General features: G+C 46.4%; 3 protein-coding genes and 1 long non-coding RNA gene across 4 annotated transcripts; 2 read left to right on the forward strand and 2 right to left on the reverse strand.

The window, feature by feature from the left end:
• Window positions 1-5,406: 5,406 nt before the first annotated feature.
• Window positions 5,407-11,998, reverse strand: LOC123119504 (flowering locus K homology domain). Its single transcript, XM_044539323.1, has 7 exons — window positions 11,852-11,998; window positions 10,915-11,414; window positions 8,187-8,433; window positions 7,165-7,313; window positions 6,807-7,091; window positions 6,512-6,700; window positions 5,407-5,802 (listed from the first exon to the last, which is right to left on the reverse strand). The coding sequence occupies exons 2-7, from the start codon at window positions 11,407-11,409 to the stop codon at window positions 5,608-5,610; spliced, it is 1,560 nt and encodes a 519-aa protein (XP_044395258.1). The 5' UTR covers window positions 11,410-11,414; window positions 11,852-11,998; the 3' UTR covers window positions 5,407-5,607.
• Window positions 11,999-12,190: 192 nt separating this feature from the next.
• On the forward strand, window positions 12,191-17,313 carry LOC123119505 (ureidoglycolate hydrolase). The gene is made up of 12 exons (XM_044539324.1): window positions 12,191-12,472; window positions 12,689-12,774; window positions 13,335-13,409; window positions 13,795-13,923; window positions 14,250-14,336; window positions 14,460-14,662; window positions 14,738-14,840; window positions 14,921-15,012; window positions 15,832-15,894; window positions 15,988-16,228; window positions 16,375-16,415; window positions 16,717-17,313. The coding sequence occupies exons 1-12, from the start codon at window positions 12,293-12,295 to the stop codon at window positions 16,812-16,814; spliced, it is 1,398 nt and encodes a 465-aa protein (XP_044395259.1). The 5' UTR covers window positions 12,191-12,292; the 3' UTR covers window positions 16,815-17,313.
• Window positions 17,314-18,665: 1,352 nt separating this feature from the next.
• LOC123124362 (uncharacterized) lies at window positions 18,666-20,123 on the reverse strand. Its single transcript, XR_006461059.1, has 2 exons — window positions 19,657-20,123; window positions 18,666-18,951 (listed from the first exon to the last, which is right to left on the reverse strand). It is a non-coding gene; the product is annotated as an uncharacterized lncRNA (long non-coding RNA).
• A 605-nt stretch (window positions 20,124-20,728) lies between these two features.
• Window positions 20,729-24,206, forward strand: LOC123124363 (cinnamoyl-CoA reductase 1). Its single transcript, XM_044544990.1, has 6 exons — window positions 20,729-20,995; window positions 21,925-22,094; window positions 22,872-23,057; window positions 23,300-23,465; window positions 23,633-23,822; window positions 23,904-24,206. The coding sequence occupies exons 1-6, from the start codon at window positions 20,839-20,841 to the stop codon at window positions 24,091-24,093; spliced, it is 1,059 nt and encodes a 352-aa protein (XP_044400925.1). The 5' UTR covers window positions 20,729-20,838; the 3' UTR covers window positions 24,094-24,206.
• Window positions 24,207-71,602: the final 47,396 nt, after the last annotated feature.

Below are 71,602 nucleotides of genomic sequence, written 5' to 3' on the forward strand. Positions count from 1 at the left end.
TTGGAACATTCGATTTGATGAGATGATCAAAGCGTTTGGGTTTACACAGACTTATGGAGAAGCCTGTGTTTACAAGAAAGTGAGTGGGAGCTCTGTAGCATTTCTCTTATTATATGTGGATGACATACTATTGATGGGAAATGATATAGAATTCTTGGAAAGTATAAAGGCCTATTTGAATAAGTGTTTTTCAATGAAGGACCTTGGAGAAGCTGCTTATATATTAGGCATCAAGATCTATAGAGATAGATCAAGACGCCTCATTGGTCTTTCACAGAGTACGTACCTTGACAATATATTCAAGAAGTTCAATATGGATCAGTCCAAGAAGGGGTTCTTGCCTGTATTGCAAGGTGTGCAATTGAGCACGGCTCAATGCCCGACCACGGCAGAAGATAGAGAAAAGATGAGTGTCATTCCCTATGCCTCGGCCATAGGGTCTATTATGTATGCCATGCTGTGTACCAGACCTGATGTAAACCTTGCCGTAAGTTTGGTAGGAAGGTACCAAAGTAATCCCGGCATGGAACACTAGACAGCGGTCAAGAATATCCTGAAGTACCTGAAAAGGACTAAGGATATGTTTCTCGTATATGGAGGTGACGAAGAGCTCGTCGTAAAGGGTTACGTCGACGCTAGCTTCGACACAGATCTGGATGACTCGAAGTCACAAACCGGATACGTGTATATTTTGAATGGAGGGGCAGTAAGATGGTGCAGTTGCAAGCAAAGCGTCGTGGCGGGATCTACTTGTGAAGCGGAGTACATGGCGGCCTCAGAGGCAGCGCAAGAAGCAATCTGGATGAAGGAGTTCATTACTGACCTAGGGGTGATTCCCAATGCGTCGGGCCCAATGACTCTCTTCTGTGACAACACTGGAGCTATTGCCTTTGCCAAGGAGCCTAGGTTCCACAGGAAGACCAGGCATATCAAGCGTCGCTTCAACTCCATTCCTGAAAGTGTTCAAAATGGAGACATAGATATTTGTAAAGTACATACGGACCTGAATGTAGCAGATCCGTTGACTAAACCTCTCCCTAGGGCAAAACATGATCAACACCAGAACTCTATGGGTGTTCGATTCATCACAATGTAACTAGATTATTGACTCTAGTGCAAGTGGGAGACTGTTGGAAACATGCCCTAGAGGCAATAATAAAATGGTTATTATTATATTTCCTTGTTCATGATAATTGTCTATTGTTCATGCTATAATTGTGTTATCCGGAAATCGTAATACATGTGTGAATACATAGACCACAACATGTCCCTGGTGAGCCTCTAGTTGACTAGCTCGTTGATCAACAGATAGTCATGGTTTCCTGACTATAGACATTGGATGTCATTGATAACGGGATCACATCATTAGGAGAATGATGTGATGGACAAGACCCAATCCTAAGCATAGCACAAAGATCGTGTAGTTCGTTTGCTAGAGCTTTTCCAATGTCAAGTATCATTTCCTTAGACCATGAGATCGTGTAACTCCCGGATGCCGTAGGAGTGCTTTGGGTGTACCAAACGTCACAACGTAACTGGGTGACTATAAAGGTACACTACAGGTATCTCTGAAAGTGTCTGTTGGGTTGACACGGATCGAGACTGGGATTTGTCACTCCGTATGACGGAGAGGTATCTCTGGGCCCACTCGGTAATGCATCATCATAATGAGCTCAAAGTGACCAAGTGGTTGGTCACGGGATCATGCATTACGGTACGAGTAAAGTGACTTGCCGGTAACGAGATTGAACAAGGTATTGGGATACCGACGATCGAATCTCGGGCAAGTAACGTACCGATTGACAAAGGGAATTGTATACGGGATTGATTGAATACTCGACATCGTGGTTCATCCGATGAGATCATCGTGGAACATGTGGGAGCCAACATGGGTATCCAGATCCCGCTGTTGGTTATTGACCGGAGAGTCGTCTCGGTCATGTCTGCGTGTCTCCCGAACCCGTAGGGTCTACACACTTAAGGTTCGGTGACGCTAGGGTTGTAGAGATATTAGTATGCGGAAATCCGAAAGTTGTTCGGAGTCCCGGATGAGATCCCGGACGTCACGAGGAGTTCCGGAATGGTCCGGAGGTGAAGAATTATATATAGGAAGTCCAGTTTCGGCCACCGGGAAAGTTTCGGGGGTTACCGGTATTGTACCGGGACCACCGGAATGGTCCCGGGGGTCCACCGGGTGGGGCCACGTATCCCGGAGGGACCCATGGGCTGAAGTGGGAGGGGAACCAGCCCCTAGTGGGCTGGGGCGCCCCCCTTGGGCCTCCCCCTGCGCCTAGGGTTGGAAACCCTAGGGGTGGGGGGCGCCCCACTTGGCTTGGGGGGGAAGCCACCCCCCTTGGCCGCCGCCCCCCTTGGAGATTGCATCTCCCAGGGCCAGCGCCCCCCCAGGGGCCCTATATATAGTGGGGGGAGGGAGGGCAGCCGCACCACAGCCCCTGGCGCCTCCCTCTCCCTCTCGCTGTGCTTGGCGAAGCCCTGCCGAGATCCCCGCTACTTCCACCACCACGCCGTCGTGCTGCTGGATCTCCATCAACCTCTCCTTCCCCCTTGCTAGATCAAGAAGGAGGAGACGTCGCTGCTCCATAGTGTGTTGAACGCGGAGGTGCCGTCCGTTCGGCGCTCGGTCATCGGTGATTTGGATCACGACGAGTACGACTCCATCAACCCCGTTCACTTGAACGCTTCCGCTCGCGATCTACAAGGGTATGTAGATGCACTCCTTCCCTCTCGTTGCTAGTAAACTCCATAGATGGATCTTGGTGATGCGTAGAAAATTTTAAAATTCTGCAACGATCCCCAACAACCACTTTCAAGTTGGGTATAAATTTCTTTAACCATATCGCCTGCCCCTTGGCCTCAAAACATGCTATAAATTCTGCATACATCCTGGACGATGCAACTATTAAATGTTTGGAGCTTCTCCACGAAATAGCCCCTTCAGCGAGAGTGAACACATATCCTGACGTGGATTTTCTATCATCTTTGTCGCCCGCAAAATATTCGTCTAAATACCCTCTTATCTCTAGGGAATCAGATCTCCTGTATGTTAGCATGAGGTCCTTCATGCCTTGCGCATAACGCAATGCTTTCTTTACCATCTTCCAGTGTTCTGATACCATTGATAGACTCTCTAAGATCACCTAGGCTAGATTAGATCGGTAGCAATCTCTATTCATTGATCTGTCTATGCATCCGAGAGAGAGAAACAGAGAGAGATGCGGAGGATGAGGAGTACCTTCTCCTTGGCTCAATGAGCCCAACGAGTCGGCCATGGTGGAGGGCGGCCGGCGATGGCAGGAAGTGGGCGAGGTGGTGGCGGCGCTTCCCGTCAGCATTGCGCTTGCCTTAGATCGGTAGGGTGTGTCGGTGGGGTGTACGGCTCGTGAGAACCTCATGTTGCGTGCCACCGGCCCCTACCTCTTTATATAGCACAGGTGACAGGGGCCCGTCAACCATAGTGGGTTGGGCGCCCCCGATCAGGGCGCAGGTCAAAGGGCCCGGTGGGCCGTTGGGCCCACACGGGAGGAGATCAACCTAACATCTAGTTCAACCAGATGTTCAACAAGTTTTTCATGGATAGATCAAATTCAACGATGCTACCTCCAGTCCGGCACATGCTATCCGACACATACTGTCCCTTGAACTTCATCCAACAATGCATGTGCGTGGAGCAACAATGAGTGATTGAATAAATCAACCAACATGTAGAGCAAGAAGAAGCAAAACCTACAATCTCCATGGTTGCCACACGCAATGTCCACATTGCCTCCAGGCGATCAATCGCGCCACAATACTTTGTGACAGAGTTCTGGATCGTGTAACATTAATACGCTAACGACTTCACATTGCGTTCATGGATGATGTGCATGTCGTAGGGCGCAAAGTGCTTTCGCACATGAAACGAACCATGCACGTGTTGTCAAAAGAGCCCCCTTCTGCTCCTGCCTACAAAATCCGCAGATATGGCCAACCACGCATCACACTACAACTAATCCTCCATGGTCGAGTACCCCGTCATCCTTCTTACTCTAAAAAACGACATGAAGTTCGAAAACCTGTAGGGTGTGGTGTCCAGCATGGACATCGTTGACCGGGAAGGGGGGAGGGTACCTGGCTACAGACGGATCCGGGGTGGACGCGTCGTAGTGCAAGGCGAGCGGGCGCTTGGGGTGGTGGCTACGGCGTCCAACAATGCCTGGGTGGCGATACAACGGCGACGACGAAGGAAGGCGCGGATGCAAAAAAGGAGGGCAAGGGCGGGAAAAGAGGTCTGAAATAAAAAGGGAGTACCTTTCTGGCATAGTTTTGTAAAAGATCGGCAGGTGATCCATCCTTTCTCCTCTGCCGTGGTTCATGCATTCTTCCTTTTTGGAAAGCGGATAACCATTTGCTACCAATGGGAGAATTGCTTCTTATTTCCAATTTAAATAATTGTTTACTCATGGAATGAGTCCGTTGGAAAGTTCAATCAATCTTTTTTTCATATACATTTATTTCTCGATGTTTCGATGAGAATTTCTTGGTCCGACATTAATCCTCTCATACCTACTAATTGGTGTACTTGAGATGCATTTCCTCTAGCTCCTGAAGAAGTAAGAATTTATTGGTTGATTGTATCCTTAACCATTTTTTTTTTTGACACAAGGGGATTTTTCTTGGGAAGTTTCGGGAAGAAATTATCTTAGAATCCTAATGCCGCAGGTGCTATGTCGGAAATCCATTTTTTTTATCCTCTTTATCCGAGCCGGTTGGCAAACCGATACATAACCGTGTTGGATGACAAAACATGTCTAACAACACAGTCCTAAGAATAGGCGTTGGAGATGCCTTAAGATAGAGATGCCTTAAGATACCAGAGCTACATTCGGTTTCATGGGTTGGGGATTTTATCAAAGGAGTGGAGAGAATATCATGTGATACCATATCTTATGCTCCCATGATACCAATTTCAAAAAGTGAATTTTAAATGTTCCAAAAAATTCAAAAACAATTTGTGGATGTTCAACACATGTGCCTACAATCCTTGAAAAATTCAAATCAAAATTCAAAGTACACATAGAATAAGCAAAAAAGACAAATTCAGCATAATAGTGTCAATGAAGTTAAAATCATGAACAGTGTAGATAGTTAAACTAGCAATGTTTCCGCTTGAAACTAGCAATGTTTCCGCTTGAGGGCATCTTTGCGCTAAACAATTCAGCAAGATTGTAATCCTATTCACTCAATGTTTCCAAACAAAAAGCCATAATTGTCAAATGCACGCCCCCAGGTTGGTTCCATTGCCGTCAAAGCCCTTGTTGAAGGGCATGCCAATCTAGAGGTCTTGATTGCTTACCAACAACCGTTTCTTCTCCTTACCATATGGGTGATGGACCATTAGGTAGAGTATTGAGTATGAAAGAGCCCGTAGATTACTGATCAAGTTTACAGCACCAAAAAATTAAACAGCACATCAGAGAACAGCTGTGCTCCAGAGTTTACACCACCGAAAGTTTGGAAATCCTAATAATGGTCTCACGTGCTCAACAGATTAACAGGCCGAACAACAAAACCCGAATTCGTCACTACATCCTAGTGTTTCATGTCCAGCTAGTACCCATAGTTCGGAGGGTAGTGGGCCCCATAGCCTCCTCCATTGTGAGGGGTAGGACCTGCGCCCCCTGGAGGGGTTGCATACGACGGTCCTCCATACGGCGGGTATGAGTTGTAGCCCGAGTCAACTGGTTGAGAGGGAGGAGCGGGACCTGGTGGAGGAACTTGGGGAGAAGCTTCGGCCATGAAATTCTGCAACGAGAGGATGGTGATCAATTTAATAGAAGACGGAAGAACTGCAAAGCGCAAATGACAAGCTACAATATATGATATGATTTTATGGCTACAATGACATTATTGTAGCTTCTGAAATTGTAATTTGAACCTTGGAAAATAAGCATCCATGCAAAAACATCTTATATTGTGGGACGGAGGGATTACATGGAAGATGTTGCACAACTTAAAGGGGGTTTTATACGACGTTTTTGCAAGCTATGTTAGCTTGCAAAAACATCTTATATTATGGGACGGAGGAAGTACATCTAAGTACTCCCTCCATTCCACAATGTAGTGCGTCCGCGCTTCCGGAGATCTAAATTTGACCATACACTTAACCAACGAGACCGACTGCGGCGGGAGCAAAAATTATACCACTGAATTCACAAAAATTATACCACTGAATTCAGTGGTATAATTTTTGCTCCCGCCGCAGTCGGTCAATTCAGTGGTATAATTTTTGCTCCTGCCGCAGTCGGTCTCGTCGGTTAAATGTATGGTCAAACTTAGATCTCAGGAAGCGTGGGCGCACTACATTGTGGAATGGAGGAGGAGTACTTTGTAATATATATAATGACAATACTGAAGCTAGGAAATAGGATCCTCACCACATGCAATTTTAGCCTAAATGCAGACGGTGAATGCATGTGAAATTGATGCATTCTAAGAGGACAAATGAAAATACCTTGATCAGCTGCTGAGCAGTTTGAACTTGTGAGGCACTTCCTGCGATCTCGACCGTCATCTCCCCAGGAACACCTTCTTGAATACTTATTGTCGCACCACTATGCTTGCGGATATAGCTAATATTGGCACCAGCAGACCCAATCACAGCATCAGCATAGGAAAGAGGAACTTGCATTTTTTGCGAAATCTGTCAATAAACCAAACAAATTTTTGGAAAAGGCAGTGTAAGCAATAAATTAATAGGCATAAAAGAAGACATCATGTTCATAATGGTCAAATTTAAAGCAACTAACTTGAGAAGACCCATGCAATAGGTGTTGATTCCCTGAGGTAGGAGCAGCAGTTGGATTTGCATCACGTCCATATGAAGAAATCCCATAGTGCGGTTGCTTTTCCACATGGTGCACATCAGGAGGAGGATAATAGTTGTCTTGTGGCCGTGGCGGCATAAAATGTGGATTCCCACCATAACCTGGGCCACTGGGAGGAATGTTTGGTGGATGACTCCAGGGCGGAGGAGGACCCCACTGCTGAGGAGCAGGCATAGGTTGCTCTCTGGGCGCACTGTGCACTTTCATCTGTCAAGAAGGACAAGGTTTATTGGATACTTCTTTCAAGCAAACAATTTGCTGCATAATAGAAATCACTTACCTGCATTTCGAATAAAGGGAGAACACTACGGTCAACAAGAAATTTTCTCAAATGGCTTGCAATCAGTTCCACTGCTTTGTGAACATCATGAGGTTCACCTTGTATCTCGACAACTCTGTCATCATTTAATGCAACAGGTGGCACATTCTCTGTGAAGGAAAAATTAGTAAATGGGCGTCATGTGTGAGTACATGCAAAACTAAGCCTAATGAAATTTCAGTACAGTTGATTAGCAATGATCTAGCAAACCAAGGAAAAATGTACAGAAACAAGCTGCAACAATCACCCCATCAAGCCAGAGGGGGTGGTGGCACATGCTACGTACATTCTAGCATAACAACAACAACAAAGCCTGGGTAAGCTAGAGGTGAAACCCATAAGATCTCGTGACCAACTCATGATTCTGGCACATGGATAGCAAGCTTCCACGCACCCCTGTCCATGGCTAGTTCTTTGGTGATACTCCAGTCCTTCAGAACTCTCTTGCATGAATCGTAAAACTCAGATTCTAACATCTACCAGCCAGCAGAATTTAATTCTTAAAGGGCAAGCTTTTGTCATGTGTGTGCATGAATTCCATATTTTAAAAATGCTTTTTAGCAAGTAAAGAATCAATACACGAGGAAAATGGGTGATCATACAAAGTATGCTAATCATAAATCATAAGCACCACTAGTGTATGGTACACTGTACACGCACAATCAGTCACGAAAAGCTAGGAAATAATTTGGAAGTACACATGGTTCCCACAACGGGTGCCTATGTCCTGATCCATACAGAAAAGGATAACAATGCAAAACATGAGTCATATCATCTTATCAGTTCAGTGACACAAACAGCATATGGCATGCCAGTAAACCACAAAAGAAAAATCACAGATCTATCCTTGGCTAGCTGAAGACAAGCAAGGAGCTACGGAACTTAGTATCAAGAGCAGAATAGGTCGTACCATACTATACTATAACAATATGGTGAAGCATTGCCATGCTGAGACAACAATATGGGGGAAATATGAATCTTACCAAGAATGCGGAGAGCACACTTCGAAGCATCCTGTATTGATTTAATGGTTGCTCCTTGCTTGCCAATCAGGCTGCCAGCTTGGGAAGCTGGCACAAGTAGCCGTGTTGGCCCTGCAGGACCAGCACCTCGCTGAGCCTGGTCGGTTTCACTGTCTAAACCATCTGTTATTCTATTATGCACTCTGAGCAGACCATCAATGGCTGGCGGAACAAGTGCATCTGGCTCATCCTTCGCTGAAATCATTACCTTTAAACAGGAAAACAGTGTCTAGATGTCAGCAAGGAGGCACACAAACATGTTGCACAAGGATGGATAATACAGGAAAGCAATAATTAGTAGCAATATGCACGCGCATTGAGGAGACACAATATGGCATTGCAAGGATAAGCATATATTTCCATCCTACGTTAGTTGGATGATGAAATGACCACAATGCTTACACTACACCTACTACTACCCCAACACCAAAATAATCAAAATGCTGCATGTTGCTAAACAAACTGAAGGGCATCCACATTTGGACACCTCCCGCATCTGATTCAGCCTAGGCAAGAACAGCTTATGTTCAGCTGGGCAGATTTTAGAATATCAATCCTCCCCTATTTTAGCACAATTTATCCAAGATGTGTTAATTGGGGCATGTTTGGTTCATTCCTGCGCTGCACTGTGGAATGCAATAGTATTTACTCTTTCTGGTAACATTTATATTACATCTCTCAAAGAATAAAAAAGCGTGAAATGAAACTGCCAATTAAAGTAATCAGAGTGCCAAACTATGTGTTCCCATTGTGATTGCATAACTTCAGAGTTGTAAATAAGATCATGACATCTGATGCTGAAGTGGTTATGCACAGCACTATGGAGCAATATACATTATAAGCCCAGAAATTTCCCATCCAACTTAATATACTTGCTCATTATTTAAGTAATAATATTATTATTTTGGACTGTGAATGCTGCTTCAGTTAGTACGAATTCCTAAAATATTGAATACTAAAGAAAGCTTTATAAATGGCATTTTTACTTGCTGTTGACGGGCATCCACTTGTATATTTTGACTTTGAAGATATTGTCATTTTCTGAAAGAACCATCTAGGATTTAATGAAATGGTTAGGATTAAGCTTTTTCATACTATTTTAGCCCTGTAAATTTTGCCAACTGATTTCCTTTTGGCCAAAAAATCAAACGGGTCATGGAATTACCAGCCAATATGTGGAGCTTCTTGACAGGGATCTTCATCCAATACTCAAAAGACTTAAAATCGTATTTGCAGCAGATGAGCACAAAACTGAATCTGGTAACCATGACTGTTCGTCTATTTTGGATACAAAATGGGATATGACTTGAGGCCTTAGACTGCAGTGAGAACCTGCAAAGATTAGTTTCTTACTGTTATCGTCACCATTAAGTTTTCGACTTAATGTCACTCTATGGATAGTTTGCTTGTTTTGCGTTTTACAGGTTCCATACTTGTGCAGAAACTTCTATGAATAGTAGCATAAATATCAATGTCTTGTGTTGTCCTGTTATAATTATTTTTTATTTGCATTACAAATATCAATATTTACAACTATAACTAATCAGCTCTTTTTGTAGCAAGAACATCCAAAATTATCCACACGGTTCATGAATAAATCTGGAAGCTCGCTACAATTTTGACAATTATACCTAATGTTCTTAAGTTGGCCGATAGCAGTACTCCTACCATATGATCAATCATTTTATTCTAGAAAAGTATTTCAGAGTGCAACAATTACTCTATATCCATGTAAAAATCCAAAATTATCAATAGCTGCTTCCGGACTAAACTAACTCTTTGTTAGGACTTCACTTAACTAGTCAAACCAATATCAAAATATTCGCTTGCTCCTTGCTGGTTGTAGCAACAAAGGCATACAGCCATTCCATATATAAGCAGGTGGTTAATATTGCATTGTTTTTTATGAACAATACGAAATGTAAAAAGTATTTTTTATAATATCTTTGATGATCCAATCTTCCAAATTATAAACCTTCAGTCTGATTTAGCAGTGATAGTGATCATAATTAAATGGAGCACTATTAAGCCCCAGATTCACGAGTCTTAACTATTTTTGAAACATTCAGAAGCATCTGAAACAGATTGCCTCTTCAGAACTCAAGGACAGTAAGCATCCCTAATTGAGCAATTGGTTCCTTATAAGAGCAAAATCAATCTGCAACTACAAATGTACATTAATACGGCATTGTACAGCATACAAATTGAGAACCAGTTGATCTTTTCATATCTATGATTTTTTAAGTGCGAGACTAATAAGGCCTTCCGTTGCCAATTACTATAGGCATCTACAAGTAAACTATAGTCTATAGCACATCAAGACAACACATACACAAACATTCTGAACTTCTGATAACCCGGCAAATAAGAATATGAGAAGGCACATCAACACAGAATATAATTGTAAGGTGTTGTACAGTCCTATAGCTACCATATAGTTGTAAGGCTTGCTAGCACATCGATCCTTCAAGACAGCCACAAAAACAGATCACCATTATGCAACAAACCAATATACCTCTGCATCGTTCTATTAAAGCAACTATAGAACAAAAAAAAAATACTGATATGGGCCACAAATCAACCTTGGCTTTCACATGTACTCAGGATGCCTAGAAGGCACAGACCTACAACACTACTGAAAACCGTGATAATAACAATCCAGGATGGTACAAGAGAATGAAGAACTCACAGCTCTTTCTGGAACACCTGGTGGGCCATCAAGAATCTTTATGCGGGCTTTGGATTCATCACACATTCTTTTGATAAACTCCCCTTTGCGGCCAATGAGAGCACCCACCTTTTGGGCAGAAACCAGTACACGGAACACACTTTCTCCAGGCCACCCAGGCCATTTGTCTTCCGTCTCCACATTGGCCAGTTGCTCTGCCTCAGCTGGCTCTTCAAGTGAACGGATAGCCTGGTCCTCGCTATTCTGATCCCCCATATCCTCATCTTTCACAGTCACCTGCGCTTCATCGCTCGGGTTCCCAGATTCTTCATTGTTTGTGCCTTTGGGTTCCTCATCAGATGTATTTTCCGCTTCTTCCTTGATCTGCTCTGGCACATCACTCTCAGGATTGGCTTGTTCCTCAATGCTAGCATCGGCTTGCTCACCGCTGGTAGGATTAGGGATCTCGCTCATCTCATGCTCCGTAACAGCAGGAGTCTCAGCAGGCCCATCCATATTCTCTGCAACACACAACCAAAAACCACTGTCAACCACAGCAAAGTAGCATAAACTCTCTGCACATACTCTAGATGCGCTAGCCACAGCATCACCTAACCCTTGCACGGGCCAGAGCTTGCACGGTGAAACCACCAAAAACCCAACCAGATGTTGCTCTACACCTCACTAAGCACATAGGCCGCGGATCCACACGCAAACCCTAAGCGTCGGTCGCCAAGGAGCGACGTGGAGGGCGCACGGCCTCCGAACCCTAAATCCGGAGCACTGGAGCCCGCGCGCGCGCCACCAATCACGCAACCGCGCGTCCGCATCCAGAGTAAGCTACCACACGCGCGCGCGAGCTATTCACCTACGCTCGACCGCGCGAGCAAGCTACAGGGTTACGGGTGGCAGAGTGCGAGCGAGAGGGAGAGAGAGAGAGAGAGTGCAGAGCGTGAACCTTGTACGGACGTGGAGGCAGCCCTCGCCGGAGAGGAAGCACGGCCGCCGCCGCCGCCGCCGGAGAGGTGGGGGCGAGGGTTTTGACGGGAGCGAAGGAGCACGGGGGAGGGGAAGGGTGAGGATTTGGGTCGAGAGCGGGTTGTGTGCTCGTGCGCTTGCCGTTTTCGACATACCTATATACTAGCTGCGGCGGCCCTGCAGGCCGGGCCCAAACGAGTCCCTGGGCCTTGGCTTTTCGCGTCTCTCTCGTGGGCCGGGCCGGGTGGGCAGTGGGCCCCACCGAGCCAGTAGTGCCCGAGTTGTTTAGTTCGTTCGTTTGTTTCGTGGTGGACTCATGTCGTCTTCCTCGCCACCACACCACACCACTGCAGTGCCGTCGCGTCATCTCCCACCTCTCCCATCGGGCCAGCGGAAGCAGCAGCTGCGTGCGGAACCAACCATGCTCCCCTTCCTCCTCTCCCTCCTTCTCCTCACCGGCGCCGCGGCGGGGGTACAGGGCCACGACGACGCGGCGGCGCGGCGGACGATGGAGGAGTTCGCCGGCTTCCCCGCCTCCGACGACGGCGAGGGCGGCCGCGCCTCCCCCTTGCGCGTAGACTCCGAAAGTCTCCAGCGCCAGGTACACGGCGCCGTTCCATGCTCCTCCTCCTCCTCCTCTCCCCTTGCGCTGCTTTCCCGTCCCTCGCGCCGGCCAGGCCGCCGGTGACCGCGGACGTGGCGCGCGCAGTATCAGTGAACTGTGATCCGCGCGCGTCCACCTTCTAATTGGTTCCCGGTGATATGTTGGGGTTGGCAATGTGGCGGTGATGGTTTCTCTTCGTCTTTGGTTGCGCAGATTGATGAACTGGCCTCGTTCTCCGACTCGCCGGCGCCGTCGGTGACGCGTGTTCTGTACAGCGACAAGGATGTGCAAGCTCGAAGGTGAGGATACCACAGCCAGTTCAGATTTCCCGTACCCCTGACTCGTGAGGGTTAGCTATGTTCCCTGGTCACGAGAGTTAGCGAGTAGTTGCAATTAAAATAGCTTCGTTCGCCTTTACTCTGATTGCCTCCAGTTTTCTTGGAGTCAAATTGGCTTGTTATTCATTTCAAACTCGACAGAAATTTATTTCATTGACATATAATTAATTGATCACTCTGGATTATTATGTTCTGAATTTACGTTGCTTCTGGTTTCAAAGACTGACCGTCAAATTTTGAATGGTTCTGTGCAAAGTTTAAAAAAAAAACGCTAGGCATTAATTGTGAGTTTTTGCTACTGCCTTGTGCTTTTCTGACCAAAGCGCTTGCTTAAGCACAATTATGTGCACATTAAGCGCAATTAACCGCTAGGCGTTTTGCTATCGCCTAGAGCCTAGGCGTGCCTTTTGTAACTATGGTTGTGTGTACAGTATACATGCTATTGGCCCGTAACAGCGTGCATTTCTGCCTAGTAGCTACCCTATGCTGATCATTGATCTCTTCTCTTAATGCATATATAGGTATATTAAAGGGATAATGAAACAGCTTGGCCTCTCTGTTCGAGAAGATGCCGTTGGCAACATATTTGGCCGCTGGTGAGTTGGTACTTGATACCTCTGGGATTCTGTTGTTTGTTTATGTGTCTGAATTTGAAAGTTGTTAGCAATGGACAATTGCAAACGATTCTTTCGCCAATCAGCTTTGAATTTATATGATTTGTATGGTTGGAATAATAACTTTACCATGCTGCTCTTTTTTTTTCTTGCTCGAGTTGCCGAACTGATAATGTATTGGCATGATAGGAATGACCGCATCTGATAATGTGCCAACTATGAAACTACTTTTATTACTGTTCTTGTTCCCAGTTTGGATTTACTTGATGTGCTGAAACTCTCGGCATTGGACTTGATATGTACAAAAGGAACATATTTCTGCTGGCTAATTGTGTTTCACATTGTAACAGTGTGTTTGTTTCTACAGGGTGGGTTCTGAGGCAGAACTAGGAGCAGTTGCAACTGGTTCTCATGTTGATGCCATTCCATTTTCAGGCAAATATGATGGGGTCGTTGGTGTTCTGGGTGCTCTTGAGGCAATCAGTGTGCTCCAAAGGTATGAATTCTGTCTACTAATTTTTTTCACCATTTTTTGAACATAAATTTCATTTTCCCTTCTTTTGGATTGATATTAGGCCATTGTACATGTTATTTACCTTTCTTTTATTCAAAGTGTCAGATGGTTAAACTGCACTTGAGACCACATAAGGCTATACAAATATTAGATTAAGTTATACTTTCATATTGAAGAAAACCTGGCATATTTTTTTCAATGTTGTCACACGCTCGGAGACATGACTCCAGGCTAATATAAATGTGAACTCCATTGTGATTTTCATCTTCAGAAAAATCTTACTTGCTTGGCCTGCATGTGTCATACAGGTCTGGTTTCCAGCCAAAAAGATCCTTGGAGGTTATTATGTTTACATCAGAGGAGCCTACACGATTTGGAATTAGCTGCTTGGGAAGGTTCACCCTCATTTACCACAAGTTACATGTTATTCTAAGAAATGCTATCAATTCTGCTTGAGCTAATTGTCGCTTGGTCTTAGTTTGTCGGTTCTCATATGTGCACTCTTTGAAAATGTGCAGCCGCTTAATGGCAGGGAGCGAAGAACTAGTTCGATCACTAAAAAGGACAGTTGACAACCACAATGTATCATTTGTTGATGCTGCTGACTCTGCTGGCTACAAGATACACCCAGACGATCTACATAATGTGTTTTTGAACCAAGATGCATATTTTGCTTTTATAGAATTGCACATTGAACAGGGCCCCATTTTGGAAAAAGAAGGTCGGATTTGTTTTAGTTGTATCAGTACGTATGTGGTTCGAAACATCTCTTACTCATGGCTGTTCTTATGAACAGGCATCCCAATTGGCATTGTAACTGCCATTGCTGCTCCTGCAAGTATTAAGGTGGAATTTGAGGGGAATGGGGGTCATGCTGGAGCAGTGCTAATGCCCGCAAGGTTAGCATCCATTTTTTGGCGTTACTGTTGAAGGGTCTCCACATATATGTATGGTAAAGAGCCGAAGCAGTGTTTTGCAGAAATGATGCTGGATTGGCGGCAGCTGAGCTGGCATTAGCAGTTGAGAAATATGTTTTGGAATCAGGATCGATAGATACAGTTGGAACAGTTGGTATGTTTGATAAATTGGCTTTTATTTTCTAAGTCATGTGTAGTAGTACTAGCTCATGCATGTGCTACCGACTTATGTGTTCCTCTACAAAATGATTTGCAGTTGCACAAAGCATGTTTTGAATCCGGTGAATAGGATGCTTAGCCTGCATTTCCAAAATTATATTCATTTTAAGCCCTCTATGGATTGTAGGATTCCAGTCCGTATGATTTTTTCCTATGGATTGCCTTTGGATCAAAGGAATGGTGCTAGCGAATTCCTATGGATTTGATCCTGTGCCTCAATTCCATAAGAATTTGAACATCCACCTGAACCTCACTTTAAGATTTAATCACGTAGGATCAAGTCAATGTTCATGGGTTTCATCCAAATGACTATTCTGCTGTTTTTCTGTGTTGTGCAATTCTCTGTTTTGCACCAGCAAATGTCAAATTTCTGTGGTTTTCCTATTCCTATGTTTCCTATATCTGTATTGAACCTTCCTTTGATCATTTCTTTGCTCAACTGTTAAAATAAATGCACATCTGATGAAATGCAGAATATGTATCCATACTTAGCTAAGCCATGAGACTTAACAACTTGAAAACATGAAAAGTATTTTGATGTTCTTTTTGAGATAAATAATTTGATGCTTAAATAAAAGGAATAGTGAGCATGGTTTGTACTTATCTGTTGTAGACTAGGTGCTCAGTTACATATTCGAATATTTTTTCATTGTGAAAGTATGCTTATGCAGCTACTGGTCAACCAACATCTTAAGAAGTTGGTCAAGGAAGGCTTGCCCACATTATATTTTTCTAACAAATTATTCTCGTATAGGTATTCTGCAGCTACATCCCGGAGCTATCAATAGCATCCCAAGTAAATCACACCTAGAAATTGGTAGGAGCCTGTAACTTCCGCAACAACTATTGTTTTTCCTAAGGGGAAATGGTTTTTTTTTCAACCAGTAAATCCAAAATATCATATGTACAGATGTAAGAGATATTGATGAGAAAAGAAGGAATTATGTCATTGAGAAGGTTCACAAATCTGCCATTGACATATCAAAGATCCGTGGAGTAGAACTATCGGAATTCAAGATCATCAACCAGGATCCGCCTGCTCTGTCTGACAAATCAGTCATAAACGCAATGGAATTTGCTGCAAAACAGCTGGGCCTAGAATACAAATTGATGATAAGCAGAGCTTATCACGATTCACTCTTCATGGCCAGGTGAAGTACCAGGCCCCAACAGAGATTTTCTCATTTAGCAATATTTGCAACGTGGTGCTTTACTTCATTTCTAGTTTCTAGTATCATTTTAGTGCATTCATTGTGAGTGCTCTCGAGTAACACATGCACCTGTCTTTGCTCTGCAGAATATCACCAATGGGTATGATCTTCATTCCCTGTTACAAAGGTTTGTACTCCGCTCCTCCATAACGCAATCATATCTTTTGTCAAAATGAAGATGCTGCAATGTCCGAGATGATATAAAATCCGATACCAGTTCGGAAGTATATGCCATATGTTTTTTATAGTATAGATCCTGGTGGATATTGAAAAGTCAGGGTATTGCTTCTGTGTTTGGTGGAGACTTAGTGATGTGATGTTCAAGTTTATAATGCACGAAGTAAAACTAACAAACGACTACAACATAAATGGCTGCTGAATTCATCCTTCTTTTCTGAACGGTGCCTAACATATCTTTCTGGCTGCAGGATACAGCCACAAGCCCGAAGAGTATGCGTCGCCCGAGGACATGGCAAACGGGGTTCAGATGCTAGCCTTGACAATGGCGAAACTATCCCTGGAGTGAGCACGGCTTGGGGAGAAATCAAGAGGGACTAGAATGGTCTAATTTGTGATGTGATATCGTGTGGCGTTGATTATGAACGTGAAACCACTCAAGGTCAAAATCCTGTCAGTCTCATTCTGAATCCATTTTCTAGCGGTTCTCTGGGGATTTTATCTAGAAGAAAGAGCCTCCCTGATTCCCGTGACTCGAAAAAACATAGTAATAAGAAAACATAATAATTCCACCCCCATGTTGAATCATATGGGAATGAGAAATACGTGAAGGTGCAATAGAAGGTCTCTGGTTGCAGCATGGTATGAACTTTACTGAAGGATTAATTGCCTGTCACGGGAACACGCTAAATCCAGGGGCCCCTTCGGCTCAAATAATTTTCATAGGAAATTTGAAGGACTGAAATTCATTAATAATTTTCCTCGGTGTCTTGTTTGGTTTGTAGGATTGACTTCTACATGTTTTATCTTTTCTATAATAAAAGAAGATTCATGTGCATTATATTTCATAGAAATTTCACTATTGACATAGACCTTTTGTTTTCTCCTATGATGCCATCATTGCTGTCCCTGTGATGTAATCAAACATATTTTGATGCAAATTATATCAGGTAGGAACCAAGTAGATGTGGCTCCTGCGGGGTTTTCTTTTCCCGTCCTAGCGTTTTAGGATATCTATATATACTATGGAGTTCTCTGAAACTGCATATGAAGTAGTCCTTCAAAACTTCCTATGGTACTCAATCTTTTACTGTACATACATAATCAAAAAGATCTATGGAATATTCTCAAGAGCTAGCTAGGATCCTCTTTTTAACCGGCAAGCAGACGAAGGAGTTAAGTGCACCATCGCTTGACAGCTGCCGTGACAGAGACTCGCGTTCTTCAGAGTTTGGCTGACCATAGGTGTGCCAAGTAAAATAACAGGACTCCTCCCACACACACAAAAAAGTTTAAAAAAAAAAGCAGGACTGCAGGAGTATACGATGCCGACCCCCACGATGCTTCCCCCGTTGCGTGTAGGAGATTGATTATGTTTCTGTACCTCTCGTAGGAGTACTCTTGACGCTACTTCTATACATAGTAGTACCTCTATAATGCACGAAGTAACGACGAGGAGACTTGGAGTGATCTGATGTTCAAGTTCTATATAATGCACAAAGTAGAACCAACAAATCGCTGCAAAATAAATGGCTGCTGAATCCATCCTTCTTTTCTGAACGGTGCTGAACCCATCTCTCTGGCTGCAGGACACAGCCACGAGCTGAAACCATTTTCTAGCCGTTCTCTGGTGATTTTGTCCAGAAGAAAGGGCCTCTCTGATTCGCATGACTCAAAAAACCATAGTAATAAGAAAAGATTATAATTCCGTCCCCTTACGGGAGTGGAAAATACGTGAAGGTGTAATGGAAGGTCTGGTTGCAACCTGGGAACTTTATTGGAGGATTAGTTGCTTGTCACAGGAACAAGGAAAACTTAGGGGCCTCTTTGGCAAAAAATGGTTTTCATACGAAGTTTGGAGGACTGAAAGTGGTTTTCGCGTTGACAATTTTCCAACACGTGTTATTTGGTTTGTATGATCGATTCCTGCAGATTTGTTTTTTCTGAACTAAGATTCTTGCATTATGGAGTATTTCATAGGCATTTCTATTTTTGATATGGACTTTTTTGTTTTGAACGTCACTACAGCGCGACGTGGCCATCACGCGACGCTGCGAAGCCCTGGGCGTTCGGTCTTTTCGGTTCGGTCTTTTCGGTCTTCCAGAATTGAAGACCGAAATAATTTCGGTCTTTTCGGTTCTACACTATTCGGTCTTCGGTCTTTACTATTCGGTCTTCGGTCCAGACCAAACAGACCAAATTAATTGATACAGCGAGTTACTTTCAGTACCAATACATGTTTATATTTGACAACAACAAAATACCAATACATGTTTATACTTGACAACAAGTAACAAGATTCATATGACACAAAGTAAGAAGATTCGTAATTCATGGTCCAACAACAAGATTCATGACGTCATTTGCTTCTGTTCTTTTGGCTTGTCATCTTGAGCAGCTTCTAGATTGGCACCTTAGGCACCTTTTGCTTCGGCATCTTTCTCATTCAACTCCTCATCATATTTAGATTCCGGTATAGGAAACATCTACACAAAAGAGGACATTGGTCTGTCAAACAACATTGACATGAGCAAATAAGAACATAAGGTGCATATAACCCATCTTTGTGTATCTCGTATCAGCTACCAAAATGATATATACCATGTATATATCTAGTTTTAGGAAACAAGCACAAATGCTTTACTATGTACATAGGAATTCTGTACCCAGGATTTATCTTGCAATAACAAAGAGGATTATAGATATAAATTCTCTACTCCTACTAGTAGTACTAAACTATTGAAGCTGCTAAAGTGTGTGATTCTTCTCAGTTATCTTGCCCAAATCCGCACTCTGAATGTTCCATTTTAAAGTGTTGCTTTTACAAGACTGCATGGATAGAAGTTGAAGTGCAGAAATAAATAGAAAACAAATTACTATGGTTGCAAAAACAACCCAAATGACTACAGAAATAATCTTGTGCTAATATTTGACACTACTCTAGTTAAGTGTAGTACAGTACAGAGTTCTATTTGTTGTCTCCAAGTGCTAACATTTGACAGAAAGCAAGGCATGTATTGCCTACAAAACACTTGCAGGAGCGCTGATTTCATGGGAATCATGTATCATATATGTACATAGAGAGATGAAGTAAGTAACCATCAGCTGTGATGTGGAGAACCGAAAGATGGCAGCAGGTGGCGAGCCAGCGAACAGTGTGGAAGAGGACGAGTGGTGGTCAGGGACTGCACCTGTTGAACCGGCCGTCAGGAGGTGGAGCACCGGCGGCGGACGGCCCCGTCGCGGGAAGTGGAGCGACCGACGGGGGGTCGAGGTTGTCGACGCGGGGCGCCGGTCTTCACCAGTCAGGACTGCCGCTCGGGCGCCGGTCTTCACCGGTCAGGGTTGCCGCTGTGGGCGCCGCTCTTCATTGGTCAGGGCGTGCGGCGCGCCTCGGTGCCGCAGTCGTCAGTCGTCACGGGGCATCGGGCCACAGCGGTGGGCGGCGCGCGGCACGCGGCGGCTAGGGTTCGTAGTGGGAGAGAAAAAGAGGAACGGGAGTGAATCAGGGTGCCGACTGGTTCCTGTGAATCGTGAAGTGAGGACTAAGGGGGTGTTTGGTTGGACTTTTTTGTGTTGGGACTAGAAAAAGTCCCTAATAAACCAAACAGGGTGAGATTTTTTTGAACTTTTTACTAAAAGTCCTTAGAAGCACCTCTTTGAGAGTCTTTTTCAAAAAGTCCTAAGGACTAGAAAAAGTCCTAGGACTAGGACTAGATAACCAAACACCACCGTCTGTACTCGTGTAGTTGTGTGTGACCATTGGGCTGGCTAGACGGGCCTTAGGATGGGCTTTTAGTAATTCGGTCTATACAGGCTACTCGGTCCTCAAAACAACAAGACCGAACAGACCATACCTAGTTCGGTCTTCTATTTTTGCATACGGTTTTTTATTCGGTCTTTGCTAGTTCAGTCTTTTCGGGTTTGGTCTCGGTCTTTTCGGGTTCGGTCTTCGGTCTTCGGTTTTTATGCCCGGGGTGGCGATGGCATTTACACGTCGCCACCGTGAGACTGGAACACCGCAGGCCGGACGTGCTTGCTCTAGAATGCCCGTTTGTTTTTCCCTGTGATGCCATCAAACAGATTTTGAGACAAATTCTATGGTGCAGGAATCAAGTAGACGTATTCGTGTAAACTTTTAGCGGGGTGTACGACGCAAAATTCCTTATACAATCCTGCATATATTTTTTAGAGCCTGGCTGACCACAGCCTTGCAAGTAAAATAACAGGTAGTCTTTTCTTTTTCTTTCTGCGGGGAATAAATAACAGGTAGTCGTCGTGCGCTGCTCCAATGGATTTGCGTAGAGCACCCGGACCTCGTCGTTGCTTCGCCCGTTACCTCTCGTAGAAGTAGGAGAGGACGACAGGACGGGATGGATAGAGAGGACGGCATCGCCGGAGACCAGAGGAAAGAGATGGCGTCGCAGCCGCGGGTGTGCGTCACCGGAGCCGGCGGGTACATCGCCTCGTGGCTCGTGAAGCTGCTCCTCGCCCGCGGCTACGCCGTGCACGCCACCGTCCGCGACCCATGTACGTGCCACGCCTGCGCGTTCTCTTTGCTTTGCTCTCCGCACCTTGTTTAGTTTTGTGTTCCCCAAATCAAACATGAGAAATGGTGATATCTGGGATGAACAAAGCTGGAGTATGTACCTGCCACAAGCTAATTCTGCGTCGCCATTTCAGCTACTGCAAATAATAGTGGGGCCAGAAAATTAATGTGTATTTGAGTCAGAGGAAGCGCTAGTAATCATGGGTATGCTCGTATTGGTGAGTTGTTGCTGTTGCTGTAATCAAGTTATTTAATGATTGGACGAAACCAAAAAATAACCTTAAGTGGCCTCTTCTCTAAATACGGACTATAAAAGTGAACGTAGTCTTTTACTACTTTGAAGTACATGGTGCCCGAGTGTGTGTGTGTGTGTGGGGGGGGGGGGGGGGGGGGGGGCACAACACTCTATGGATGAAATTATGAAGTTTCATATTGTATATTTCATTCATGTCCTCACAGTGAGTAGTAGGCTTGTAAAAAGAAAATTTTGGTTGGACTTCTAGAATAAGCTGATACCCGGCTTATTCTAGAAGTCACCAAAAGAAATGGCCCGAAGTCCTCGAGTCTTCACTGTAAGCTTCATCTTCATTTCTTGTACCCCTGTTATCATCTCCGTGTTTAATTATACTCCAGTGCATATCCTTCTTGTTCATGATAGGTTTTCGTTCTTGTGTAATATAAGTTCTGACTTAGATAGAATTATATTCTCATAAGCAATTGAAAGAGTTCCTAGAACAAAAGTACACGATACTTGAGTTGGCGTGTGCAAGCTAAGCCATTGGTCCTTGTGTTTCATGGAATTTGAACTAGTATATGGCCGCATGGGCTAAGAGTGTAATTGTGGTGCGGATGTTCTTATCATGTACTCACACTCCTCGTATAGGTGAATAATTGTTAACTTCTATTTTAGGTGATCCAAAGAATGCATATCTCAAACAATTAGACAAGGCCCTGGAAAATCTCCGTTTGTTTAAGGCAGACATGCTCGACTACGACGCAGTGGCAACTGCGTTTGTCGGGTGCGATGGTGTCTTCCATCTTGCCTCTCCAGTGCCCATAGACAAGATGGTTGATAAAGAGGCAAGCAATGAAATACATTCACTTGAGGCTGGTTGGCTGATTTTCAATCTTACAATTCTAGTAATTTGTTGTTACAATCATTTACATGAAATATAATTGACGTAGTAAAATTAACACATTTCAAATTAACTAAAAATTAGATTTAAATTTAAGATACAAACCAAAAATAGAAATCAAAACTCAGTAAAAATGTATTATTTGTGTACAACAAATTAGGAATTCTAGAAAGAAAAATGGTTTGAATTTGATCTTAGTTTAATTCATTAAGCTTAGTAGATTGCATTTCAATTCTAAATTGGAATGAGAAATATGAAGAAAAAATGTAATATACAGAATGATTGTAATGATTTCTAGGATAAAAACATTCATTCTAAAGTAAGTGAGGGCAAGTTATAAATTTTATTCAATCTAATTAGTTACTATGTTTCATAAAATGTTGACATGGCCACGTTAGGAGCCGCATGGTCCTGTTAGACGGGGCACTCTGTCAGAACGTGTATATTCCTTATGTCAAGTAAACGACAAAATGATGCGCAAATTATGGGTAAAAATAAGGAGGGTGGTAAAAAAATTCAGCACTACACAGGTGGGGGTGAAAAGTAGTATTCAACATTTTCAATCTATACCTGCAACAACATTAGGCCCGGTCGTAACAACATTTTCTTAGGATGTAAATATGTTTTTTATGAGGTCAAGTAAGATTATAAGTATTACAAGCTCACTCTTTCTTAGGTACACATGTAATTTTTAATAAGGTCCTAAGTTTGAATTGTGCAGAAAGAGATGATGGCTCCTACTGTTAATGGCACCATGAATGTGCTTAAGGCTTGCTCTGCTATGAGCGTTCAAAAACTTATTGTGGTTTCATCCGGCACTGCTATTACTTTGAACCCAAATTGGCCTCTAGATAAACTGAAAGATGAGAATTGCTGGTCAGACAAAGAGTTCTGCAAGGAAAATGAGGTCAGCAACGATGATTAATTAAGATATTCATGCACCAAGTCTCCAGAGAGATTGATATTCACCACGGAACACATGAAAACATGCTGATGTGTACCTTAATTAGTTTCTTTATGTGAAAATACAATATTTTTCATATTTCATAAATCCTAAAATTGTGCAAGATCTATAAATGGTTAGTAACTTATTCCTATAGATGGCCGTTGAGAGGTACTAGGGCAGGCGGACTAACTTACTTTTGGCAGATCTGGTATGCCCTTGCCAAGACGGAAGCTGAAGAGATGGCCCTGGAATACGCAGAGAAAAATGGATTACATGTCATTACATTTTGCTCCGGTGCGGTCTTTGGCCCACTGTTGCAGGCTGATGTGCTCAATATTACCACCAAATTCCTCCGCTATATCATAAAAGGTTTAGTGGTGATCTACTCATCATGTTTTCTCAACATTTCTCTTCTCATTTATCCCAAGGATTACATTAGTACTACATTAGTTCAACAGAGGAGTTCAAGAAATAGATAAATTATTTTCTTCATCTTTTTTACCCTATTATATCTCCATTAGTTGGATTAATTGCAGGAGGTCCTGACACAATAAATAACAAATTCTGGCCCATAGTAGACGTCCGTGATGTTGCTGATGCACTACTGCTGTTATACAACAAGGCAGGACCATATCAGAGGTACATATGTTCAGAACACCAAATCGACGTAAAAGATTTGGTGGATTTGATGAAGAGCATGTACCCCAGCTATAACTATGCAGACAAGTAAGTCATATTAACATACTTTCATGTTTGTGGTTATGTGGTTATTATTTCCACCAGATTTTCACCACTTTTTTTGTTTAGACTGGTTGATGTGGATTATAAGCTTGGGATGAATTCAGATAAACTTAAGAATCTAGGATGGAAACCGAGGAAGTTGGAGGAGACACTCGTAGATAGCGTCGAGTCATATGAGACATCAGGAATCCTTAATGTGGAGGAGGAACCTTGTCGTGTTCCGTATTTCTACCGTATGCCACCTGTCCTGGAGTGAATGGACATTGATGTTCACCTATTGTCGTGTCATGGTTTCTACATTTGCTTGAAAATTGAAACTTCACCAGATGTATTTCGTAAAACAGAAATAAGGCTCACAAGTTAACCATGTGTATATGTCTATCTATGTTTGAGATATCCAATTTCCAACCCTCAACGGACCAGATGGTTCATGATTCAACCATGTACTCAGAAAGCCAGTTACTACACAACCTCAAAGTCTCAAACTTGTTTAATTCCCGCCTCGCCATAGTAGAAACTGCTTTTCGCATACGTTAGAGGTTTTGACTGAGTTACCACGTCATCTGAGGGCTGCCCAACTCGCTGGCAGTGGGTAACTAATGCGCGCCTTTGAAATCTATCCACCCAGGCTATCACAAACAACACCACCGAAAGCAGTGGTGTCGATTCCGAGATCGTCACTGACAAGCGGGTCTAGACCCACCTCTATCCCCCACACAACGCCGCTCCAACTCACCCGCATTGTCTCGCCTTTGGTGCTTCTTCTTCTTGCCCAATACTGGTGCTCCATAAACCTGCATGTCGATATTGTGTGCCTCCCTCAGCCTCCTACGCCCCTCCTACCATTGGTATCTCTACATTCTTGATGTTTGTTGATGTTCCCGTGTTGTGTGCCACTTCTAATATTCCACTCTAGCTTCAAGCTGACATTGATCCCGCCTCATGTCATCCCTCAGCCCACGCCACCGCTGCTGGGCTGCTCTCGCCTCTCGCCCTGGTGCCGCTACCTGCCTACCACTTCTCCCGCATTGTGTGTTGCCACAACTCCATGGGTGTCTGCTACTTCTTGAGCTTGCGTTGGTTTTTCCCTTGAAGAGGAAAGGGTGATGCAGCAAAGTAGGGACAAGTATTTTTTGGGGAACATAGCTTGCAATTTCAAAAAATTTCCTACGATCACGCAAGATCTATCTAGGAGATGCATAGCAACGAGAGGGGGACAGTGTGTCCACGTACCCTCATAGACCGAAAGCGGAAGCATTAGGTTAACACGGTTGATGTAGTCGAACGTCTTCACGATCCAACCGATCTAGTACCGAACGTACGACACCTCCGAGTTCAGCACACGTTCAGCTCGATGACGTCCCTCGAACTCTTGATCTAGCAGAGGGTCGAGGGAGAGTTTTGTCAGCACGACGGCGTGGCGACGGTGATGGTGATGTGATCCGCGCAGGGCTTCGCCTAAGCACTACGACGCTATGACCGGAGGAGTAAACTATGGAGGGGGCACCGCACACGGCTAAGAGAACAACTGTTGTCCTTTGGGGTGCCCCCTGCCCCTGTATATAAAGGAGGGGAGGAGGAGGCCGTCCACCAAGGGGCCGCGCCAAGGGGGGCGAGTCCTACTAGGACTCCACTCCTAGTAGGATTCAGCCCCCCTCTTTTTCCTTTCTCATCGGAGGGAAAAGGGAAGGAGAGGGAGAGGGAAAGAGGAAAGGGGGCCGCGGCCCCCTCCCCTTGTCCAATTCGAACTCCCTTGGGGGCGTGCACCACCCTGCGGGCTCCCCTCTCTTTCTCCCCTATGGCCCATGAAGGCCCATTACTTCCTCGGGGGGTTCCGGTAACCCCTCGGTACTCTGATAAATATCCGAAACATCCCGAAACCATTCCGGTGTCTGAATACTATCGTCCAATATATCAATCTTTACCTCTCGACCATTTCGAGACTCCTCGTCATGTCCGTGATCTCATCTGGGACTCCGAACAATCTTCGGTCAACAAAACACACAACTCATAATACAAATCGTCATCGAACATTAAGCGTGCGGACCCTACGGGTTCGAGAACTATGTAGACATGACCGAGACACATCTCCGATCAATAACCAACAGCGGAACCTGGATGCTCATATTGGTTCCTATATATTCTATGAAGATCTTTATCGGTCAAACCGCAATAACAATATTACGTTATTCCCTTTGTCATCGGTATGTTACTTGCCCGAGATTCGATCATCGGTATCCACATACCTAGTTCAATCTCGTTACCGGCAAGTCTCTTTACTCGTTCCGTAATGCATTCGCCCACAACTAACTCATTAGTCACATTGCTTGCAAGGCTTATAGTGATGTGCATTACCGAGAGGGCCCAGAGATACCTCTCCGATACTCGGAGTGACAAATCCTAATCTTGATCTATGCCAACCCAACAAACACCTTCGGAGACACCTGTAGAGCATCTTTATAATCACCCAGTTACGTTGTGACGTTTGATAGCACACAAGGTGTTCCTCCGGCATTCGGGAGTTGCATAATCTCATAGTCAGAGGAATATGTATAAGTCATGAAGAAAGCAATAGCAATAAAACTTAACGATCATTATGCTAAGCTAACGGATGGGTCTTGTCCATCACATCATTCTCTAATGATGTGATCCCGTTCATCAAATGACAACACATGTCTATGGTCAGGAAACTTAACCATCTTTGATTAACGAGCTAGTCAAGTAGAGGCATACTAGGGACACTCTGTTTCGTCTATGTATTCACACATGTACTAAGTTTCCGGTTAATACAATTCTAGCATGAATAATAAACATTTATCATGATATAAGCAAATATAAATAACAACTTTATTATTGCCTCTAGGGCATATTTCCTTCAGTCTCCCACTTGCACTAGAGTCAATAATCTAGATTACATAGTAATGATTCTAACACCCATGGAGTCTTGGTACTAATCATGTTTTGCTCGTGGAAGAGGCTTAATCAACGGGTCTGCAACATTCAGATCCGTATGTATTTTGCAAATCTCTATGTCTCCCTCCTTGACTTGATCGCGGATGGAGTTGAAGCGTCTCTTGATGTGTTTGGTTCTCTTGTGAAATCTGGATTCCTTCGCTAAGGCAATTGCTCCAGTATTGTCAAAAAAGATTTTCATTGGACCCGATGCACTAGGTATTACACCTAGATCGAATATGAACTCCTTCATCCAGACTCCTTCATTTGCTGCTTCCGAAGCAGCTATGTATTCCGCTTCACACGTAGATCCCGCCACGATGCTCTGCTTGGAACTGCACTAACTGATAGCTCCATCATTCAATATAAATATGTATCCGGTTTGCGACTTAGAGTCATCCGAATCAGTGTCAAAGCTTGCATCGATGTAACCATTTACGACAAGCTCTTTGTCACCTCCATAAACGAGAAACATATCCTTAGTCCTTTTCAAGTATTTCAGGATGTTCTTGACAGCTGTCCAGTGATCCACTCCTGGATTACTTTGGTACCTCCCTGCTAAACTTATAGCAAGACACACATCAGGTCTGGTACACAGCATTGCATACATGATAGAACCTATGGATGAGGCATAGGGAATGATTTTCATTTTCTCTCTATCTTCTGCAGTGGTCGGGCATTGAGTCTGACTCAACTTCACACCATGTAACACAGGCAAGAACCCTTTCTTTGACTGATCCATTTTGAACTTCTTCAAAAATTTATCAAGGTATGTGCTTTGTGAAAGTCCAATTAAGCGTCTTGATCTATCTCTATAGATCTTGATGCCCAATATATAAGCAGCTTCACCGAGGTCTTTCATTGAAAAATTCTTATTCAAGTATCCATTTATGCTATCCAGAAATTCTGTATTATTTCCAATCAACAATATGTCATCCACATATAATATTAGAAATGCTACAGAGCTCCCACTCACTTTCTTGTAGATACAGGCTTCTCTAAAAGTATGTATAAAACCATATGCTTTGATCACACTATCAAAGCATATATTCCAACTCCGAGAGGCTTGCACCAGTCCATAAATGGATCGCTGGAGCTTGCACACTTTGTGAGCACCTTTAGGATCAACAAAACCTTATGGTTGCATCATAGACAACTCTTCTTTAAGAAATCTATTAAGGAATGCAGTTTTGACATCCATTTGCCAAATCTCATAATCATAAAGTGCAGCAATTGCTAACATGACTCGGACAGACTTAAGCATCGCTACGGGTGAGAAAGTCTCATCGTAGTCAACTCCTTGAACTTGTCGAAAACCTTTTGCAACAAGTCGAGCTTTGTAGACAGTAACATTACCGTCAGTGTCCGTCTTCTTCTTGAAGATCCATTTATTCTCTATGGCTTGCCGATCATCGGGCAAGTCAACCAAAGTCCATACTTTGTTCTCATACATGGATCCCATCTCAGATTTCATGGCCTCAAGCCATTTCGCGGAATTTGGGCTCATCATTGCTTCCTCATAGTTCGTAGGTTCGTCATGGTGTAGTAACATGACTTCCAGAACAGGATTACCGTACCACTCTGGTGCATACCGTACTCTGGTTGACCTACGAGGTTCGGTAGTAACTTGATCTGAAGTTTCATGATCATCATCGTTAACTTCCTCACTAATTGGTGTAGGCATCACTGGAACTGACTTCTGTGATGAACCATTTTCCAATTCGAGAGAAGGTACAACTACCTCATCAAGTTCTACTTTCCTCCCACTCACTTCTTTCGAGACAAACTCCTTCTCTAGAAAGGATCCATTCTTAGCAACGAATATCTTGCCTTCGGATATGTGATAGAAGGTGTACCCAACAGTTTCCTTTCGGTATCCTATGCAGACACATTTCTCCGATTTGGGTTCGAGCTTATCAGGTTGAAGCTTTTTCACATAAGCATCGCAACCCCAAACTTTAAGAAACGACAGCTTAGGTTTCTTGCCAAACCACATTTCATACGGTGTCGTCTCAACGGATTTAGATGGTGCCCTATTTAACATGAATGCAACCGTCTCTAAAGCATAACCCCAACACGATAGTGGTAAATCGGTAAGAGACATCATAGATCGCACCATATCTAATAAAGTACAGTTACGAGGTTCGGACACACCATTACGCTGTGGTGTTCCAGGTGGCGTGAGTTGCGAAACTATTCCACATTATTTCAAACTAAGACCAATATTCGCCTCCGCGATCAGATCGTAGAAACTTTATTTTCTTGTTACGATGATTTTCCACTTCACTCTGAAATTCTTTGAACTTTTCAAATGTTTCAGACTTATGTTTCATTAAGTAGATATACCCATATCTTCTCAAATCATCTGTGAAGGTCAGAAAATAACGATACCCGCCGCGAGCCTGAACACTCATCGGACCGCATACATCAGTATGTATTATTTCCAATAAGTCATTTGCTCGCTCCATTGTTCCAGAGAACGGAGTCTTAGTCATCTTGCCCATGAGGCATGGTTCGCAAGCATCAAGTGATTCCAAAAGCCCATCAACATGGAGTTTCTTCATGCACTTTACACCAATATGACCTAAATAGCAGTGCCACAAATAAGTTGCACTATCATTATTAACTTTGCATCTTTTGGCATAAATATTATGAATATGTGTATCACTACTATCAAGATTCAACAAAAATAGACCACTCATCAAGGGTGCATGACCATAAAAGATATTACTCATATAAATAGAACAACCATTATTCTCTGATTTAAATGAATAACCGTCTCACATCAAACAAGATCCAGATGTAATGTTCATGCTGAATGCTGGCACCAAATAACAATTATTCAGGTCTAAAACTAACCCCGAAGGTAGATGTAGAGGTAGCATGCCGACGGCGATCACATCGACCTTGGAACCATTTCCGACATGCATCGTCAGCTCGTCCTTAGCCAATCTTCGTTTAATCCGTAGCCCCTGTTTCGAGTTGCAAATATGAGCAACAGAACCAGTATCAAATACCCAGGCGCTACTACGAGCATTAGTAAGGTACACATCAATAACATGTATATCAAATATACTTTTCACTTTGCCATCCTTCTTATCCGCCAAATACTTGGGGTAGTTCCGCTTTCAGTGACCAGTCCCTTTGCAGTAGAAGCACTCAGTTTCAGGCTTAGGTCTAGACTTGGGCTTCTTCCCTTGAGCAGCAACTTGCTTGCTATTCTTCTTGAAGTTCCCCTTCTTCCCTTTGCCTTTTTTCTTGAAACTAGTGGTCTTGTTAACCATCAACACTTGATGCTCCTTCTTGATGTCTACCTCCGCAGCCTTAAGCATTGCGAAGAGCTCGGGAATTGTCTTTTCCATCCCTTGCATCTTATAGTTCATCACAAAGCCTTTATAGCTTGGTGGCAGTGATTTAAGAACTCTGTCAATAACACTATCATCAGGAAGATTAACTCCCAGCTGAGTCAAGTGGTTATGGTACCCAGACATTCTGAGTATGTGTTCACTGACAGAACTATTCTCCTCCATCTTGCAGCTATAGAACTTGTTGGAGACTTCATATCTCTCAACTCGGGCATTTGCTTGAAATATTAACTTCAACTCCTGGAACATCTCATATGCTCCATGACGTTCAAAACGTCTTTGAAGTCCCGATTCTAATCCGTAAAGCATGGCACACTGAACTATCGAGTAGTGTCGTGGAGTTGACACGGCAGATGTCCTAGCGGAAGGACTTAGTCGTGGAGCCATCGCAACTAGGTTAGCTTAAAGGGGTTAATCGGGACAAAGGACACAGAGAGTTTATACTGGTTCGGCCCCTTGCGCTGAAGGTAAAGGCCTAATCCAGTTTGGGGTTATATTGCTTGGGTTTCGATTACCAGGGAGCGAATACGCTTGACCTAGTTCTCGATCTCTTGTTTCTTGCCCCTAACCCGCCGCCGGGTCACCCCTTTATATAATTAGGTTGATGCCCGACGGCATATAGAGTCCCGGCTAGCTCATACACATCGTGTCCGGCCCGGTGACTAACTAATCTTGCGTTACAATACAAGTTATTCAAGTGGCGGTTCATCCCCTTGGGCCTCAAGACGCCTCGGTGATACGTCTCCAATGTATCTATAATTTATGAAGTATTCATGCTATTATATTATCCATCTTAGATGTTTTATATGCATTTATATGCTATTTTATATGATTTTTGGGACTAACCTATTAACCTAGAGCCCAGTGCTAGTTCCTGTTTTTTCCTTGTTTTTGAGTTTTACAGAAAAGGAATATCAAACGGAGTCCAATTGACGTGCCAATTTTTGATGATTTTTTATGGACCAAAAGAAGACCCCGGAGTAAAATAGTTGGGCCAGGAGAGTCCCGGGGCGCCCACGAGGGTGGGGGCGCCCCCCCAGGCGCGTGGGCCTGCCTCGGGCACCTCCTTGACGTGAGACCGACGCCAAAAATTCCTATAAATACAGAAACCTCGGAAAATTAACCTAGATCGGAAGTTCCGCCGCCGCAAGCATCTGTAGCCACGAGAAATCAATCTAGGCCCTCTCTGGCACCCTGTCGGAGGGGGCCATCATCACCGGAGGCCATGGAGGAGGATCCCGGAGGGGCCATCATCGCCATGAAGGCCAAGGACCAGAGGGAGAACCTCTCCCCATCTAGGGGGAGGCCATGGAGGAGGAAGCACAAGGGGGAGAACCTCTCCTCCTCTCTCTCGGTGGCACCGGAGTGCCATAGGGAGGGGAATCATCGCCGCGGTGATCGTCTTCATCAACATCACCATCATCATCTATTTTAAGCGGTCCACTCTCCCGAACCCGCTGTAATCCCTACTTGAACATGGTGCTTTATGTCACATATTATGATCCAATGATGTGTTGCCATCCTATGATGTTTTGAGTAGATATCCTTTGTCTTTGGGTTGATTGATGATCTAGATTGGTACTAGTTGTATGTTTTACTTTGGTGCTGTCCTATTGTGCCCTCCGTGTCGCGCAAGCGTGAGGGATTCCCTCTGTAGGGTGTTGCAATGCGTTCATGATTCTCTTATAGTGGGTTGGTGAGTGACTGAAACACAAACCCGAGTAAGGGGGTTGTTGCGTATGGGAATAAAGAGGACTTGATGCTTTAATGCTATGGTTGGGTTTTACCTTAATGATCTTTAGTAGTTGCGGATGCTTGCTAGAGTTCCAATCATAAGTGCATATGATCCAAGAAGAGAAAGTATATGAGCTTATGCCTCTCCCTCATATGAAATTGCAATGACGACTATCGGTCTTGTTAACAATTGCCTAGGACAATTCCACACACCGATCCATCATTATTCCACACTCGCTATTTATAATATTCAGTAGTATATTCTAACTTTATGATAACAGCAACTACTTTTATATTTTAGCTCTCAGATATCATGCAAAGGTATCCTCTTCATACCCACAACGTAGTTTTATTTCTCGTTTCTAGTTGGAAGCAAACGTTCGGTGTACGTAGAGTCGTATCAGTGGCAGATAGGGCTTGAGAGAATATTGATCTTACCTTTAGCTTCTTGTGGGTTCGACACTCCATACTTATCACTTCCACCTTTGGAAATTGCTACGATGATTCCCTACACTTTGGGATTATCAAGCTCTTTTCTGGCGCCGTTGCCGGGGAGCAATAGCGTGGGGTTGATATTCTCGTGTGTGCTTGTTTGCTTTCTTCACTAAGTAGATTTTGTTTTTCCTTTTTGTTTCTGTTTAGTTGTGGGTGAAACATACAAAAAATATTTAAAGAATGAAAAATACCAAAAATATTTTTTACTTGTCTCTCATGCCTAAAAAGTTTTTCAAAAAGAGAAGTGATTGGAAAGTTATGCATTGAAGAAGTGAGGGTCGACCTTGAGCACTTGTGTTCATGCTCACGGAAACAATGTAGAATTTTTCATGGTAGTTTCTCTGTAAATAATTATCCCCTTGTATATATCCATTGTATTATAAAAATAATGTGCCAAGCTTTGGTTTTAGGATGATTAGATTGCTTGTTTACTATGTGCAGAACAAAAACAGAAACTTTGGCTGTAGTGCATGAATTTAAATTTTTTACTGGAAGGTCAAATGGGTATGAAACTTTCTGTACATTACTTCTGTACAAATTGTTCAAATTGTCAAATTTATTTCATAATTTTAGGAGTTACAGAAGTTTACTAAACTTCCAGATTACTACAGACTGTCCTGTTTTTGACAGATTCTGTTTTTCGTGTGTTGTTTGCTTATTTTGATGAATCTATGGCTAGTATCGGGGGGTATGAACCATAGAGAAGTTGGAATACAGTAGGTTTAAAACCAATATAAATAAACAATGAGTTCATTACAGTACCTTAAAGTGGTGGTTTGCTTTCTTATACTAACGGATCTCACAAAGTTTTTGTTAAAGTTTTGTGTGGATGAAGTGTTCGAAGATAGAGGAGCTATCAAAATGAGAAGAATAAAGAGAGGCAAGAGTTAAAGCTTGGTGATGCCCAAGGTACCCCAAGTAAATATTCCAAGGATACTCAAGCATCTAAGCTTGGGGATGCCCCGGTTGGCATCCCATCTTTCTTCTTCAACAAATATCGGTATACCTCGGTTTTTGTTTTGTTCACATGATTTGTGTCCTTTGTGTTTTTCTTTTTCTTTAAGAACCATGCTAGTATGAGATGTCCCTTCATCAATTTATATAATACTTCATGTGCTTCACTTATATCTTTTAAGTATGATCTTATAGAATTGCTCTTTGTGCTTCACTTAAATCTTTTGAGTATGGTTTTATAGAATGCTTCGTGTGCTTCACTTACACATTTTGAGCTTGGATATTGGTTAGCCTATATTAATTGTAGGATGATCCATGAACTTCACTTATATCTTTTGGAGTATGAATAATACTATCATCTAAAGTGGGTTTGGAAGAGTGTCAACTTTAGGAATTAGTGTTCCCACTATTCTGAATGAGAAGAATTTTGCTTATGTGGAGAGTAGAAAAATTTCTATGCTTGTAGATCATGAAAAGAATGCCTTATGTAATGGTTATATTGTTGAATTCATTCATGATGCTACTGAAAATTATTATGAGGGAGGAATATATGCTAATAGGAGTTGCAATAATATCAAGTTTCCTCTCTATGTGCTTAAAGTTTTGAAGTTATACTTGTTTTGCCTTCCTATGCTAGTTGATTCTTGTTCCTATAAATTATGTGCTCACAAAATCCCTAGGCATAGGAAGTGGGTTAGAATTAAATATGCTAGTCATATTCTTCATGATGCTCTCTTTATGTTTCAATTCCTATCTTTTATGTGAGCATCATTGAAATCATCATGCCTAGCTAAAATGCATTAAAGAAAAGCGCTTGTTGGGAGACAACCCAATATTTACCCTTACTGTTTTTGTGTGTCTACATGATTAAGCTACTGTAGTAATCATGTTTTATAGTTTTTGTTTCAATAAAGTGCCAAGTAAGACGCTCACGAGATTAGCTGTCATTTTTTTTACAGAAGAGTGCTTTTGAGTTGATTCATTTTGAAGAAGATTAATAGACAAATTCCTCACGTCCACCAATTTATTTCATAATTTTTGGAGTAGCAGAAGTATGGTTGCTGTTCAGATCATTACAGACTATTCTGTTTCTGACAGATTCTGTTTTCATCCATAGTTTGCTTGTTTTCTAGTTTCTATGGCTTATATTTCTCAATATAAATTGTAGAAATGATATGGTACAGTAGGCATTGTGTGAGAACAATTATGAACCTTGTCTTAGACAGTACCAAAGTGAATGGTTTGCTCTTGATCATACTAACCTATCTCACGAAGTTTTGTTATGTTTTGTGTGATTGAAGTTTTCAAGCTTTGGGTGAGACGATATGAGGAGAATAAGGAGTGGAAAGACCCTAAGCTTGTGGATGCCCAAGGCACCCCAAGGTAATATTCAAGGAAGACTCAAGCGCCTAAGCTTGGGGATGCCCCGGAAGGCATCCCCTCTTTCGTCTTCAAAACTATCGGTATACCTTACTCGAAGCTATATTTTTATTCGTCACATGATATGTGTTTTGCTTGGAGCGTGTTTTCAATTTTACTTGCTGTTTGAATAAAATCATTGGATCTGAATTATTGAATGAAAAAGAATCCTCCCATGGCTAGTTAATTATTTGACTACTCAGTGATCTTCACTTGTATCTTTTTGGAGTAGTTTGTCATTTACTCACGTGCTTCACGTATATCCTATGAGTAAATGGTTGAATAATTGAAATATCATAAACCTGAATTTATATATGTTTCATATGCTTATACCATGGGGAGTAATGACTTCACATAGAATAAGTATAGGTAGTAAACTTATTGAAAGTTAGCAAACGTAGAATTGGTCACTTGAACAATTCATGAAAGAATATTGAAGGAAGAGAGATTTCACATATAAATATACTATCTTGGACATATTTTGTAATTGTGAGTACTCATTAAAATATGACATGCTAAAAGGTTGATGTCGGACAAGGAAGACAACGTAATGGGTTATGTTTTCTTGTATCCGAAATAAAGTATATTGTCTTGGATCATCCGACATGTTGAGCTTGCTTTCCCCCCTCATGCTAGCCAAATTCTTTGCACCAAGTAGAGATACTACTTGTGCTTCCAAACATTCCTTAAACTAGTTTTGCCATGAGAGTCGACCATACCTACCTATGGATTGAGTAAGATCCTTCAAGTAAGTTGTCATCGGTGCATGCAATAAAACTTGCCCTCTAAATATGTATGATCTATTAATGTGGAGGAAATAAGCTTTATACGATCTTGTGATGTGGAAGAAATAAAAGCGACGGACTGCATAATAAAGGTCCATATCACAAGTGGCAATATAAAGTGACGTTCTTTTGCATTAAGATTTTGTGCATCCAACCATAAAAGTGCATGACAACCTCTGCTTCCCTCTGCGAAGGGCCTATCTTTTACTTTTATCTTCTACCCTTATGCAAGAGTCATGGTGATCTTCACCTTTCCTTTTTACATTTTATCCTTTGGCAAGCACATTGTGTTGGAAAGATCCTGATATATATATATATATCCAATTGGATGTAAGTTATCATGAACTATTATTGTTGACATTACCCTTGAGGTAAAAGGTTGGGAGGCGAATCTATAAGCCCCTATCTTTCTCTGTGTCCGATTAAAACTTTGAACCCATAAATATCACGTGAGTGTTAGCAATTGCGAAAGATTAAATGATAGTTGAGTATGTGGAGTTTGCTAAATCAAAGCTCTGACATAGACCCTTCCTGAAAATAAGATGAATTGCAATTGTTTGATGACTAAGAGCACTGTTTGTTAGTTTTCAAGAAAGTTTATGATCTATACTTTAACATGTGAATAGATTGTTACTTGATCATGAAAAGTTTTATGAGATGAGCTACTGTTATGACATATAATGATGCTAGAAAAGGTGATTGAAATTATCATTGATAAAACTTGTGCACCGGCTAGTATTCACACTTCATAAATTATTTCTTTTATCATTTACCTACTCGAGGACAAGCAGGAATTAAGCTTGGGGATGCTGATACGTCTCCAATGTATCTATAATTTATGAAGTACTCATGCTATTATATTATCCATCTTAGATGTTTTATATGCATTTATATGCTATTTTATATGATTTTTGGGACTAACCTATTAACCTAGAGCCCAGTGCCAGTTCCTGTTTTTCCTTGTTTTTGAGTTTTACAGAAAAGGAATATCAAACGGAGTCCAATTGACGTGCCAATTTTTGATGATTTTTTATGGACCAAAAGAAGACCCCGGAGTAAAAGAGTTGGGCCAGGAGAGTCCCGGGGCGCCCATGAGGGTGGGGGCGCCCCCCGCCCAGGCACGTGGGCCTGCCTCATGGACGCCTTGGGCACCTCTTTGACGTCAGACCGACGCCAAAAATTCCTATAAATACAGAAACCTCGGAAAATTAACCTAGATCGGAAGTTCCGCCGCCGCAAGCCTCTGTAGCCACGAGAAATCAATCTAGGCCCTCTCTGGCACCCTGTCAGAGGGGGCCATCATCACCGGAGGCCATGGAGGAGGATCCCGGAGGGGCCATCATCACCATGAAGGCCAGGGACTAGAGGGAGAACCTCTCCCCATCTAGGGGGGAGGCCATGGAGGAGGAAGCACAAGGGGGAGAACCTCTCCTCCTCTCTCTCGGTGGCACCGGAGTGCCATCGGGAGGGGAATCATCGCCGCGGTGATCGTCTTCATGAACATCACCATCATCATCACCATCCTCATCTATTTTAAGCGGTACACTCTCCTGAACCCCGCTGTAATCCCTACTTGAACATGGTGCTTTATGCCACATATTATGATCCAATGATGTGTTGCCATCCTATGATGTTTTGAGTAGATATCCTTTGTCTTTGGGTTGATTGATGATCTAGATTGGTACGAGTTGTATGTTTTATTTTGGTGCTGTCCTATTGTGCCCTCCGTGTCGCGCAAGCGTGAGGGATTCCCTCTGTAGGGTGTTGCAATACGTTCATGATTCGCTTATAGTGGGTTGGTGAGTGACTGAAACACAAACCCGAGTAAGGGGGTTGTTGCGTATGGGAATAAAGAGGACTTGATGCTTTAATGCTATGGTTGGGTTTTACCTTAATGATCTTTAGTAGTTGCGGATGCTTGCTAGAGTTCCAATCATAAGTGCATATGATCCAAGAAGAGAAAGTATGTGAGCTTATGCCTCTCCCTCATATGAAATTGCAATGACGACTATCGGTCTTGTTAACAATTGCCTAGGACAATTCCGCACACCGATCCATCATTATTCCACACTCGCTATTTATAATATTTAGTAGTATATTCTAACTTTATGATAACATCAACTACTTTTATATTTTAGCTCTCCGATATCATGCAAAGTTATCCTCTTCATACCCACAACGTAGTTTTATTTCTCGTTTCTAGTTGGAAGCAAACGTTCGGTGTACGTAGAGTCGTATCAGTGGCAGATAGGGCTTGAGAGAATATTGATCTTACCTTTAGCTCCTTGTGGGTTCGACACTCCATACTTATCACTTCCACCTTTGGAAATTGCTATGATGATTCCCTACACTTGGGGATTATCACTCTGGGTCTTGGGTCGTCAATGAGCTTGGTATGACCCGCCATCTTCATTGATGAGTCGCCAGTGGTATAACCCGGCCCCTCCTGGGCGGTTCATACCCAGTAGTTATATCCCCAACATTAGGCCCCAGGTTGATTTGAACTTGTTCATATCAATCTCCAATACCTGACTTGTCAAAATCTTGCGTCGCTTGTTTGATAAACCTTGCTGTAACCCGCCATGACGTCAGCTCACAGAATCTTCTTAAACCGCCATGACATCATTCCACATTAATTTCTCACAAGGCCCATAACATCTTAATTGATCCTTATCTTAATAATCATCCCGAAAATTAAGGCTTCCACATAGCCACATGATGATTTCGGCCTCCTTGATTCCCGCGCATGCCTTGTATCCATCCCCTTATAAATAGGGGCGGGGGTTCTTCCATTTTCCCCCTTGCCTCATCTCCTTCGTCTTCCTCTGCCGCCCGAGCTCCGCCGCCGCGACCTCCGACCGCTGGACCAACACAGGCCGCTGCATCGACCTGACCAGACCAAAGAACGTCGATGCTCCACCGCAGTCCATCTGCAACCGTAAGTGCTCATCTCCTTCAGTTTCAGATCTGCATTAGGGTTTCATCTGTTCGTCGGTGTTCTTCACTGTTCTTCATTGTTTCCTTCAACTCCCATAGCTTTTGATCTGAATGGGTCATGAACTTTGCGTGGTAGTAGTTTAGCATTCATTTTCATCATCAACATAGCATCTCTCCATAGAAAATCTCATCGAAGCACCCAAACTGTACTACTGCCGCCACCTTAGGTTTAGAATTTTACTGCTTTTTCTGAACCGTGGTAGATCCAAAATTACTGCTCCAGCTTGCAAAATTTGTTTGTCCAACACTTAGCAAAATTTTCACTGATAAATCTGAAGTACCATAACTGTCATGGCGGCTTATATCATAAACCGTGATCCACCATATGACACTAAGCCTTGCTTAAACCGCCACCATATGCTTCATAATTTGAATGACCCGGCAATACTTCTCCGGTTTAACCATGCTCGCTGATAATTTGGTTCCGCATGATATACTTGCCTTTTATACTCTGTCCAGCTTAACAGCAGAATCCTTAATCCGGTAGGTACCATTAGTCCCCTTTCAAGCCGCCATTATGAATATCTGCGTACTTAAATGTTCTTTCTCCGGCTTAATATGTTAGCATGCTTATAGCATTTTCCCTTTGAATCAATAGTCCGGCTTAATAACATGACCTTAAGCCGGTAATATTTCTTTCTTTTAGGTCTTTCTCCTAAAAAATGGCCAAGACTGTCACCGCCTGCAACTGGGTTGTTTCCCGGGTCACCGAGGAAGACCTGAACGAATATGTTCAGACTGGCGTCTTAGCCAAAAAAGATGTCATCCATTGGAGGGTTCCAGGCAATGAAAGTCATCCTGAGCCTAAGGACGGTGAAGTGATTGTCTTTACTGATCACATAAACCGGAGCTTCAGCCCTCCCGGCTCAAAATTCTTCCGCGATGTGCTGCATTTTTCAAGCTCCATCCACAAGATATCGGACCCAACTCCGTCTCAAACATCTGCCACTTCCAAGTATTCTACGAGGTGTACCTTCAACAGGAGCCTACCGTAGAACTATTCAGAGAGTTCTACTATTTAAACCGGCAGAACGAGTTCACAGATGGCCCTAGCCTAGAGCTAGGCGACATTTCTATACAGCGCCGGAAAGAAGCCACCTTCCCAACTGCCACTCTTCCCAGTCACCCCAAAGACTGGAACCAGACTTGGTTTTACTGCCAAGGTACTTCGCCAGAAGGGGGAAATCCCTTGCCGGGTTATCGCGCCAGCCGGCTTAGCAACAGACACCATCTTCCAGACCGCATCAGCACAGCAGAGCAGAAGAAGTACATGCCAATTTTTTCGAAGATTCGGGCCTTAATGGCCAACGGCTTGACCGGAATCGATCTAGTCTGATGCTGGGTCGCCTGGAGAGTCTTGCCTCTAAGCCGCCAGTCCGGCTTAATGTGCGAGTACACCGGCGAGTTAACATACCCTCAATGCCATTGTCAGATCGAAATGACCGATGAAGATATCAATAATATGACCAAAACTCTGCTGAATGAAAGATTGGAAGACTGCAGCCAAGTCGGATTGAATCCTTTCTACGTCCTTAATAAACCACCAGCTGTAAGTTTTGAATCAATTTCATACTTGAATCATGTTTCCATTTGTACTGCCTATTCATACTCATTCAATGTTTACAGGCCGATTCACCTTTTTGGACCAAGAAGTTGAAAGATAAGCCGGCCAAGAAGACCCGGACGAAGAGCAAGGCTACCAAAAAGCCTGCCAAAAAGAAGACCAATCCTGCCGAATTATTCAATTTGGATGATAAAGATGATGATGACGAGTCGGAGGTAGAACTTGATTCCCTTGGCTCGTTTTTTGTACATCTTATTGACAATGACTATTATCAGAATGACGCGGAGGCTAGTCGTGCAGATGATGAAGAGGTAACTACTGTTTCCTCCGGCTCGATCAAAACCTCTGCCAACACAGAAAACCCGACAAGCAAGCCGGAAAGTAAGATTTTCTCACCCTTTAGCTCACTTGGATCCCAACTTTCTTTTGAAGAAACAACAACATGAAGCTCGCCACACAACCCAGAATATCGGCGGTGGAGTTTTATCCTCCGGCTTACCGAACACCCCAGCACCTCGCAAATGTCGACCGGAGGTTTCAAATATTCCTGACTTATTTTATCCCAAGGCGGGTCTTTTTCGACAACCTCGTAACCCGTCTGATTCAAACTATCAGGGAACATCTCATTCCTCTTCCGGTGACTCAACGGGATGTCAAATCCCAGCCTTTAAGACTGTGCCTAGGTAAGGGTGTATTCCATCACTTGAAACTTCCATGCTTGATTGATATGCTGACATCATTGTATTTCTTATTTTTAGTGGCATGGCCAAGCCTAGCAAGAAGGCGAGACTGAACAAACCGGCTGAAGAATCCAACCCTTCTGAGCCGGAAAAACAATTGCCAGAGGCCTCTCAACCAACCGCTGAAGCTACCATTGATGACCCGCCACCAGAAGAACATGATGTCACCATGGATCAAATAGACGTTGAGCCGGTCATCTCTAAGCCGCCAAGTCCCATCAAGCCCACTGAAGCGAAAGCTGACGACGTCATTATCACCGGGCTTGGCTATACAGCGCTGGGTAATCCTACTGCCTTATCCAAGCACAGTGCGAAGGAAGAATTTTCTGCTGCAGATAAAGGCAAGTGGAAGGTAGACTTGGAGAGCTACGCCCAATTCGGCGCCCAAGATATCCACTCTGGTTATTTGAGCCGTTTGTATACCAGCCGTGATTTTGAAGCCGGCTTGGTCAACTTGATGAAGGAGCGCTATGAGGTAATCCAACAAAATTATCCTCACAACTATATCTCTATCAGCCGCCAAGTCTATAGAATATGATAGAATTGAATATACTGTAGACTTTTTCAATAATCACAAATAGATGAGCAACATCACTAGTAGCCCCCAAGGGCTGGCTTAAACTATCAAGTTAAGCCGGGACTTCAATTAGCAGTTATCAATTTTGCATCTGTAGCCCCAAGGAACGGCTTAATCAGTATGAATAAATCGGGACTTGTCACCATGGCCGAAACCAATATCCCAATATATAACCTATATAAACCAGATCATATCATTTTGCCCGGGTCATCAGATGAACTTGTCTTGAAAAGAGCAATAGGCATTAGCCCCCAAGTGCCAAGGAAAATACTTGTATTGTGCTTGGGACTTCAAAAATACTCATAATCATAATACCTTCCATGCTTGTTCATGTCGCAGGCTGAACTAACTGAGAAGGACTATTATGTTGGGAATCGTAGCATAATTTAAAATTTTCCTACGCTCACCAAGATGCATCTATGGAGTCTACTAGCAACGAGGGGAAGGGAGTGCATCTACATACCCTTGTAGATTGCGAGCGGAAGCATTCCAATGAACGTGGATGACGGAGTCGTACTCGCCGTGATCCAAATCACCGATGATCGAGTGCCGAACGGACGGCACCTCCGCGTTCAACACACGTACGGTGTAGCGATGTCTCCTCCTTCTTGATCCAGCAAGGGGGAAGGAGAGGTTGATGGAGATCCAACAGCACGACGGCGTGGTGGTGGATGTAGCGGCTCTCCGGCAGGGCTTCGCCGAGCTTCTGCGAGAGAGAGAGAGGTGTTGCAGGGGAGGAGGGAGGCGCCCAAGGCTGTAGGTTGCTGCCCTCCCCCCTTTATATAGGCCCCCTTGGGAGGGGGGGGGGCGGCGGCCAAGGGGTGGAAAGGGGTGCCTTGCCCCCCAAGGCAAGGGGGAAGTCCCCCCACCCTAGGGTTCCCAACCCTAGGCGCATGGGGGGAGGCCCAAGGGGGGCGCCCCAGCGCACTAAGGGCTGGTTCCCTTCCACTTTCAGCCCACGGGGCCCTCCGGGATAGGTGGCCCCACCCGGTGGACCCCCGGACCCTTCCGGTGGTCCCGGTACAATACCGGTAACCCCCGAAACTTTCCCGGTGGCCGAAACTTGACTTCCTATATATAATTCTTCACCTCCGGACCATTCCGGAACCTCTCGTGACGTCCGGGATCTCATCCGGGACTCCGAACAACTTTCGGGTTTCCGCATACATATATCTCTACAACCCTAGCGTCACCGGACCTTAAGTGTGTAGACCCTACGGGTTCGGGAGACATGCAGACATGACCGAGACGCCTCTCCGGTCAATAACCAACAGCGGGATCTGGATACCCATGTTGGCTCCCACATGTTCCACGATAATCTCATCGGATGAACCACGGTGTTGAGGATTCAATCAATCCGTATGCAATTCCCTTTGTCAATCGGTATGTTACTTGCCCGAGATTCGATCGTCGGTATCCCAATACCTTGTTCAATCTCGTTACCGGCAAGTCTCTTTACTCGTACCGCAATGCATGATCCCGTGACTAACGCCTTAGTCACATTGAGCTCATTATGATGATGCATTACCGAGTGGGCCCAGAGATACCTCTCCGTCACACGGAGTGACAAATCCCAGTCTCGATCCGTGCCAACCCAACAGACACTTTCGGAGATACCCGTAATGCACCTTTATAGTCACCCAGTTACGTTGTGACGTTTGGCACACCCAAAGCACTTCTACGGTATCCGGGAGTTGCACGATCTCATGGTCTAAGGAAAAGATACTTGACATTGGAAAAGCTCTAGCAAACGAAACTACACGATCTTTTATGCTATGCTTAGGATTGGGTCTTGTCCATCACATCATTCTCCTAATGATGTGATCCCGTTATCAATGACATCCAATGTCCATAGTCAGGAAACCATGACTATCTGTTGATCAACGAGCTAGTCAACTAGAGGCTTACTAGGGACACTTTTTGGTCTATGTATTCACACATGTATTACGATTTCCGGACAATACAATTATAGCATGAATAATAGACGATTATCATGAACAAAGAAATATAATAATAACCTTTTATTATTGCCTCTAGGGCATATTTCCAACATATTAAAACTCGGCAATCTAAGACGTCCAAGGCCAAGTCAGAACTGAAGACTACACTGGAAAACATTAAGCAGTTGAAACAGGGCTTCAGTGCTGATAAAACCGGCTGGGAGACCGAGAAGGCGACTCTATTAAAGAGAGAAGAGAATGCCGAGGCAACCCTTAAACCGGTGACTAATGAGTTGTCTGGTTTAAGGCATCAGATCAACAACATGACATCAGCCATCTTCGGTAAGCAATAAAAGTGACTCCTTTACACTACCAGGCATATCATAATCATCTGCCGATTTATTAATAACCTTACTGATATAGGCTCCCAGAGCGTCAAGTTGGGTTCAGACATGTGCATCAAGCTGAAGGCTGTCTACACTCTAGTAGAACAGCTATATACTGGCACTCAACGGACCATTTATGCTGCTATGCATAAAAAACATCCGCCTACCCTCATCAAGGATACATTGGAGAAGTTATCAGTGCTACCCCAAAGGATCGACGACTTAAAGCGAGCATCTGCCAGAGCCGGCGCCTTGACTGCTTTAAGCTGGGCAAAAGCGTGGCAAGCCGATCTTGATCTAGAAGACCTGGCCAATGGTTGCCCAAGTGTAAAAGAAGACGGGTCTCCCTTCAGCGCTGATGACTTTGCATAAATAGCAAGAGCAATGCGTCCATTAGCAAGCAAACTAGCCGAGGAGACCAATCTATCCCAATACCAGGCGGCTTATGATGCCGAGAACAAGAAGATAAAAGCACCAGTTCATCAAGAGGTGGATCTCATCCCCCTGACGTGTAAGCACACCTTCGCTCCTGACATTGATCCATCCAACCTTATTGATGACGAGGCCGTGTTTAGAGCTTTGACCGATATCAACTGGTCTACGCCTAACTTCCAGCCAATGGATAATCACGGAGCTGAAGAAGAAGAGGCGCAGTATGATCCAGAGGCTTCAACCTGCCAAGACTCATGAGTCGGCTTACCACTCATAGCGTTTTGATGCTATGTCCCAAAAAACACTTGTCCTTTTGGGCCGCCATATGCATTGTAATAGGCTAGTTAAACAATTCTGATCTGTCACCCCATCATGCGTGTTTATTTGCATAACACTACCGATCCATCATTGAAAGATCCGCCACTTATGCTTTAAAATATTATCAATTATGCAGGTTAGACTTATTATTTTTCCTGCACATGCACAGATAACAAGTGCCCTGGTGGTTTACCCCAGGGCGGGTCACAATACCCCATATAAAAACCACTGATGACTAAATAGTCCATAACCAGGTCCGGTTTAACAAAACCTCATATAATCATAACAAAAATATCATACCTGTGATATTTGTTCACACTGCCGGCTTATCATACCTTGTGCAGTAAGGGTAATAGCCCAAAGATGAGAGCACAACGCCCTCTTCAATTCATTCATACCGCCGGCTTATCACACCATATGCGGCAAGGGACAACATCCAAAGCTTAGAGCCAGAACTCCAAAGCACAAAATCATCATATATTGGTGACTTGAACATCCAAAGCGAGTCCGGGTTAACAAAACTCCAGATAACTTCATATATGAACCGTAAGGCAACATGGCCCTAATCAGTTTTCAACCATATATTAATATGGCCCAAAAGGTGAACCTCAGAAAATGTTCAAGCTAAATATAAAACAGACAAAACAAAAAACAAGGCATTCATAGGCTGCCAAGCCTTCATGTCAAGCGTTATTCAAGGGCCACGCAGCCGCTGAGTTAAAATTTAATTCAAACCTCATAAGCCAGACCTCACATGACCAATCGCTGTTTTAACTTTGACAAATTCAGGGTCTTTAAAAGATTGATTGTCAAGAGTACTGCGAGTCACTCCAGGATTACCTTGTCGGAGTGGCACGCAAACAAAGGCAGGATAACCCGGATTTTTTGGTGAATACACCTGGTGTCCAAGCCTATTACAAGGGTCAACAAAGTTCTTGTTCATTAACAAAGAGACCCCAAGTAATATTTCATTCCAGGCCTATAAGCCGGACCAATAGGGTAGTCATAGCTATGCTCAATGAGCAGGAAGCCCCCAAGTATTTTGTAATCATGGCGTACAAGCCGGATCAAGAGGGTAATCATAGCTATGCTCAATAAGCAGGAAGCCCCCAAGTGATCGTATGAAGTGACAATAAAGACTCATATTCTCATAAATGAAATGACAGAGGCCCTGAATTATCAGGGATGCCGGCTTTATTATATTCATCATAATATATACATTGATAGAAATATGTACATCACAAGAGCCGGTGGCTCAGGTGTAATAAGGCCGAAGATGAGCAATGTTCCATGGCCGAAGGGACTCCTCCTCAGATTTGCGTGAGTCCTTGTGCTCTCGAACATCAATGAGGTAGTATGATCCGTTGTTCAGATTTTTGCCGACCACAAAAGGCCCTTCCCAAGGTGGGGATAGCTTGTGCATATCAGTTTGATCCTGGATAAGCCGGAGCACCAAATCTCCTTCTTGAAAGGTTCTGGTTTTAACCCGGCGGCTATGATAACGGCGCAGATCTTGCTGGTAAATCGCCGAATGAGCCACCGCAAGGTCACGCTCCTCATCCAAGAGGTCAATAGCATCCTGACGTGCTTGTTCATTATCAGCTTCAACATAAGCCGCCACACGGGGCGAGTCATGATGGATGTCACTAGGGAGAACCGCCTCTGCTCCGTAAACCATGAAGAAAGGCGTGTAACTCGTAGATCTGTTGGGGGTAGTATTGATGCTCCATAACACTGAGGGTAATTCTTCCACCCAACAACCCGGTGTCCTCTGCAAAGGTACCATAAGCCGGGGCTTGATGCCTCTCAAAATTTCTTGATTGGCTCGTTCAGCTTGGCATTGGACTGAGGGTGAGCCACTGATGACACATCAAGACGAATATGCTCTCGTTGACAGAACTCTTTCATAGCCCCCTTGGAAAGATTAGTGCCATTATCAGTTATAATGTTGTGGGGATAACCAAAACAGAAAATCACCTTTTTGATGAATTGAACCGCTGTTGCCGCGTCACACTTACTGACCGGCTCTGCCTCAACCCACTTTGTAAATTTGTCAACCGCCACCAAGAGGTGGGTCTTTTTATCTTTGGACCTTTTGAAAGGCCCAACCATATCAAGCCCCCAGACTACAAACGGCCAAGCGATTGGAATCATCCTCAATTCTTGAGCTGGCACATGAGCCCGCCTTGAAAATTTCTGACAACCGTCACATTTACTGACCAGATCTTCTGTATCAGCATGAGCCATCAGCCAATAAAACCCATGACAAAAAGCCTTGGCCACGAGAGATTTAGAGCCGGCATGATGAACACAACCTCCTTCATGAATCTCTCGTAAAATCTCACGGCCCTCCTCAGGAGAAACACAACGTTGAAACACCCCTCTGACACTGCAGCGGTGCAACTCTCCATTGACAATAGTCATTGACTTAGATATCCAGGTTTTCTGCCTTGCCAAAGTTTCATCTTCAGGTAACTCGCCCCGGGTCATATAAGCCAAATATGGAACTGTCCAATCAGGAATAGCATGAAGAGCCGCCACCAATTGTGCCTCCGGGTCAGGAATAGCAAGATCTTCCTCTATGGGCAATTTGACTGAAGGGTTATGCAGAATATCATGGAAAACGTTAGGTGGCACCGGCTTACGCTGGGACCCTAACCGACTCAAAGCATCACTCGCCTCATTTTTTTGCGATCAACATGTTCCACTTGATAACCTTTGAAATGACCAGCAATAGCATCAACCTCGCGGCGGTAAGCCGCCATGAGTGGGTCCTTAGAATCCCAAGTGCCTGAAACTTGCTGAGCCACCAAATCTGAGTCACCAAAACACCTCACCCGGCTTAGATTCATCTCCTTAGCCATCCGAAGACCATGGAGTAAGGCTTCATACTCAGCTGCATTGTTGTACGAGGGAACATCAACCTTAAAACATAACAAAACTTATCACCTCGTGGGGAAGTCAAAATAACTCCAGCCCTCGAGTCTTCCAACTGCCTGGATCCATCAAAGTGAATAGTCCAATATGTGCTATCCGGCTTCTCCTCAGGCATCTGCAGCTCTGTCCAATCATTGATGAAATCCACAAGTGCTTGAGACTTGATGGCTGTGCGAGGCATGTATTTCAAACCATGGGGTCCGAGCTCAATGGCCCACTTGGCTACCAGACCTGTGGCTTCTCTGTTTTGAATAATGTCCCCTAAAGGAGCAGAACTAACCACAGTGATGGGATGGCCCAGAAAATATTGCTTGAGATTTCGACTAGCCATGAACACCCCATATACCAGCTTCTGCCAATGCGGATACCTCTGCTTGGACTCAATGAGCACCTCACAGATATAATAAACCGGCCGCCGAACCGGATATTCCTTGCCAGATTTCTTTCTTTCCACAACAACCGCCATGCTGACAGCCCGACTATTAGCAGCCACGTATAACAATAAGGGCTCCTTATCAATAGGAGCAGCAAGGATCGGCGGCTCAACTAACTGTTTCTTCAAGGCTTCAAACGTCTGATCAACAACATCACTCCAGACAAAGTGATCTGTTTTCTTCATCATCTGGTATAGAGGGGTAGCTTTTTCTCCCAACCGGCTTATGAACCGGCTTAAGGCCGCAATACGACCTGCCAGACGCTAAACATCATTGGTTCACGCCGGTTTAGCCAAGGAAGTAATAGCCTTGATATTTTCCAGGTTAGCCTCAATGCCTCTTTCAGAAACCAGAAAATCGAGCTTTCCTGCTGGTACACCAAAGACACATTTGGCCGGGTTAAGCATCATCTTGTAAACCCGGAGATTGTTAAAGGTCTCTTTCAAATCAGCTATCAAGGTCTCCTTCTTCCTTGACTTCACCACAATATCATCCACATAAGCATGCACATTGCGCCCAATCTGTTCATGAAGACAATTTTGCACACACCGCTGGTAAGTCGCCTGGGCACTCTTGAGCCCAAAAGGCATAGACACATAGCAGAAGGCTCCAAAAGGGGTGATGAAAGCTGCCTTCTCCTGGTCCTTAACTGCCATCTTGATCTGATGATACCCAGAATAAGCATCCAAAAAACTCAAGCGCTCACAACCCGCTGTAGCATCAGTGATCTGATCAATACGAGGGAGAGCAAAAGGATCAGCCGGGCAAGCCTTATTAAGGTCTGTGTAGTCCACACACATGCGCCAAGTGCCATTTTTCTTAAGCACCAGCACCGGGTTAGCCAACCATTCAGGATGAAAAACTTCAACGATGAACCGAGCTGCTAGAGCCGGGCCACCTCTTAACCAATGGCCTTTCGTCTCTCTTCATTGAAGCGACGAAAGAATTGCTTGACCGGTTTAAACTTCGGATCAATATTGAGAGTATGCTCAGCGAGTTCCCTCGGTACACCTGGCATGTCTGAAGGCTTCCATGCAAAGATGTCCCGGTTCTCACGGATGAACTCGATGAGCACACTTTCCTATTTCGGATCCAAATAACACTGATACTAAACTGTTTAGATGAATCACCAGGAACAAAGTCAACTAGCTTAGTATCATCTGCCGACTTAAATTTCAGCAGGGGGTCATGCTCTGTGGTTGGCTTCTTCAAAGGTGTCATATCCGCCGGGTCAACATTATCTTTATAAAATTTCAACTCTTCTGTTGCACAAACAGACTCAGCATAAGCGGCATCACCTTCTTCACATTCCAAGGCTATCTTCCTGTTGCCGTGCACAGTGATGGTGGCTTTGTAACCCAGCATCTTGAGCTGCAGATAGACATAACAAGGCCTTGCCATAAACTTGGCATAAGCCGGCCGCCCAAACAAAGCATGATAAGGGCTCTTAATCTTAACCACCTCAAAGGTCAAAGTCTCAACTCTGGAATCATGATCATCACCAAAGGCCACTTCCAAAGCTATCTTGCCCACTGGACACGCCGACTTACCAGGTACCAGTACCACACCATGAAAAACAGTGTTAGACGGCTTAAGATCTTTGTCAGTCAAACTCATACGAGGAAAAGTTTCATAGTAAAGGATATTGATGCTGCTGCCTCCATCCATGAGCACTTTAGTGAACCTGTACCCTCCAACCTGAGGTGCAACCACCAAAGCCAACTGACCCGGATTGTCAACCCGGAGCGGGTGATCCTCACGGCTCCAAAGAATAGGATGTTCAGACCATCTCAAGAAACAGGGAACCGCCAGCTCAACTGCGTTCACTGCTACCTCTTGAGCACTGCGTTGGTTTTCCCTTGAAGAGGAAAGGGTGATGCAGCAAAGTAGCGTAAGTATTTCCCTCAGTTTTTGAGAACCAAGGTATCAATCCAGTAGGAGGCTACGCGCGAGTCCCTCGTACCTACACAAAACAAATAAATCCTCGCAACCAATGCGATAAGGGGTTGTCAATCCCTTCACGGTCACTTACGAGAGTGAGATCTGATTGATATGATAGGATAATATTTTTGGTATTTTTATGATAAGATGCAAAGTAAAATAAAAGCAAAGTAAAAAAGCAAAGGAAATAACTAAGTGTTGGAAGATTAATATGATGAAGATAGACCCGGGGCCATAGGTTTCACTAGTGGCTTCTCTCAAGAGCATAAGTATTTTACGGTGGGTGAACAAATTACTGTTGAGCAACTAACAGAATTGAGCATAGTTATGAGAATATCTAGGTATGATCATGTATATAGGCATCACGTCCGAGACAAGTAGACCGACTCCTGCCTGCATCTACTACTATTACTCCACTCATCGACCGCTATCCAGCATGCATCTAGAGTATTATGTTCATGAAAACAGAGTAACACCTTAAGCAAGATGACATGATGTATAGGGATAAATTCATGCAATATGATTAAAAACGATCTTGTTATCCTCGATGGCAACAATTGTCGGAGTAAATGGCCCCGGGTAGCCTAACCGACTCCCCCTGGCTCTTCGAAAAATTATCAGGCCGTTCAGGCCTTCAAGCATACAAAGCATAGGGCCCGCCTTCCCCCGGCCGGCTATCCCCAGGGCCGACTCCCAGAAGGCGACCCAGCCTCAAAAACCTCCCCCAAGAAAGATACGAGATAGCCGACTCCAGGGAGCCGGCCCCAAGAGGACCGACTCCCAGAAGCCGGCCATGAAGAAAGCCGACTACCAGAAGCCGGCCATGAAGAAAGCCGGCCAAGACTGCACCTACTAAGACTGTACCCACGTAACAGCGATAGGATGGGGCGTGGCCGCAGTACAACCCACTACCCCCGAATCCCGGAACAGGCATGGCCATAGGGCGCCGTACGGGCCAGCCATCCCCCGTCCGGCGCAGCACTGTAGCCATGTTGGCCTCGATGTCACCCACGACAGGTGCCAGTACGGCCCGTGGGCGGCGGGCCCCTTTGCCAGAGAGACATCTGAAGACGGCCTGGCCTCCTCTAGTCGGCCAGGGATGTGGCCGGCTCCCAATAGCCGGCTACCTCCCTCCCTCGAAGCATGCGCCCCATTAAGGAGACAAGACGAGGTAAGGCTACAGTGAGAGATCGCAAGGCGGTGACACTGTAGCCACGCTTACCTCGACAAAGCCCTCGTCATCAGAGGCGAGGCAACAGTAACCAGCCGCCGACAAAGCCCCCAAGCAGTGGGGCCGGCCTGCCGGCCAAGAGGCCGGCAGCCGGCGGGACCCACCAGTCGGCGGGCCCCAATGACCGGCGGAGAAGCCGGCGAGCATAGACACTGACGGCTGGGACCCGCGCCCAGCCGGATTACCATTGTACCCCTGGGAGGTAGGCCTATATAAACCCCCCGGGACACCCATGCAAAAGGTGGATCTCATAGAATTCCACACACCACATAGAGAGAAAAGGAGAGCTAGCCTTGCCCTTCTACTTCCTCTAGCCAAACAGCTCAACGAGCACTTGTAGCTACTTGTATTGATCTAGTGATCATGCGGAGACCCCGCAGAGCAGGACTAGGGGTGTTATTTCCACGGAGAGCCCCGAACCTGGGTAAGATCCGCCGGCGTGCATGTCTTCGCCTCATCCCGTTTCCTGGCACCGGTGATGTTTTACTGGCTCCCACAATGATAAGCCACCCGTTGGCATATGTTGCACCTACCACCCGACATTTGGCGCCCACCGTGGGGCCGGGTGCACCGTCGTCCGAAGACCTGTTCTGGACGGGAACCCTTTTTCTCCGCCGCGAGCGCAGCCAGCCTGCTATGCCTGACGACGCTTGCCCCGACGCGCTGCAAGGCATCGACGATGCATGCGCGGCAAGCTGCCTCGCCGATCTTCTTGGCGAGACTCGCATCTCCGACGAGCCCGCGTCCGACGCAGGCACGGACTACCCCGAGAGCCGCCTCGTCAGCCTCCTCGACCAGCTTCACGTCTCCAGCGAGCTTGCTGTAGACTTGGAGTCGGTCGGCTCCACCGACCCGATGCTTGTCGACTCCGACACGGCATCGTTCGATGCCTACCCCTCCGACATGGTAGTCTTCGATGACCCTCTCCCTCGAGCTGACAGCGGCAGCAGCGCTGTCACTGAGGTGCTGGTCATCAGCCACGTCGCCGACTCGGGCGAGAACACCCACGACGCCCTACAAGCGGCGATCCATGACTTGTCCGTCCCCATCCCGGCCGATGCCGACGCCGAGACCCTGGAGGCACGCTGCCTCGCCCTCATCGCGGAGGGCCAGAAGATAGCCTCCATGAGACGCCTCACCGAGGCCCACCAGCGCGAAGTCGACCGCGCCGCTTTTGGTACGTCGCCTCATGGCGGGCCGAGCCGAGTCGGCCTCGTCAAGAAGCGCGGCGCGGCCATCGCTAGCGTGCTGGGGGCGGACCGCCCCGTTTACGCCACACCGCTCGAAAATCTGCGAGCTGCTCAGGCGGCAGCAGAAGAGCTGAATGGGCTGGGGGCTGATGAGCTCCCCTACATGACAAGGCGCATCCAGCAGCTGATCGATGCGGCCGTAGAACGGCACGAAGCCGGCGCCCGCGCTGAGAGCCCTCCCCCGCGCCGAGAGCACGCCGCGACATCCCGATCGCCGACTGCGAGCGGCGCCCGCGCAAGGAAGGGCAAGGAACCGGCTGCTAGCCGCAGCCGAACTCGAATCACCATCGAGCGCGACGCGGAAGGCCGCCCTCGAGCAGTGGAGCGCCAAGGTGATCTGCCTCCTCCCCTGCCTCGTGGGGAGAGATGTCTCACCCCGCCGCCTGTCACCCATCCGACTCTCGGTGGCCGACTAGGCCGCCGCGAGGGAGTCAGCGAGAACGACGCCCGCCACCGGATCGACCGCCTAGCTCGATCCCTGGCGCTAGAAGAAGAAGATGATGTCGGCCCGCCATGCTTTGGCCCCCGCATCCGCGACGAACCCTTCCCCAAAGGGTTCTCGCTCCCCAGAGACACGCCCAAGTACAACGGCTCTATGAAGCCGGAAGATTGGCTCATCGACTACTCTACTGCCGCCAGCATTGCGAACGGCAATAGGCGCGTAGCCGTGAAGTACGTCCCTCTCATGCTGCAAGGCAAGGCACGCACCTGGCTCAACAGCCTCAAGCCCTATAGCGTCAACAGCTGGTTGGACTTCACGGAAGTCTTCGTCCGCAACTTCACCAGCACGTACAAGCGGCCTCCCAAGCCCCGCCAGCTCTCCTTATGCGTCCAAGGGCCCAGCGAATCGACCCGCGACTACCTCACGCGGTGGGCCGAGCTCCGCAACTCCTGTGAGGGGGTGCACGAGGTGCAGGCCATCGAATACTTCACCGCCGGGTGCCGAGAGGGCACCCTCCTCAAGCACCGACTCCTCTGCGATGAGCCGGCTACCCTCGACGAGCTGCTGGTCATTGCAGACAAGTACGCCACAGCCGACTCCTCGATGAAGACCGAGCTCCGAGTGGACGCCTCTGGGAAGGTGCTCGCTCCGGCTCCTAAGACGCCGGCTGGCGACTCCAATCGGCGCCCCTACCAGAACGACCACAAGCGCAAGGCCCCTATGCCGCCTTCCACCAGTCGGCAGGTGGCCACAGTCGAAGACGAGCAGCCCGAAGAGCGGCCCGCTCCCAAGAAGAAGTGCGGCAGGCCGGCTTGGCAGCCGGCCTTCTCCTACGAGCAGACTCTCGATGCCCCTGCAAGTTCCACAGCGGCGCGAAGCCGTCCAACCACACGACCCGAAAGTGCCATTGGCTCACCCGGATCTCCAAGGGCGAGGGGCTGGTGCCGCCTCTGCCTCCCGGCCCGCCGCCTCCAGCCCCCCAGCAGCCGGCTGCCCGACCAGCAGTTGGAGCCATTCAAGATGAGTTCCCTGATGAGCACGCCACCTACGTCGTCTTCACAAGCCAGGTTGAAGACAAGCGCAACCGGCGCCGACAGCACCAAGAGGTCAACGCAGTCGCCTCCAGCAACCCCGAGTTCATGCATTGGTCCGAAAGGCCTATCAACTGGAGCCGGGCCGATCACCTAGAGGTGATGCCGTCCCCTGGCTCCTACGCATTGGTGTTGGATGTCACCCTCGCAACAGAGAGGCGGGCTGCCCGATTCTCCCGCGTTCTGATTTATGGCGGAAGCAGTATCAACATACTGTACCGCGACACCATGGAGAATTTGAACCTCAAGGCGAAGCAGCTCATGCCAAGCCGGACCGTTTTCCATGGCATCGTACCCGGCCTGTCCTGTTCCCCGATCGGCAAAATCAAGATGGATGTCCTCTTCAGAGACAAGGATCACTTTCGCCGAGAAGCAATCTAGTTCGAGGTAGTGGATCTGGAAAGCCCTTACCACGCCTTGCTTGGCCGACTTGCTCTGGCCAAGTTCATGGCTGTGCCCCACTATGCCTACCTGAAGATGAAGATGCCGAGCTCGAAGGGGATCATCACTGTAGCCGACGACTACAAGAAGTCCATCGAGTGTGCTGCAGCCAGCAGCCGGCTGGCCGAGTCCCTCATAGTGGCGGAAGAGAAGAAGATGCTGGAGCGAGTTGTGGCCATGGCCGGCAAGCAGCCGGCCTTGTCCCCCAACCCCAAGGAATATGATGCGCAGGGCTCCTTCCAGCCGGCCAAGGAGATGAAGAAGATACCTCTGGACCTGGAGAACCCTGAGAGGTTTGCAGTCATTGGTGCAAACCTGGACAGTAAATAGGAATGCGAGCTCGTCGACTTCCTCCGTGAGAATCGAGATATCTTTGCATGGTCCCCAAAGGACATGCCGGGTGTTCCGAAGGATTTCGCCGAGCACAAGTTACACGTCCGAGCCGACGCGAAGCCGGTCAAGCAGCCTCTCCGCCGACTGCCAGAAGAGAAGAGAAGAATCGTAGGAGAAGAGATAGCCCGGCTCCTTGCCGCCGGCTTTATTATGGAAGTGTTTTTTTCCAGAGTGGCTTGCCAACCCAGTCTTGGTGTTGAAGAAAAACAACAAATGGCGTATGTGTATAGACTACACTAGCCTCAACAAGGCCTGCCCCAAAGATCCGTTTGCTCTACCACGGATTGATCAAGTGATAGACTCCACAGCTGGATGCGAGCTGTTGAGTTTCTTGGATGCCTACTCAGGATACCACCAGATTAAGTTGGACCCAGCAGACCGCCTGAAGACCGCCTTCATCACACCATTCAGAGCTTTCTGTTACCTGACTATGACATTCGGCTTGAGGAATGCCGGTGCCACTTTTCAGCGTTGCATGCAGAAATGCCTCCTCAAGCAACTTGGCAGAAATGCCCACGTCTACGTAGACATATTGTGGTGAAGACAGAGAAGTGCGGCACCCTGCTGGAAGACCTCAAAGAAACATTTGCCAACTTGCGCCGATTCCAGATCAAGCTCAACCCCGAGAAATGCGTGTTCGGAGTACCAGCCGGCTAGCTTCTAGGCTTTCTGGTCTCCGAACGCGGCATTGAGTGCAACCCTGTGAAGATCGAGGCCATTGAGAGAATGAGATTCCCACCAAGTTGCGAGACGTGCAGAAGTTCACTGGGTGCCTGGCCTCCCTAAACCGCTTTATTAGCTGGCTAGGAGAGAAGGATCTCCCCCTGTACCGACTCATGAAGAAATCCACTCATTTCGAGTGGAATGACCAAGCAGACCAAGCCTTCCATGAGTTGAAGAAGATGCTGACCACTCCACCTGTCCTGGCGGCGCCGACTGAGAAGGAGCCCATGCTCCTCTACATTGCCGCAACTAGTCGAGTGGTCAGTACAGTCATCGTGGTCCAGCGCCTAGAAGAAGGCCGAGCCCAGCTAGTCCAGAGGCCGGTATATTATCTAAGCAAAGTACTGTCCAGCTCAAAGCAAAACTACCCAGACTACCAGAAGATGTGCTATGGAGTGTACTTCGCTGCCAAGAAGCTGAAGCCCTACTTTCAAGAGCATCCCATCACGGTCGTATGCACCGCCCCGCTTGCCGAGATCATAGGCAGCCGGGATGCATCCGGCCGGGTGGCTAAATGGGCCATTGCGCTTGCACCTTACACAATCTTCTACCAGCCACGCACCGCCATCAAGTCCCAAGCATTGGCCGACTTCCTCGTCGAATGGGCCGAGACCCAGTACCTACCACCGGCTCCTGACTCTACTCATTGGCGGATGCACTTCGATGGGTCCAAGATGCGCACCGGCTTGGGAGCCGGCATCGTCCTCACCTCTCCCAAAGGCGACAAGCTCAGATACACGCTACAAATCCACTTTGCCGCCTCCAACAACGTGGCTAAATACGAGGCGCTCATACACGGGCTCCGGCTAGCCAAAGAGCTCGGCATACGCCGGATCCTGTGTTATGGCGACTCGGACTTGGTGGTCCAGCAGTCATCTGGCGACTGGGACGCCAAGGATGCAAACATGGCGAGCTATCGATTCCTCGTCCAACAGATCAGTGGGTACTTCGAAGGGTGCAAGTTCCTTCACGTGCCATGGGCCGACAACGACCAGGCAGATGCCCTGGCACGGATCGGCTCCACCCGACAGGCTATACCAACCGGTCTCTCTCTCCAGCGCCTCCTCAAACCATCTATCAAGCCGTCTCCAGAGTCGGACTCTATCTTCGTACCACCCGCCCCCGATGCAGCCGGATCCGACTGGAGGAACCAGCAGGCAGCTCGGGGACTTCGACAAGCGGCCCTTGGACGGCCGTAGTCGCACCCGGCTCGGGGACTTCAGAACCCGGCCTAGGGACTGCAGCAGTCAGCCCGGGGACTGCAGCGACACAAGAAGCGGTGGCCGACTCCAACTCTCCACCACCCAACCCACCCATCCGAGTCACAATGGCCGTACTAACAGTAGAAGAAGTCACAGCTCCATCATGGGCCCAGCCCATCCTCAACTTCCTAGTCAACAGAGAGCTGCCGACTGATGAGATCTCGGCAAGACTAGTGCAACGCCGAGCCGGAGCATATGCAATAATAAACAGAGAACTTGTCAAGCGTAGCATCACTGGGGTCTTCCAGCGCTGCATCGAGCCAGAAAAGGGTGTAGCAATCCTCAAGGATATCCACCAAGGCGAATGCGGCCACCACGCAGCCTCAAGATCACTTGTGGCCAAAGCCTTCCGCCACGGTTTCTTCTGGCCGACTGCCCTGGAAGATGCCAAAGAAATAGTCAAATGCTGCAAAGGATGCCAAGTCTTCAGTTCCAAACAACACCTACCGGCTTCCGCACTCAAGACCATCCCCTCACCTAGCCCTTTGCCGTCTGGGGGCTGGACATGGTGGGCCCATTCAAGACAGCCCGCGGCGGCTTGACACATCTGCTTGTCGCCGTGGACAAATTTACCAAGTGGATCGAAGCGAAGCCGATCAAGAAGCTGAACGGGCCGACGGCCGTGACATTTATTGCCGACATCACTACTCGGTATGGCGTGCCGCACATCATCATCACCGACAATGGCACAAACTTTGCCAAAGGAGCACTGGCACGTTTCTGCGCGACACAAGGTATCCGACTGGACTTAGCGTCCGTTGCCCACCCGCAGTCAAACGGCCAGGTCGAGCGAGCAAACGGCCTCATCCTCTCCGGCATCAAGCCCCGCCTGGTCGTACCACTGGAGCGCTCGGCCGGCTGCTGGCTCGACGAGCTATCGGCTGTCCTCTGGAGTCTGCGTACTACCCCAAACAAGTCAACTGGCTTCACTCCGTTCTTCCTTGTATATGGTGCCGAGGCCGTCATCCCAACTGACATCGAGTTCGACTCGCCTCGGGTCACCATGTACACGGAAGCGGAGGCCAAGGAAGCGCGAGAAGACGGCGTCGACCTGCTGGAAGAAGGCCGGCTGTTAGCACTCAACCGGTCCGCCATCTACCAGTAGGGTTTGCGCCGTTACCACAACCGGAAGGTCAAGCCAAGATCCTTCCAAGAGGGCGACCTTGTGCTTCGGCTGATCCAGCGAACAGCCGGCCAGCACAAGCTCTCGGCCCCTTGGGAAGGCCCTTTCGTCATCAGCAAGGCACTAGGCAACGACTCCTACTACTTGATCGACGCACAAAAACCAAGAGCACGCAAGAGGGATGATTCTGGCAAGGAGTCAGAGCGACCATGGAACGCAAATCTCCTGAGAAGATTTTACAGTTGAAAGCAGTATGTATCATGCTACCGTTCTTTTTTAAATATGAGACAAACGGCCCCCCCCAAGGCACACTCGGGAACTGCCCTCCTTTATCTATGAATGACGAGTGTCATACTCATGAATGTATTATTACATTTGGTTTTTTGTCCGGCACCGGGTTCGACTAGTCGGCCCGGGGACTGGCTGCCTTAAGTTATATCAAAAGTTCTACCTGAAGTCACACAAGTAGTGTGCCGGCACCCGAGCAATCTCTTGTGGAAAGTCACAGCTCAAAGAACCGACTGTCCGACTGGCAAGAGCCAAAGGCAGAAAGGATGCCCACACGAAAAACGGCTAAGGACCAACGAACTTATATAACGCAAAGACGGCCTCCAACCACGCCTACCGGTTGTCAAAACAGCCGGCTGGCCGGCCTCCCAATCACTTCGCTATAATCCGACAAAGCTAGAGTACTTGCCCTCCCAAGCACTTCCCCAGCCACAGATTGCAGAGCAGCTGTCCGGCTGGGAAGGCGGCAACCAAGGGAGGGCGGCAAAGGAAACAACCGAAGGATGAAAAGAAAAGAACAAGGGAAAGCAAAACGCATGCATAATTATATTTACACATAAGGCCCCCAACAGGCCGACAGTCAATATAGTTCGAATACACCCCCAGTGGGTGGAATTGTGCAAACTTAACAAAATACTGTTCCAAGAATGGTGAAACAGGAAAGTAGAGGCAGCAGACTAGACTAAGGGCGCAGCAGGGGAGCTGGGCTGGTCGGTGGAGACGGCGCCACCGGCTGGAGGAGTGGCCGGCTGGCGGGTCTCGGCTTGATCATCACCGGCTGCAGGCGGTGCACCCGCGCGTGCCTTGTTGCTGGAGGCACGGTCAAGCTGAGGCTGACCGGCCGCTCCACCATCTGGCGCGGCGTCTTCACCCTCCTCCTCCTCCTCGCCCTCGTCGCCGGAGTCGATCTCCTCTGCCGAGTCCTCACCGTCTACCGGGTTCACCCCAAACCATTCCTCCGGCTGGGCAACGCCGTTGTCGTCCACCTCAGGAGCGAAGGCGCTGGTGTCGGTGTAGTCGGCAATCGCCGAAGCCTGCTGGATGATAGCCAGCCGCGCCGGCTCCAGCTCCGTGTTGGCCTCCTGCCGCCAGGTGGCCAGCTGGTCCAGACTCAGTGTCACGACCGGTTTTTCAATAAAATATTTATTGAGAGACCAATCCCTTTTACGGACCAGTAAAGAAGAATTCCTTCTCACTGGTAGACAATATCTTGGTCACAGAAGAAAAATACCAGGAGTACTGAATATAATACAAAGTTGAGCGGAGATTGCTCAGCAATTTATTACACGAACGCCGATAAAACATAACGGCGGATTGGGTGGCATAACTACTAACTCACGATAACAACGGTGGTGGAAATATCACCGCGAAGTGGGTGATATGACTCCTGAAAACTACAGCTCTTCGAGCGTCGGAGTGAGGCTCGAGGAGACTTATTGCGGGTGGCGGAAGCGTATATAATACAAGTGACCAATATCCAGGATCGCACGGGACTGACTGGGACTCCTCTAAGCGTCGGACGCAGTATCAAACTCTTCATCCAAGAGATCGCCTTCGTCAACATCTGGCCAAATCAACAAGCCAGGTGAGTACTATGAAAGTACTCGCAAGACAGTTCGGACATAAGATATAACAAATGTAAACATGAAGCAATTGAACAGATTAACAAGTGCATTCAGACATAGAGACAATAATGCATGGGGAATAAAAGAGAAGTCGGGCGGTAGTCCTCCCGAAATCCCAAATTAAATACTGGGTGCCAAACGAGGGTCTGAATGACTCCTCGAGAGGAAAATGCAAGAATAACAATGCCGCAGTTGGGCGTCAGGGCGACACCACATAAAGGGCTTATAATAGAAAATAAAAGATAGTGTGTGCCACAGTCGAACGTCTGAGCGACATCGCAGAAAGGGCTTATATCAAAAGTAAATAACCAACATGCCACAGTCGGACGTCTGAGCGACATCACATAAAGGGCTTATACGAAAGTAAATAACAAACATGCCACAGTCGGACGTCTGAGCGACATCACGTAAAGGGCTCATACAAAAGTAAATAACAAACATGCCACAGTCGGACGTCTGAGCGACATCACGTAAAGGGCTTCATAACTTAACATCTTAGTAGCTCAAGAATTTAAATCATATCCAGAGAATAATCAGGCATGAGATAAACAACAGGGTTAGTCCATCCACAGGAGTAACGTTCAGCCCAGTTTACTACTCATGCTCGCTTACCGGAAAGAAGAATAAACCACGAGGGCTTGACGTAGATAAGGATACATTGATCACTGTGAATACTTGACCATGGATACGATGACTCGGAAGGATTTGACTCTGCAGAGTTTGTACTTTAACCACAGCCAACGGATTTCTGTAGTCACGGGGACTAGTTCCGTTTACGGTGTTTTGGAAGAAACACATCTAACCAGTACACACCCATTCAACATTCCGAAGCCAGGAATCACCCTCGACAACGTTCAAGAAAAACCTTGAGACGGGGAGGCTACAACCTCGCGTAGCATGGGATCAAATTTATATACGCGCGCTCTAAGGGGTGCCCCCCTCTCGGTCCCAACCGGAAACACCCATGCCCCCTGACCGGATGACTGGCTTTAATCCAGGGCCATGGAACCCTCATCCCGGCCCCTCTATTTCGTGTGTACACGGAAAGAGGTTACCAACTTACTAAACCGCATTCTGGCAGAAAACATGTGGCGGTACGGAAGGGGGAAGAACGATAACGTGACTCCGTCCACGTTAACATCGGAATTTAACAGATGACGTAAGGCTGGCATGCTACAACAGTACCACCTTACTGCCCTTCATGTCACCACATGACTAGGCCATCTCTCATCAGAGATCATAGTAACTTCGGAACACGCGGGTAGTCACCTTACATGCAACGAGATACTCATCGATGCTCATATGCCTTGCACAACCTTTCACGCAATCATGCAAGACACCTATCATATCAGTTCAAACATGCTTGCCTGGTTCGAAGAAGTCGGAGTCTAGCTCGGCGAAGTTCGCGGCTCCGTCACCTCTCCCGGAACCTACGGTATAGCGAAAAATGCACACTAAAGTGAAAAACCAATGCGTGCATAAAAGTTGTTCCAAATTTTTTTCAAACAAATCGCATAAAAAACTAGACAAAATTTTAAGACTGTCAGAAAAAGAATCACTCAAAAATCACTTTTTATTAAAAAGTTATAAGGTTTTCTATCCAGGGACTCATCTGTAATGAAACAGAAAAGTTCCAGGGGTTTAACTGAGAAAACAGAAAACGGTTCGAATAGAAACGCGCCAGCCCGCAGAGAAAACGTACTCTGCCCGAAGGCGCCAACATAAAACGCTTCGGGGGGTGAAAGAAGAGAGGCTGACGTGGGGGGTCCACATGTCAGGTTTGAAAAACCTCGCCGACGGCCGAAGGCTGCGGTGGTCGCCGGTGTCGAACCACGGCGAGTCAGGGAGATCGGAGTGTACCAAGAGTATCAGTGTGTCCTTCCGCGTCGGTGGGTGGTTGACTTGGGCGTCGGGGAGCACCATGTCGACAGCGACACTTTCTCCGGCGGATGGCGGCTCGGGCGATGGTGGGGAACTCCGGTGGTGTGCTGCAAACTTCGAATTGAAGCGCGGGTCAGAAGGAGGGATGCACTAGAGAGCTTCTGGCAAGAGATGGGAGGCAGAGGTGCATGCACGGGAGTGAATCGAGCTGGATCCCGTGGCGGGTCGCGGCGGCCGAAGTCGAGGAAGGAGACTTCCTCGGGGCTCTTCCAGTGGCTAGGCGGGGTCTTGGTGGAGTGTAGAGGTGGTGTGGGTACTAGCTGGAGCTCGGGGCCTCTATTTATAGGCGGCTCGAGGGGGTGGCCGTGAACGAAGAATCTCCGGTGAGCAATTACGGCGAGGCAGTGGATTGGCAGGGGTATTAGGTGGCCAGGCAGCATCAGTGGGAGTTACTGGTCCCGTTTCACTGCTAAACTCGGTCGGGCATGGCGTAATGGCGCCGGTCCTCGTCGGGGTCGCCATACTGGCATGACGGCGGCAGAGAGCGCGCTCCGCGCCCAGCGGTTCACGACGAGGGTGGCAGCGCGCACTGGGGAGTGGAAGACCACGCGGCGACCTCCGGTGGATTGGGCGGCGCCGGACGGCGCCGTCTGCGCTGCGCCACTCTTCTGACGGCCGCAAAGCCGCCGCTGGCGTCGATCACGGGGCGGCGCACCTTCTGCTGCTCGTCGCCGACGTCCGCAAGCTTCCAGGCTCTCGTGCGGTGCAGAGGACAAGGGGGAGGGGACAGGGAACGCGGCGACGCCGGGGCACTGGTGTGATCGACAACAGACACTGAAGAAACGACAGTGGTTCAGACACTGTTAACTGAATTTGACTGAACCTGATATTGACAGTGCTCTGAAGGTGTTCGATGAAATGATTAGGTATGAAGAAAAATTTTCCTGGAGCTGGGGCTTGGTGAGGTGACCACTCAATGCACCCAGAGGCTGCCTGATTTTACTCAGAATTTTTGGAGAGGGATTTGAATGAATTCCATCAAATTTGGCAAATCTGGTCCAAACTTGCAGCAAGTATAGTTTGAAAAATTTGAACTGGAGACCAGTGGGTTTTCATGGATCTTGGTTGAGGGTTCAAAGGACTAGGAAGGGAAAAAGGTTTGGGGGCAAAAATCAAAACAGAAAGAGTAGTTCCTTTGTAAATCTCCAAGGACCAAGATATATGGCAGAAATTGTTTTTGATAAGAAATAAAAGAAAATAAATATATGGGGAGGTTCAACTTGCTGGAGTTGAAGTAAAACATGATCCAAAGATGAGGAAAGGTTTATGAGAGTGGATTTGCACTAAGGTCATGGCAAGAGAGATTTGTTGAAAGAGGTAAAGGATCATTCCAAAAGCCATAGGGCATTTTCAAAGAAATTTCCAAAAGACATTTTTCCCAAGTGAAAGCATTTTGGCTTGAGTCCAAAATAAAAAGCAAGAACCTCCAAGACCAAAAACAAGTCTTGGGTGAATCCAAATAAAACTCTTGCCAAAGAATTTTTTTTTTTGAAAGGGAGGGTTCTTTTGAAGAAAATTTTTAAATCACCTTCCTCAAGTCAAGTAAATTTTTTGAAAAATCCAAATGAAATTTTGGGTGTCACAACACCTACCCCCTTAGGAAAAATCTCGTCCTCGAGATTTCAGCTGATCCTCGAATAGATATGGATACTCTGCCTGGAGAAAATCTTCCCTTTCCCATGTAGCTTCGTCCTCAGTGTGGTTGCTCCACTGAACTCTGAAAATTTTTGTCGTTTTCTGACGGGTCCTCCGTTCAGACTCTTCCAGTATCTTTACTGGCCTCTCTCTGTAGGTGAGGTCTAGTTGTATATCAATGCATTCATGAGATACATGCTTCTCCGGGTTACTTACACATTTTCTCAATTGTGAGACATGGAATACGTCATGGACGTCTGACAGCTCCTTGGGTAAGTCCAGTTTGTAGGCCACTGTGCCTCTTCGTGCCTTTATACAGAATGGTCCGATAAATCTCGGAGCTAGCTTCCCCTTAATTTTGAACCGTTGCAGGCCCCTCATAGGAGACAGTCGTAGGTATACGGAATCACCGGGTTCAAAGCTGACCTCACGATGTTTTTGATCGTAGTAGCTCTTTTGTCGGCTCTGCGCTGTCTTGAGTCTGTCCCTGATCTGCTTAACTTTCTCCTCGGCCTCTTTAAGCATGTCTGGGCCGAAGATACGGCTGCCACCTGTTTCTGACCAATTCAGTGGGGTACGACACCTCCGTCCGTACAATGCTTCAAAGGGTGCCATTTGCAAGCTGGATTGGTAACTGTTGTCGTAAGCAAACTCGGCATACGGCAAACTCTCTTCCCAACTGGATCCATAGGTGAGCACACAGGCTCTTAGCATATCCTCTAGGATTTGGTTCACACGTTCCGTTTGTCCATCAGTCTGAGGATGGTACGCTGTACTGAAAGCTAGTTGCGTGCCCAGAGCTTGTTGCAGGTGATCCCAAAATTTGGAGACAAATTGTGTGCCTCGGTCGGATATTATAGTCTTTGGGACTCCATGCAAACAAACTATACGGGAGAGATAAAGTTTGGCCAGTCTTTGTGTGGAGTAGGTAGTCTTCACGGGAATGAAATGAGCAACCTTGGTTAGTCTGTCTGTGATGACCCATATGGCGTCATTTCCGCGTTGTGATCGTGGTAGTCCGACGATGAAGTCCATTCCTATTTCATCCCATTTCCACTCCGGTATCCTGTTTGGCTGGAGTAGCCCTGCTGGCTTTTGATGCTCGGCCTTGATGCGCTGACATGAATCGCAACAAGCAATAAATGTGGCTATATCCCTTTTCATACCGTGCCACCAAAATCTTTCCTGAATGTCTTTGTACATTTTGGTTCCTCCAGGATGGATCGAGTATGGAGCGGTGTGGCTTTCGGTTAGGATTTGTTGCTTGAGTTCCTCAATGTTAGGTACGCAAAGTCTGTCTCCGTACCATAATATTCCTTCATTGTCTGTGACGAACTCTGAAGTCTTACCCAAGTTCATCTTCTTCTTTATTCCTTCGATGCTGGGATGTCCCTGTTGAGCCTTCTTAATTTGTTCCACTAGGGTGGGTTGTATTTCCAGGTTTGATACGGTGCCCTCAGAGACTAACACCATGTTGAGCCTAGCGAACTCTTGCTGAAACTCAGGCCTCAAGTTTTGCGGACCGTCGTTGTCCGGGCTGGGGTTTCGACTAAGGGCATCAGCCACTACATTTGCTTTTCCTGGATGGTAGTGAATGCCGACATCATAGTCCTTGACCAATTCCAACCAGCGCGTTGGCGTAAGTTTAGCTCTGGTTGTGTGAAAATATATTTAAGGCTCTTATGGTCCGTATATATTTCACAGCGATTTCCCAACAGAAAGTGCCTCCACTCCTTGAGTGCATGTATGACTGCTGCTAGTTCCAAGTCATGTGTTGGGTAATTTTCCTCATGTTTTCGTAGCTGCCTGGAGGCATACGCTACAACTTTGCCATCCTGCATTAGTACACATCCGAGGCCCTTTCGGGACGCGTCACAATATATTTCAAAACTCTTGTGTATGTCTGGCACGGTTAATACCGGTGCGGTTGTTAGCTTCTTCTTAAGCTCTTGGAAGCTTCTCCCGCATGCTTCCGTCCATACAAACTTCTGGTCTTTCTTGAGCAACTGGGTCATTGGTTTCGACACAGTGGAGAATCCTTCAATAAATCTTCTGTAATATCCGGCCATTCCCAGGAAACTCCGCACATTTGTCACGTTGGCGGGTGGCTTCCAGTCAAGTATGGCTTTGACTTTCTCTAGGTCTACGACCATGCCCTCTTGGTTCAATATATGGCCTAGGAAACCAACTTGCCTTAGCCAAAACTCATACTTGCTAAATTTGGCGTACAACTGATGTTTCCTTAACTCTCCCAAAACAATTCTGAGATGCTCAGCATGCTCTTCTGGTGTCCTTGAATATACCAGAATATCGTCGATGAACACCACAACAAATTTGTCCATGAATTTCATGAACACTTTGTTCATGAGGTGGACGAAATATGCGGGGGCGTTTGTTAGACCAAAAGGCATCACTGTGAACTCATATAATCCGTATCTGGAGGTGAATGCTGTTTTAGGGATATCTTCCGCCCGTACTTTCAATTGATGATACCCCGATCTCAAATCAATTTTTGAGAACACCTTGGCTTGTGCGAGCTGGTCAAACAAATCATTTATCCATGGCATCGGATATTTGTTTTTGATGGTGACCATATTGAGAGCTCGATAGTCTATACACAGTCTCAGTGTCCCATCCTTTTTCTTGGCGAATAATACTGGCGAACCCCATGGTGAGGAGCTGGCTCGAATAAATCCTTTGTCCAATAATTCCTTTATCTGCTTCTTCAACTCCACCAATTCTGAGGGTGCCATTCTATAAGGTTTCTTATAGATGGGAGCGGTGCCAGGCGCTAGTTCGATGCTGAATTCTATCTCTCGGTCTGGTGGCTTGCCTGGTAGTTCTTCAGGAAATACGTCAGGAAACTCGCATATCACTGGAACTTTTCTCAGTTCTGACACGTCCACTTTGTTCAGCTTTGGTTGCTGTGACCGTGGCCTTTCTTGAGCTGTAACCTTTATTTTTTTGCCGCGATGGTGAGTGAGAATCACGGTCCGATTGAAACATTCAATGAATCCTTTGTTGGTGGTCAACCAGTCCATCCCTAAAATGATATCTAGTCCTTTATTTTCCAACACGATGAGATTAGCTTGAAACTGTAGTCCTTCAAACTCAATGATCACTCCTTGGTAGTAACTTTGAGCGATTTGTTTATTTCCGGGGGACTTGATGATCATAGATTTTTCCAAGGGAAGTATCGGAAAACCATGTTGCAAAACAAAATTCTTCGAAACGAACGAATGGGAAGCTCCAGATTCAAACAAAACCGTGGCAGGTACTGTGTTGACAGGGAACGTACCGAGCACGATGTCTGGGGCATTCTGTGCTTCTTCCCTGGTCACATGGTTTAGGTGACCCTTCCTGTGGTTGTTGTTGGGATTGAAATTGTTGCGCTTGGGGGCTGGATTGTTTCCACCATTGTTCGGCTTGGGGGCCGAGTTCCTCGGCTTTGGGCATTGTTTAGCATAGTGCCCTTCTTCACCACAAGCATAGCATGTGACCCCTGGATGATATGAGAAGTCCTTGTCCCTAGAATGAAATTGTCTAGTTGGCCTTACAGCAGTAGTTGTGGATTTCCTTGCTTCAGTCCTTTGAACATCTGTCTTGCTTCGGTTGTTGCGAGCGAGGGTCGTCTTATCCCTTTTTCGCTTACGGATATCTTCCAGACTACGGCGCTCATTCTCCAAGGTAATGGCCTTGTCAACCAGAGTTTTAAAATCCGGGAAAGTGTGTACAACCAGTTGGCATTTTAGTGCTGGTGCCAGGCCGTCCAAGAACTTTTCCATCCTCTTGTTCTCTGTCATGTGCTCGTCGTAGGCATAACGAGATAGCTGGGTAAACTGACCGTTGTATTCGGTCACTGACATGCCTCTTTGCTTGAGGTCATCAAATTCTCTCTTCTTGATTTTTATGATGCTCCTGGGGATGTGTGCCCCACGAAAGCCTTCCTTGAATTCTTCCCAGGTGATGTTGTGTTCACTGGGATGCATGTGTAAGAAGTTCTCCCACCATGCCGCAGCTGCTCCAGTAAGGTAGTGTGGTGCATAAAGCACCTTCTCATTATCTGAGCACTGAGCAATAATCAGCTTCCTCTCGATATCACGAAGCCAGTCATCGGCTTCCAGCGGCCTATCAGTGTGAGCAAAAGTTGAAGGGTGAGTCTTCTGTAACTCAGATAACTTGGAATGTGGTCGATAGGGTTCACGGTGGTTTCCCATATTGATGACGTGATTCATCATCTCTTGGTGCTGTTGCTGGCTTTGTTCGAAGAGACGGCATACTTGAGACAGGGCTGCTTCGCTGTCCTGTTGACTGGACTGTCCCTGAGTGAAGTTGTTGCTAGTCTGTGTCCCATAAACTTCTTCTGGCTGATTGGGCATGGAGCGAGTCCACGGACGAGACATTTTTCCAGTCTGGGGTATTATTTTGCAAAACTCATGAGAAGAACTGTGTGGCACAAGGAAAATCTTGCAAAGGCAACAATTTAAAAGACCTCAAGATTTTTCAAGAAAACATAAACGATTTCGCACGGAGAAGAACCGCTTAGCATATATCTTACACGCAAAAAGCAAAACACATGATACAGCACTCAGGATGTGCGTACACATTCTTGACATGTTATTTAGACTAGCATACTCCTCCGGAAAGCAGCGAACACACTAATACAAACTAGCGTACAGATAAAACACACCATACAAGCAGACATAACGCGCGACTACTCGGCGCTCTCAGTCGGAGATGGTGACGATGTCCTTTCCCTTGCCGAGGGCAAGACTCAGCGGTGCAGGAGATTCAACCTCCACCTCCTCTCTAGCTGGCTCCTGGCGCGTAACACTGCGCTGCGGTGATGGCGCGGGGGCGACAGGCGGTAGTGCGGGTGCGGCAGGCGGTGCAGCTCTGACTGGAGTAGGAGCGATGACTCTGTCGAACTCCTCAGTGGTAGGTGGCCAAAATGGCCGGTGCATAAGAGGCTGAAGACGAGACAAATGTCAGAGGCGGTGCCGTGAGGAGAAGCTCCTTCCTGCTGGCAGGACCGCCCCGGACTAAGTCCATGCGGGCAGCCACAAGATCATCCACAAGGTTGTCGAAGGATTCCTCCAGAGCCTTGAGGTACTCCACGACCATCTCGATGGCTTCATCTCGCTCTCCCCGATGGCAGGCAAATGCATAGTGACAGGTGTATGGCACATGGCATGGGAGGTAGCGGTAGCGACGAGTCTTCATCATAGGAAGGATGTCCCGAAGGCGAGCTATCGCCTCCCGGGCAGCCATCTGCATGGCATGCCTCTCCGTAGGCATGGCCCTTCCCACAAAACGGAAGTGGCGAGATGCAGAACGTTCTCCCTTGAATTGCACCACAACTTGGTGCATAGACACGTCGTCACTGAGCTTGTGCTGGTAAAGCGTGAACTCCGGACGAGTTGCTGGCCCGATCGCGAGCTTGGTGATGGAGACGAGGAGTTTGACAAACCCCTCGGGGACGTTCGTGAACACTCGAGTCTCGCAGTTGCTGCCAGCCATCTACAAAAGTAGGCAAAAATTCTAAGTAGTCAAGTCATAAATTTATGATGACCAACAGAAAATAGCTACAATTGCAAAATGCTGAAAAAGCACAAAAGACGCTAATAACCGATTAGCGATCGCACCTAGTGGCTTTCTACAGTCAGCCTGGCTCTGATACCAAGCTTGTCACGACCGGTTTTTCAATGAAATATTTATTGAGAGACCAATCCCTTTTACGGACCAGTAAAGAAGAATTCCTTCTCACTGGTAGACAATATCTTGGTCACAGAAGAAAAATACCAGGAGTACTGAATATAATACAAAGTTGAGCGGAGACTGCTCAGCAATTTATTACACGAACGCCGATAAAACATAACGGCGGATTGGGTGGCATAACTACTAACTCACGATAACAACGGTGGTGGAAATATCACCGCGAAGTGGGTGATATGACTCCTGAAAACTACAGCTCTTCGAGCGTCGGAGTGAGGCTCGAGGAGACTTATTGCGGGTGGCGGAAGCGTATATAATACAAGTGACCAATATCCAGGATCGCACGGGACTGACTGGGACTCCTCTAGGCGTCGGACGCAGTATCAAACTCTTCATCCAAGAGATCGCCTTCGTCAACATCTGGCCAAATCAACAAGCCAGGTGAGTACTATGAAAGTACTCGCAAGACAGTTCGGACATAAGATATAACAAATGTAAACATGAAGCAATTGAACAGATTAACAAGTGCATTCAGACATAGAGACAATAATGCATGGGGAATAAAAGAGAACTCGGGCGGTAGTCCTCCCGAAATCCCAAATTAAATACTGGGTGCCAAACGAGGGTCTGAATGACTCCTCGAGAGGAAAATGCAAGAATAACAATGCCGCAGTCGGGCGTCAGGGCGACACCACATAAAGGGCTTATAATAGAAAATAAAAGATAGTGCGTGCCACAGTCGGACGTCTGAGCGACATCGCAGAAAGGGCTTATATCAAAAGTAAATAACCAACATGCCACAGTCGGACGTCTGAGCAACATCACATAAAGGGCTTATACGAAAGTAAATAACAAACATGCCACAGTCGGACGTCTGAGCGACATCACGTAAAGGGCTCATACAAAAGTAAATAACAAACATGCCACAGTCGGACGTCTGAGCGACATCACGTAAAGGGCTTCATAACTTAACATCTTAGTAGCTCAAGAATTTAAATCATATCCAGAGAATAACCAGGCATGAGATAAACAACAGGGTTAGTCCATCCACAGGAGTAACGTTCAGCCCAGTTTACTACTCATGCTCGCTTACCGGAAAGAAGAATAAACCACGAGGGCTTGACGTAGATAAGGATACACTGATCACTGTGAATACTTGACCATGGATACGATGACTCGGAAGGATTTGACTCTGCAGAGTTTGTACTTTAACCACAGCCAACGGATTTCTGTAGTCACGGGGACTAGTTCCGTTTACGGTGTTTTGGAAGAAACACATCTAACCAGTACACACCCATTCAACATTCCGAAGCCAGGAATCACCCTCGGCAACGTTCAAGAAAAACCTTGAGACGGGGAGGCTACAACCTCGCGTAGCTTGGGATCAAATTTATATACGCGCGCTCTAAGGGGTGCCCCCCCTCGGTCCCAACCGGAAACACCCATGCCCCCTGACCGGATGACTGGCTTTAATCCAGGGCCATGGAACCCTCATCCCGGCCCCTCTATTTCGTGTGTACACGGAAAGAGGTTACCAACTTACTAAACCGCATTCTGACTCCGTCCAGGTTAACGTCGGAATTTAATGGATGACGTAAGGCTGGCATGCTACAACAGTACCACCTTACTGCCCTTCATGTCACCACATGACTAGGCCATCTCTCATCAGAGATCATAGTAACGTCGGAACACGCGGGTAGTCACCTTACATGCAACGAGATACTCATCGATGCTCATATGCCTTGGACAACCTTTCACGCAATCATGCAAGACACCTATCATATCAAAAGTTCAAACATGCTTGCCTGGTTCGGAGAAGTCAGAGTCTAGCTCGGAGAAGTTCGCAGCTCCGTCACCTCTCCCGGAACCTACGGTATAGCGAAAAATGCACACTAACGTGAAAAACCAATGCGTGCATAAAAGTTGTTCCAATTTTTTTTTCAAATAAATCCCATAAAAAACTAGACAAAATTTTAAGACTGTCAGAAAAAGAATCACTCAAAAATCACTTTTTATTAAAAAGTTATAAGGGTTTCTGTCCAGGGACTCATCTGTAATGAAACAGAAAAGTTCCAGGGGTTTAACTGAGAAAACAGAAAACGGTTCGAATAGAAACGCGCCAGCCCGCAGAGAAAACGTACTCTGCCCGAAGGCACCAACAGAAAACGTGTCGGGGGGGGGGGTGAAAGAAGAGAGGCTGACGTGGGGGGTCCACATGTCAGGTTTGAAAAACCTCGCCGGCGCCCGAAGGCTGCGGTGGTCGCCGGCGTCGAACCATGGCGAGTCAGGGAAATCGGAGTGTACCAAGAGTATCAGCGTGTCCTACCGCGTCGGTGGGTGGTTGACTTGGGCATCGGGGAGCACCACGTCGACGGCGACACTTTCTCCGGCGGACGGCGGCTCGGGCGATGGTGGGGAACTCCGGTGGTGTGCTACAAAGTTTGAATTGAACCGCGGGTCAGAAGGAGGGATGCACTAGAGAGCTTCTGGCAAGAGATGGGAGGCAAAGGTGCACGCACGGGAGTGAATCGAGCTGGATCCCGTGGCGGGTCGCGGCGGCCGGAGTCGAGGAAGGAGACTTCCTCGGGGCTCTTCCAGTGGCTAGGCGGGGTCTTGGTGGAGTGTAGAGGTGGTG

The sequence above is a fragment of the Triticum aestivum genome, chromosome 5D (assembly GCF_018294505.1).
Source record: "Triticum aestivum cultivar Chinese Spring chromosome 5D, IWGSC CS RefSeq v2.1, whole genome shotgun sequence".
NCBI lineage: Eukaryota > Viridiplantae > Streptophyta > Magnoliopsida > Poales > Poaceae > Triticum > Triticum aestivum.

Excerpts from the sequence above, each read along its gene's own strand:
- LOC123119505 (XM_044539324.1), top strand. The coding sequence starts at position 12,293 with ATGCTCCCCTTCCTCCTCTCCCTCCTTCTCCTCACCGGCGCCGCGGCG. Across the intron at positions 15,895-15,987 it reads TAAATCACACCTAGAAATTG|ATGTAAGAGATATTGATGAG; the intron begins GTAGGAGCCTGT and ends TCATATGTACAG. Across the intron at positions 16,229-16,374 it reads GATTCACTCTTCATGGCCAG|AATATCACCAATGGGTATGA; the intron begins GTGAAGTACCAG and ends TTTGCTCTGCAG.
- LOC123124363 (XM_044544990.1), top strand. The coding sequence starts at position 20,839 with ATGGATAGAGAGGACGGCATCGCCGGAGACCAGAGGAAAGAGATGGCG. Across the intron at positions 22,095-22,871 it reads ACAAGATGGTTGATAAAGAG|AAAGAGATGATGGCTCCTAC; the intron begins GCAAGCAATGAA and ends TGAATTGTGCAG. Across the intron at positions 23,058-23,299 it reads AGTTCTGCAAGGAAAATGAG|ATCTGGTATGCCCTTGCCAA; the intron begins GTCAGCAACGAT and ends TACTTTTGGCAG.
- LOC123119504 (XM_044539323.1), bottom strand. The coding sequence starts at position 11,409 with ATGGATGGGCCTGCTGAGACTCCTGCTGTTACGGAGCATGAGATGAGC. Across the intron at positions 6,701-6,806 it reads TATTGCATGGGTCTTCTCAA|ATTTCGCAAAAAATGCAAGT; the intron begins GTTAGTTGCTTT and ends GTTTATTGACAG. Across the intron at positions 5,803-6,511 it reads CTGCTCAGCAGCTGATCAAG|AATTTCATGGCCGAAGCTTC; the intron begins GTATTTTCATTT and ends CTCTCGTTGCAG.